This window comes from Chelonoidis abingdonii, chromosome 10 (assembly GCF_003597395.2).
Source record: "Chelonoidis abingdonii isolate Lonesome George chromosome 10, CheloAbing_2.0, whole genome shotgun sequence".
NCBI lineage: Eukaryota > Metazoa > Chordata > Testudines > Testudinidae > Chelonoidis > Chelonoidis abingdonii.
Genome location: NC_133778.1, coordinates 42,438,394 through 42,509,321, shown reverse-complemented (window position 1 = coordinate 42,509,321; position 70,928 = coordinate 42,438,394). Strand labels below are relative to the sequence as shown.

Genomic DNA, 70,928 nt, shown 5'->3' with positions numbered 1-70,928 from the left:
TGCTATGGGTGGACCAAATTCTACCCCTGGAAGTTGGCAGGACTGAGTAAGTCATAGTGAAATTTGACACTTAGAGCCACTGCCAGTATCCTCAAGCAACTAAGGATGGAGAAATGCTTTGTTCTTTAAATGTCATACTGTGTTTCTCTCCCACTAGCCAGATAATGCAGTTGAAAAGTCAGCAAAACTGATAGCTAACAACTGGAGCCAATAAATGAAGGCAAGTTCCCAAACTTTGTTTTCATATAAATGCATATTTTCAAATGAAAGTATTTGCTGTGCTACTACAGAGATACAGGCAGATACTTGTATTCTTAATATAAAATTTAGTATTCATCGTAATAGACCACATGGGGAAGGAACAGATCTCAGGTATCTGTCCTGGCAGAGTGACAGCCCCACTATAGTTGAGACTACCTTTCTGTTTAAAGCTAGACAGGTCTAAGTGCTCTAAATCCATCCGCTTGCTCAGATTGCCTTGACATGTGGTGTGTTTCATAGGGTGTGAGGTATTCATCTCCATCGAGTATTCTCTTTCAGCTGAGATGAATGGGACACTTAATGCCTTTCTGAGCCTTCTGTGCTCTCTCTAGTTCATACAATCTTATAATGGAGCATCAGCTCTGCTCTAGTGAAGATTGGGAAGCCTGTCCTGTTTCAAGGATGGGTGCTAAGCACTCTAAAATCTGTATGCTTACACGGATTGTCTTGAAATTTGCTATGCCTCATGGAGTACAGGGTAGGGATAGTGATCCAAATGTGGAGTCATTTGATGCCAGGGGGTCTCAAGATACAGTTCTCAGGGAAAAAAATCCCAGCAACTTTGAAGATTCTACAGCTTTGAAGTTAGAAGTCCATCTTGGGCAGAAATCTGAGAATGAACTGTAAAGTTTTGGGGAAAATCTGCCTCAGTCAATATATTTTATTTTGGAGAAATGTAAACTGCGTACAGCAGAATATTCAGAAGGTACTGAAACTGTTTTTGAAAAGAAAATACATTACACATGTGAATGCTCACTGGGAGGGGAGGAGTCATGGGGGCAGAGTAGATGGTAATAGCCGAAGAGGAGTTTGGGTCTGCAGTGAGGGATGGGGGTATTATGGGAATGGGTGATGGAGAGGAAAGAGGGGTTGGGGGGCTCAGGTAAGAGGGAGGGGTAGAAATTGGGGGTGTGGGAGGGGAGAAGACAGGAAGGGTTGGATAATGAGAGGTAGCAGAGGACACTGGGAGATTTAGGGGCCAGGGAAGGGTGTCAGTCCTAAACACTACCCTTCCATGTATGTCATGGGATTTGGGGGAGTCCTACCCCACTGCAGAGGTCTGAACCCCGCTCCTTGCCCACTGTATGTTCTGGGGTCTGGGGGCCCTCTGCTCCTTTTGGAGTGTCTGAATTTCTCTCCCTGGTCCTCTGTGGGAGCTGGGACCTGGGGGAAAGGGGATGGGGAAATGAAGGTAACACCAATTTAAATATCTGAAACCCAGAAAATGAATATTTAAGACACATGTTCCCCTTGTGTGGAGTGGACGTCCCAGTTTGGAGATGGGGCAGACTTTGAGGGCTTGTCTACACTGGCACTTTACAGCGCTGCAATTTTCTTGCTCAGGGGTGTGAAAAAACACCCCCGTGAGCACAGCAAGCTTCAGTGCTGTACAGTGCCCGTGTCGACAGTGCCCCAGCGCTGGGAGCTACGCCGCTCATAGAGATGGTATTTTAAAGCTCTCCCAGCGCTGTACCGCAACTACACAAGCCACATTAAAGTGCTGCACGGACCTAGGACCTGGCAGGGGAAGTGTGTCTGTAGCAGGGGCAGGAGTCCCCACTGGAGGTGGGTAATAGGAGTGATGGGAAATTCAGGTGACATAACTAAGGTGTACATGGTCCTCTGGTAAGCTGTGTATGTAACAGCAGAGGGCAAGAGACAGCAAGGAGCAACTTCTTACCTGTTAAAGGATTCTCCATTGCCAACTAATGACTTAATGGGCTGGGGAGGAGGAGCTGAAATGTTGGCAGGGGGATTACATGTTGCTGGGAATGGTGGAGATTGGCGTGGAGAAGGAGAGAGACACACCAGTCTTCTCTTACACACTTAAATTTACAGTAACAACCATGTAATAAAACTGTCAGGTTTTGGGACATAGACCATAGATGAGATTTCTCTTGTTGGCCCTGCTAGTAACTACACACTGCAAACATTTCAAAGCATGACCATTAGCCCATTCCACTAAAAAAAAAAATGTATTGGAGAGGGAGGAACACTTAGGAATCACACGGCAACTGTGTGGCCTAGTGGAAGGACCACTGGCCTGGGACTATTCCTAACTTTGCCACTGGCTTGTTGGGTGATCTTGGGCCAGTTGCTTTACCTCTCTGTGCCTCGGTTATCTATCTGTAAAATGTGGATAATGATGTAAAGTTCTTTGAAATCTACTGATGAAAACCACTATACAAACACTAGAGCTTGGTCTAAAAAGCTAGGCCACTGATACTCAGACCAAGGCTCGAGAGACACAAGTGGCTCTTAAATGTGACCTCTGCGGCTCTTTGCAGCACATTATATTAAAACACTGTGTGATGTAATTATTAACCAGTCTAAGTTAATAACCAATCAGGATGCTTTCACTATGTTATTGACCAATTAAGTTATTAACTTAAATATTTGCTGTCAGAATATAAAAAATAAATATTTCCCTGTCATACTGTTTAAATATGAATATATAGCACTGTAGTAAATGAAACAATGAATTGACACTATTGTGGCTCTTCTGGGTAATGCTGATCGCTAATTTGGCTCTTGAACCTCTGAGGTCTGAGTTAGGCCAGTGTAGCTATATTGGTCAGTGGGGTGAAAAACCCACAGCTCCGAGTGACATAGCTATGCCGACCTAGCCCCAGTGTAGATGCAGCTGTGCTGACAGAAGAATGTTTCCATCTATATGGTTTTCTTCATTCGGGGAGGTGGTGTCCCTACACTGATGGAAAAAAGTCTTTCCATAGATGTAGGCTGCATCTACACTCCAGGATTATGCTGGGATAGCTATGTTGATGTAGTCTCTGTGCTGTAGACACAACCTAGGTCTTTTTGATGATTATCTAGCCACAGTGGCCTATCATCTGCAAACCTAGGGGAGAACAACTGACTAAATACCAACAAACATTTCTCCATCTTTTAAAAAAACTAGGAAATTAAATGGCAACAAAATTCCTTAACACAAGTTAAAGTTGTCTGGTGAGAGCTTGTGTCCTCCCAGAACGCTGAGTTCAGCAAAACTCCAAACTTCTGAAAAAACAGGAAATATAGAGTTAAGGTAAACACCCACCCAACCTTAACTCTGCCTCCCTGGAGCTGGCAATAGCCACTGGGAATGATCTGTATGCTGCATTCACTGTGCTGGGGCAGTCACACTGAATGGTGGCAGAATAAGCTGGAGCAGTTAGAGAGAGCTGTGATTGTCATATAAGGAGAACTGAGGATTAGTCTGAGGGGCATCACAGAGCTTTGATAGTGATCTGAGGAGCTCTGAGTCCAAGTCCCCCCTGTGTGTTATCAAAGGAAAGAAGTGCATATCTACCTTGTGGTTCCAGTCTGCATCATTTCAATACAAAATGGGGTAGGCTGTGTCTGGAGCAGGACACTGGGGTCTTCTTGCTGTGCCACTAGTGAGGTACGATGTGAGAGCAGTCTGTGGATTTAATGTTGGGTAGGGGAAAGTACAGGTTTAGGTGGTATCCTGTGTGCAAGTGTGCAGGGGTTGTAAAAGGATATGGAGTGGTTGGTAAATTTTACAAGTGAGGTATTCTGTCAGGGGCGTAGACTCAGTGAGTGAGTGCAGCGTAAGCACAGGTAGGCCCTGTCCATGACAGCGAAAAAGCAGAATGAAGGTATGCATGTAATGGCTGTTACAGGGATCGTTCAAAGGAGAGCAGGCTACAGTGTGCAGGCTAGTGCAACTCTGAGGCTACAGAAGTGGTGGATGTGGCTCTCTTCCCGTTCTTCAGCCTACCAATTGCTCTCCCACCACCCTCATTCCCCAGTGCAGTTCCTCTGTGCCAAGCCCTGTAGTGGTGTTTGACGCAGGTGACATGATTTTCATATATTGCATTGCCAAAAGTGGCTAGTAAGCAAAGACACACAGGGATCAAATAAGCATTGTGTGGATTTGTCCCCAAGGGAAATGGTATTTGTTGTTTGCGTCACTTTATAGTGTTTTTTGTAAGGGTTGCTACCTTCTCCAAAGTACCAAATATATGAGAGAACATATAGTGTTTCTGGTCATAACAGACAATAAAGTGGTGTCAGTTACAACTTAGTCAGTGCAAGAGGATTTATGGAGAGGGCAGGAATTGAAAGCATAATTCATGTGAGATGATATTATAGAAACGTCTCGCAAGCTCTGCAGCCATTGTGCCTCGAAATTTTAGTACTGTCTGTTGGCACTCTATACCTGACTTCTTTTTTAATTGGTGTATTTGGCTGGAGGCCAAGAAGAAATTAATGCAGTTTACCAAGGAACATGAAGCACTCTTCCATTATGTAGAAAACACCAATCAATTTGCTACAGGGAAGAAGAAGCAGAAGGTAACTCCTCCATAAAGCCAACTGCGTACATGAATCTGTGCAATGGATGTACTTAGACCATCCATGGCTACATTAGAATAGAAAATCAGACACTACTTTTGCTTCAGATGTACCTCTCAAAGAGAGTTCAATGTGCAATCTATTTGTTTTATAAAGTACCCATTTTTAAAGCATTACTCTAAGCTATGCCACTCAAAATAAATATTAAATAAAATAAAAATACGCTTCACAAAAGATGCAGGTCCATACCCTCAACTGGGATGAGGATAATTTGGTGGCAGAACTTCTTTAAAACAGGTCTAGTGGCCAGCGTTGACAAACTGTCAGACTATTAGAAATTCCAGTGGGAACAGGTTTCTGGAACCCAGAGATTATAGCTTTGTGCTGGCACATGGCAGCCACAAACTGTAACTGGCTAGAAACAAACATTAAACTGACTGGTCTGTTTCTCTTGTCTGAAGAGAGACAATGTGGTCTAGTGGATAGGTACTGGACTGCTGGGTTCTGTTCTCGGCTCTGATGCTGATTTGCTGTTTGGTCTTAGTCACGTCACTTTACCTTTCAGGGACTGTTTCCCCTCCAACCTTTATCTGTTTTTTTAAAAAACAAATTCCAAACCCCTTCCTCAACTAGAGTTTTGATCCTGAAATGGGAGACATGCCAGAGACTCTACCAAGAACACTAGGGCTTTCACTATCACTCTTGATTTGAAATGGACGGCTCTCAGATATCACTGCGATGGGCGAGAATATAAAACCCTTAGAAGTTTGTGAAGTGCCTAGAATAATGGGGCTTCAGTCTTGGTTGGTCCCTCTAAGTTCTTCTAGACTACAGAGAATAATAAGATGAGACAATGATCACTGCCCCAAATTAACCAAGAGTAAAAAATAACAAAGGTGAAACGTGAGCTAGGTTTTAAAATTCTCTCAGTTGTAGGAATTAAAGGTATTATTTGTGATACAGGTATTCTTCTTTAATAATGTGAATTTTAACTAGACCCAATTTTTAGATAGTCCTAGATCTCAATGAGAACAGGTGCCTAATGCAAAACCTGTACCAAGAAATAAACAAAAGAAGGTGAAAGCCAATTAAAAGCAATTAGAACAGCTGCAGCTGAGAGTCTCCCAGGCTAATAATGGACTCTTCCTCTAAATCTTTCACAAAAGACCCCTTTCTAGTAAACAATAACCTGGACTATTCAAGGCCCCCTTAACGTAACATCCCATTGGATTCTTTTCTTTAGCCACAGAAATGAGCACATTAAAAGGAGAAGAGATTCATTTAGGGATGATAACAAAAGGGTAAGTTCAACCACTTAACCAAAGTTTTCCCTATAATTTACATTTGCAATTAGAGGTAAAACTGCATTTGAGGTTGAGGTAAAACTAAAATGTGCCTTCCACTGGCCTGTCAGATTCTCAACGGCCAACGTGTGAACTGTTAACAAACTGATCAGAGCAATAAAATTACTAAGGTACAAAGAATTTGTTCAAGCACCATTAGGAAATGTTACTTCCAAGGTGAAGTTCTTTGTGTTAGAAAAGAGTGAAAAGCAGACAAAATATAGACACAAATGCTTTAAGTAATAGGCGGTTTATATCTTCAAATGCTGTCCATACATTAATTAGTCCCCACATGAGGTAGGTAGGAAGGTAGGTAAAAGTTATTGTCATCATTTCTACAGGTGGATAAAATGTGACCCGGAAAGGCTGAGTTGACCAAGGCCACACTAAGAGAAGCAGCTACGCCAAGATAAGAATTTAGATGTTTCTGCCTCCCACACTTATTTTCAGTTCACTAAACCTCAACTGTTCTCCTGTATTTGGTGATCACTTGTGTCCATGGCCTGGATATCTTTAGCTAGATATGACTTTGATGTTATGTAATTTTGTAGTCTAGGTAGCAATGGTCCTGCTTTAGATCTCACCTGCATACATATCCTGTGTAATTGCTGAAGCTGGCAGAATTACACCTGTCAAGAGATCAGAGTCAGGCTCACAAATTGTGTCTTAAGTGAATGAGGGAAATAGAACACTATATTCATTTGCAAAATCTCTTTTGTGTTTGCCTTAATATTTATGATTACAAATATACATTTATATTTTTACCTTAGTTGCTCAGCAGGCTAGAAAAATCAGCAACAAAAATGACAAAGGAAGATGTAGATTATTATCAAAAAACATATATCTGGCTATGAAACTAGACTGAGCTGGGAGACAGCTGTAGAAAATAGCTACTAGGCAAGTAATTTTGTTTCTTTTCTGTTGCAGTTCTGTCTCTAACTCTGATATTTTTCCAAAGACTCTGAGTCTGATTCTGATCTCATGCCAGTTTCACACCAATGTAAATCCATTTACTTCAATACAGATACTCCTGATTTATACTATATAAATAAGATAATTAGTGTATGAATATTCACTGTGAAAACTAGTATTTGGTATTTGTGAAGGAATAAGACAACTGTGGTTTTGCTCCTTTCTCTGAAGTATCTTGTTTCTTATTGCCTCAGAAACAGCCCTGAATCCTGCAGTAAGGGAATGTTGCAGGCCAGTTTTAGGAAATTCAGAGAGAAAGATGCTTCATTCTTTTGCCCTCTCCTTATCTTTCCCCTTTCTCTGTCTCCCTTCACATACCTCTCTTATCTGCCTCATTGGCATAATGACATGGTCTTTAGTATCACACGTTCTGGTAATTCTAGTCCATGGGAAATAGTAGGGGAAGTCTGTAGCTCACAATTATGGGTTAATTATGTGGAGATAATCTTGTAGCCTTTAGTCAGTTAACCCGTTGTACATGTGAATTGACATATGCACTTGGTTCCCCGTCAGAAACTCAAGGGGACAGAAATAAAAGTTGGCATGGAAAGGGAGGAGGCCCATTGAATTCACTCTGTTGTATCCCGTCTAGTGTAGTTATTCTTGTCTTAACGTTAAACACATCACAGATTGACCTCTGGTGGAGTAGTTCAGTCTGTGTGCGAGACTCTAAAATATTAGGTGAACTGAGCTATAGCAGTGTTCAAGGGCACCTTTCTACCTATGCAGAACCTGAATCTGTGTACTATTACCAGTGGAAGATATTGCTCCACTGATGCTCCATATGAAGCTGGCAGTGGTAGCAGAAAGGGAGAGGTGCATGCAGCTTATTGTGGAAGATTGTAAAGCAGTCAGAACTAAAACTGAGTATGGGAAGCAGGACTTTGTCAGTGCAAGCCCACACATCTCATGTGAGCTACCTGTCCTATTGATTGGCACTACCTTTACACTTTAGACTTTTATCTTTAAAAGGCTTTTCCATGACAAATGGTCTAAACTGCTGTCTGCCCTCTGTTTGCTGTTTTAGAGTGACTGTCCTGTAGTGTATTGTTTGTGTGAAGCTGAGTGCTTTGGAGTAGCACAAATATAGCACTTTTCATTTTTTGAATGCTTTAGACACATTGAGCCAACTTCATCCCTGGTGTAACCCCAGTGTAGACACTATGCTGAGTTACACTAAGTATGTATCATGATAGAACCCCAACAAGTAATTATCATTATCCCTATTTTACAAATGGGGAAACTGAGGCAGGGAGGTTAAGTGACTTGCTTCCAGTCACAAAGCAGTGGGTGCCAGAGACACTGCTTGAGAGCTCATAGCTCCTAGATGTGTGCTCAGGCCACTGGACTATAGCTCTTTGCACTACCGGCTGTCTACTAAAATGACTTTTTCTTGTAACTTAGTTTACAGCTTGACCAAAAAGGTAATCAGAAGTAAGTGTTCATTAAGTGTGCTATGGATTTCACTTCTGCACAACTGAATTAGCCATGAATTTATGCCAATCTCTTTTTACAAGTAGACATAGATCATTTTAATGATTACTCTCAAATGTAATTAAAGCCTGTTAAACATTACTCTCTCCACCGAGAGATACAGTAGTTATTAGATACTCAGAATTGTTCCCTAGCACTTTGCCAGGTAAAGAGTTTGCTACATATGTTGGAAAGCTTAGTCTGTCATGAGAACATTCATTTATGCTGGGATTGCTATTATGCATATGCAATCTAAACAGAGGGCGAGCAGATCTCAAAATAATAGTCTGATAATGGCATGTTGAAATACTTGTTTACATATTAAATCCCTGAGCTTCTCTAATCCTGGTGCTGGAAAATGTTTGCCAATAAATTCCAAAGGAATTCTGGACATTCCATACCTAGTGGGTAGAACAAGACTGATCCTTCAGTAATGAGGATCCTGGCCCATGTTAAGGCTGAGAAGATGCCATAAATTGGCAGCTGAAAACTGCTGTCTGTTGTGCCCTACCCATTGCCTCTTGAGGCTATTTTGCAATACTTGCTCTAATAATTATCTATGCTACAGGTGAGGCAATGGGATTACCCAAGAAAGGATCATAGATCCCAGAGGCAGAGATCCTCTGGTTCTAGGTTCAGCCAGCTGGCCCACCCTCCCCCATATCCGCAAGAGCCCGTTTTAACTTCTGTGTCCAGAGAAGTGATCCAGTTGTGACCTCTCCAGCTCTGTCCCCCCTATTCAGGGACAGGCTAACTCATTTTTAGTGGTTGGGACTCAGTTACCATGGACAATAGGATCCTAAGCACCATTATATCACGTTATGCTATACAGCTTCTCTCATCTTTTCTCCCCACTCTCCTATCCCATCCCTCTTCAGGGACTCATCTCACGAGACATCGCTACTAGCTTTGGGAGCTGTAGAGGAAGTTCTGCTGCTGCATCGGAGTCAGGGATTCTGCTCCTGGTATTTTCTGGTTTCCAATCCCAAGGGAGGGGTGAAACTTATTCTCAACCTTTGCAACCTCAACAAATACATCAGATACACAAGATTCCGGATGGTTGCTCTAGCAACTATCCTCCCTGCGTTAAATCCCAATGGCTGGTTTGCTGTTCTGGAGCTTCAGGACACTTATTTTCATGTAGCAATTCTCCCGAGCCACAGGAGGTGTCTTCAGTTTGTTGTGGTGGACCGGCACTATCAGTACACCATGCTCTCCTTTGGTCTGTCTTCGGCGCCTCAAGTTTTTTACCAAATGCATGATTGTGGCAGCAATGTACCTCAGAAAGAAGGGATTTCATATCTTCTCATATCTGGATGACGTGTTACTGACAGGCAAGTCCAGAGAAGTCCTCTCTCATGTTCATGCTCATGTTGTCTCTCATGCTACGCTTACTCAATCATCTGGGTCTCATCCTGAACAGCAGGAAGTCGACATTGGTCCCAACTCAAAGGGTCAAGTGCATAGAGGCCCTGACAGACAGCATTTCTGCCGACTGACTGATTCATCACCTTTGTCTGGAGCTGCAGTCTCAGCCCTCTACCACAGCCCGAGTATGCTTGAAGTTGTTAGATCATAAATCTGCCAGCACACAAGTAGTCCAATTTGCCAAGCTGTGCCTGTATCCTCTTCATATGTGGCTGAACTCAGTCTATTGTCTGAATCGCCATCCCTTGGACAGTCTGGTCCGACTTCCCCTGCTGATCTTGGACTCCTTATGACAGTGGACAGTGCAGGTCTGATGCCAAGCATCATACAGTCCATTTTTTAACAATGAGGCATCCCAATGATTGACATATTTGCCACCAGAGACAAGAAGAAATGCTGGCTGGTTTGCTCCCATGGGGAGCCTCAATCCAAGGCTCCCTGACTGAAGCTTTTCACTTAAGTTGGGAATTGGCACTTCCATTTGGGTTTCCTTCTTTTCCAATCATCCCTCAGGTCATTCTCAAGCTGAAATTGGACCAGGCCAAACTCATTCTCATTACCCCAGGCTGGCTGAGGCAATGCTGGTTCTCTGACCTCCTTGTGTTATCAGTCTGACCTCCCACATCCCTACCTCTTCATCCTGACCTCCTGACTCTGCATAACAGTCAAGTTTTGCATCCGACACTAAGCTCCCTGCATCTCAGTGTGGATGCTGCATGATTAAATGAAGAGGAACAATATTTGGAGGCAGTTCAACAAGTCCTGCTCAGTAGCCGGAAACTCTCCACTAGCGTGACCTATTTGGGCAAGTGGAAGTGGTTCTCGGTATGGTCATTGGCCCAGGGAGTTCAGCCTAGGCCTGCTTGTATCCAGGACATCTTGGAGAATCTGTTACCTTCAGTCTTCTGGTTTCACACTAAGTTCATTGAGAGTGCAATTTTGGCATTTTATCCACTCAACCAGGGGAAGCTGGTGTTCTTGAATGCCATGGTAGCAACATTCTTGTCTCCACCCACCAGTGAAAGAACGTGGGACCTTGTCCTAGTGGCTCTTACTGATCTTCCATTCACACCCCTGGTAACTTCCTCTCTCCCTTCTGTGCCAGAAAACTGCCTTCCTCGTGGCAACAACATCTGCAAGGAGAGCATGTGAATTGCAGGCCATGATGCCAGAGCCTCCTGACACACAGTTTTCCAAAGACAAAGTGTCACTGCAGCCATCCCATAAGTTTTTGCCTAAAGTGGTTTCTCAATTTCACTTGAACCAAGTCTTATATCTCCTGGTATGTTTTTTTTCTAAGCCACATTCAATCCTGGAGGAGCAGCCTCTTCACATGTTGGATGTCAGGCAGTGTCTAGCGTCCTACCTGGATAGGACTAAACCCTTTCATCTCTGTATGTGTCATATGCAGACTGAATGAAGGATCAAGCAGTCTCTTACCATATGATCTCCAGATGGATAACTTTACGACATCATGACAGCATATGAAGTAGCTCAGTCTACCAGTGTCCAGGAGACATCAATTGCATTTCTAAGTGACATTCCCACTTGCACCTCTGTACAGAAGTTTACAAACAACTATGGCATTGCTACTGCATCCCGCTCAGGTGCACACTTTGGAAAAGCAGCCCTGCAGTCCTTGTTTAAACAGACTTCTCCTGCAGGTACTGCTTGCGAGTCACCTACATGAATACATGGCTGCATCTACTCAAAGAAGAAAATACAGTTCTGTGCTGTAACTGTTGTTCTTCGAGATGTGATGCAGACATATATTCCACAACACATGCTCTGCCCCCTCTGCATCAGAGTCTCTACTTCTGACATTTGGTGTGAAGGAACTGATCGGAGTCGGGGCAGTGCCACCCTGATATGGCTAGGGGAGGAGCTAAGGCCACGAGATGAGGACACCACTCCTCCAGGTACTGCTAGGCAAAGTTTTCCTGCTCCAGCGAACTGGGCACGTGCACTCCTACATGGAATACATGTCTGCATCACATCTCAAAGAACAACTGTTACAGTAAGTAACCAAATTTTAGTCCTCCCAGGTGGGCTTCTGAACCTGTGCTGACCCCACCCACTTGAAGGAGAGAGGCCTTAGTTAGTCCTCTTTGGATATTCTTGAAAATATTCTGCTATGCTTTCTTGCTATAAAACTTGGTTTTCACACACAAGATATTTCAGGGGAAATTCTGGTAAGTGATTGTCAGGAAATAAAATCAGGCATCCAGAACTGATTGATCACTACAGAGACTCTTGCAAGCACAGTACCAAGGCAAATTCATTGTCATCAACAGTTGGCCAGTTCAGATTAGTTATCTTATATCATAAACCTGCAAGTTTGTAAACAAGGCATTTCAGTTAACCCTGGCATCTTTCTTGTACCTAATCTACTGGGCCAACCCCCTCAGCAAACTAAAGCTTCTGTGGGTGGCAGTCTCCTAACATCAAGTATCAGTGAGACCTCCTTCTTTGTTCTGAACTTGCTCTTGTTTCTCTTCATAAAATTCAATCCCAGCATCTCCAGTGAAGGTTTTAATAGAGGTCTTATTTCTACAGTGTGGTGTCATCTGAGCTGCACATCTAAATGTTTCCTGTAAAGGAGGAAGAGTTTACAAATGGAATGGATAAAGCAAGATGAAAAGCTTCAATCAAAGCAAAAGTGCTGCGACTGCAGAAGGATCTAAACAAGGCAGCACAGGAAAAAGAAGGTTCTTGTCTGTTGCTGTTGCACTGAATGTCTTAATGGATTGTATTAAATTATAGGCCCGTCACAGTGCCTCATGCAGAGTGGGGAATTGCAGATGGTAAATGAGAATCCTCCAGGTACACTTTGGGTGTTACACAGAGAGTGTCATTTTTTATTCCAAAACATAAATACTGTGCAAGTGAAAGTGAACAAAAACACAGGACAAGAGATTATGTCACTGCAATCTTAACTTTGGACCCACTAGTTGATCTTTATATTAGGTACAAAAAAAAAAAAAAAGCCCTTTAAAAGTTTCATGCCACTATTGCACCCCCCAATCTTGGGGCTATCTGGGGGTTGAATTGGTTCCAGCACAAATTAAAGTAACCACAGGTCTGCTCTAAAATTGCAGCCAGCTGCCATGGCCCCAAATGCCCTTTTGGGCAGTCAGGGATCACTGGAGCACACCACTATTCCAGCCATCTCCCCTTTCTATTGGGACCATTCTACACACTGAATGCTGCCTGGACTTCCTGACCAAACTTACCAAGCTGAGCCCAGGCTGGTCCTGGAAACAACAGCATATAATTACATCTGAGACCATTTAGAAAAGGACATTAAAAATAGCAAGTGGCTAGACTGACTTGAAAGAAAAGATCAAAAGTTAGAGTGTACAGCGTAGCTACAGGATTATTGGGGTTGGTAGAAAAGTCTATGAGTAACAGAAAAGTTTACATATGAAGGAGGGAGAAAATATTGAGAGTGGAACACAGTGGCGTATAAATGGGAATAGTAGGATGAGATTAAGGAATGAGAAATTTTAGGGTGAATATGACAGTAACGGGTAAAATATTAGCCAACGTGGACTAGATGACCCAAGAAGTCCTTCACACCTGTCAGTTTCTTTCATACTTTTCAGGTCTGGAGCAGATGCTTAAAACATACACAGAGACCTCCTGATTTTCAGATGTAAAGAACCAGAATGAAACTGCTGTGCTCCTGGAGCAGGTACATTTTTATTTTAAACATAGCATTTTTAACAACTGCAGCATTTCATTTTGAGAACCTGGATGTCTAGGTTTGACTCAATGCTTAGTTATAAATTCTTGACAGAACAACTGGTGGCCATTTAGTGTAAGAGTACCAGAGTCCAAGAATTAGAGATCTGAATAATGAGTATCCAGAATTAATACAAGTGTTTCACAGATGAAATAGGAGAGAAAGGAAGAGGAAAGACACTTTTTTTAAAATGTCTCAGAGTAAGACGAAAAATGTAAAACCAATTGAGAGGGTGATTTTCTCTCTTAGAAAAAAAACTGCCTTTGATATTTTCATCAAGATACCTTGTAATATGAGGTCACTTCATTCATATTTACTGTAATCACTTGCCTGCAGACAAGCCTAGACACCTATAACAAATCAAAATCAATAGGAAAATCCCAGTAGGTGCCTATCTGCATGTGTAAGCACCTAAATACCTTTAGCCATAAGGCTATAAAAATGAACTTTAAGAAACACTATTTATTATTACACAAGACATGTTTATTTCATCCTGCTTTGCTTGTGCTGTTAGTGATTGTATTCCAATGACTTTTACACAACCAGGGGACAGCAATCCTGTAAATGGTATCTGCAAGGCTTTGTATGACTACCAAGCTAAAAGAGATGATGAGCTAAGTTTGCAAAAAGGTAATTAACATCCTCCCGTTTTTTCCAAATCCTATTTCAGCTGAAATGCTAGCTCAGGGGTAGGCAACCTATGGCATGTGTGCCAAAGGTGGCAAGCAAGCTGATTTTCAGTGACACTCACACTGCCCGGGTCCTGGCCACCGGTCCAGGGGGCTCTGCATTTTTAATTAATTTTAAATGAAACTTCTTAAACATCTTAAAAACCTTATTTACAACAATATATATTATAGACTTAATAGAAAGAGACCTTCTAAAAATGTTAAAATGTATTACCAGTACGCGAAACCTTATATTAGAGTGAATAAATTAAGACTTGGCACACCACTTCTGAAAGGTTGCCGACCCTGTGCTAGCTTGAGGAATGAGACTGAGTGCAGTGGAGAATAGGGTCCTGTGATATAATGCTGTAGTAAGTGTGGTTTGTCATCTAATTTTAACTCCATCTTAAACTAGCCAAAAGAGACATTTAAACTTAATTAGACTGTGCTACAAAGGAAGGGGAAGAGAGAAGTTTTAAACAAGGGTCCATGCAGAAATGACACAATACACATGTATAAATCCACTGAATTAATAAAAATACATTCTCTCAACAGGTGACTTTCACCAGAAGAATGATAATGGATGGTGGTATGGGACCCTAAAGGAGAGAAAAGGTCACTTTCCCACTACGTATGTGGAAGAGTTCCCTACTTCCATAGATGAAACATCCTCAAAAAAAAAAAATTAAGATCACTGAGGTGCCTAAAGATCATATTTCTTTAAATTGTTCAGTTTGTTAAACAGTCAAGGTCTGTTCCTTGCCAAAGTGATTCCGATCACACATTAAATCTACCCATTGTTGCTTGAATTTGCCTTGACTCTTTTGTTGAACCAAGTGTACTGACACCTTTCTCTCCACTGATGTAGAACTGGAGTGTGATGAATGTTTCTATTATTGTAAGCCTTTACTAAAAAACAAAACTAGTGACTGCTACTTTACTCTTGGGCTAAGTTTCTGAGTGAGTAGAAACACCATCTCTCTATTAATGTGGTAGCCTGATTCTTTTGGAAGTTTTTAAATGCAGGACTCAAATCCTTTGAAGGTAAATTTAGCATAGGCTATTGGATTGCTTTAGCCTTATTTCCTTGAAGATGATGTGCTGGCTTTCTTTTGAGTTACAAGTTTAGTGACTGGATTTACTGCTAGTCCACAGTTACCTGTGCAGAGACAGTGGACTGAAGAAATATTTGCTTCAATTATATATTGTTTACAATGACTTACCAAAAATACATCTGGCTGATAAAGATGGACTAAAACATTTCACCATTTTTCTTTATTTAGAAAATGGAATATTAAAACAGACAAATATTACTTTTCACTCCACTGTTGTGTTAATACAAAAAGGAAAAGCACGGAATGCATGCAGGGACAGGAAGAGAGGTATGAAGCCAATTTTACATATAGTTGCAGATTACTTATAAGACAAAGCTGTAAAAGCTTTTCTGATGTTGGCAATAAATGCAGCAAAATTGTTGGTTTCTCTCACTTTTAGCTGGAGTTCTGCTATACAATCCAGAGGAGGAGAGCTGCTTGTCACTAGAAGGAAACAATTAGAAAACAATTTTTATTTCCAAGATAAGTGAAGCATGCTGTGATACTTCCTAGTCTCAAGTATTCTTTCCCCGAAAACAAGACTGAGTCAATTATTTCACAATGTTTGACTTGATTTTTTCATTTAATGGGTTGGGTAAACAACTATATGCCAGCTCAGAGATGCATTTTAGTTCATTATATTAAGGGTCTCTTACCCTTTCACTCCTTTTAGTGTCTTAGTAATCTAACCATTTTCTGTAGCTTTGCATGTGCTCCATTTGTCTATTTTAAGCCTAAAAATCCATGGACTGATTTTCAGCCAAGGAGAAAATGGGAAGAGAGAAAGATTAAGAGACGCTGAGGATTAGAGTATAGTTTCTACCTGAAATAGTAAAAATAGAGGTCCCTCATCATTGCTATCTGCTTCATTAATTTCAGAGGAATAATAGGGTTTCTATTGTGAAAATTAGGTTTAAGAAATGCCAGTAGTAAGAGAGCAGTGAGTTGAAAAGCAGCTTCTAAAAGCTGTATTTCCTTAGTGCATCTGGGTTATGGTGGAAGGAAAGGATCGTTAATGCTGTCTGAATTTGAGCAGTACATGAAAACGTTCAGAGGGGGATGAGCGAGTTCCCTATATTTAATGTCTCTCCCATTTAATGCACAAATTTTGATTTGTTAGCAGTAGGAAAAAAAGTTGTGTTGCTGTTTAATGGGCTCCCGAAGTACAGATTGGGCTTAATGGGCTCCCGAAGTACAGCTGCCTCTAAGGGCTTGGCTACACTGGCACTTTACAACACTGCAACTTTTGCGCTCAGGGGGTGAACACACCCCCCCCTGAGCGCTGCTAGATACAGCGTTGTAAAGCCTCAGTGTAATCAGCGCTGCAAGCTACACCCGTAGAGGATGTGGTTTACGTGCAGCACTGGGAGAGCTGTCTCCCAGCACTGGCGCTCCGACCACACTCACACTTCAAAGTGCTGCCGCGGCAGCGCTTTGAAATTTCAAGTGTAGCCATACCCTAGGGTTGGCATCCCAAAAAAATTCAAAGGAGGAAAAAACTGAGATGGTCACTCACACTCTTTCATGCTTTATTCACTTCTCTTTTCTCAGCTTTTCCCCAGCCAATTTTTGCTTAATATCTCAAGGGCCAAAACTTTATACACACAAAGGTGGGAGAGGGAAACAGTTGTGTATTTATTTTATAATTAGAAGAATGTTAGAGTTACAAATCCAAGGATTCAAAAGTTAGAAAATGCCAGAATTAAGGTTGTTTGTGCAATCTTAATTGAGCCCTCTTGTGCATCAGCATGGCAATTTAATAACATGAGCACATCCTACTTTTTCTTCTGAAATCCTATTTATTTAAAGTGATGTGATGTTTTTGGATGGGTACCCTAGGCCAAATTCATTGATGCCAGGGAGTTTGCATAGAAGTTAGAAGGCCAAGTTCTGTCCTCTATCTTCTAATAAAACAGTTCTAATGCTTAGAAAACTGGCCGGTCTAGATTTTGGAGAAGGTTTTATGGGCACTGTCGGACGGGTTTTGGGCACCTTGAACTATTACTTACAGTAGGAACCGGCGGGGGCAAGGGCTGATAAAGAGCTCAAAGTGCGGTCTGTTTCAGAAAGGCACCACAGTGGCTGGGAGGAGACTGCCAAAGGATGGTTGCAATTACAGTGCTTCTTGGGACACACCTTCATCGGTAGCAGTCTAAAGACTGAACTGTTCGCTACGGAACTTGCGACCCCTCTGTGTATGTGCATGTGCACCTCCCACATGAGATTGGTTCAAAAACCACTTTAAATAAAATACACATTTAATCTCTACATATACCTTCATAGTCTCCCTGTTCGTTTATAGAGAGAGTAAACGTGAATGGCTTGTCAGGATCTTTGTGGTCAATACATCGAAATATAAACTGCAACTGTTCATCTAAAGCAAAAGCAGAAATAGAGTTCAACAAAACCACTAACTTCACATAGGATACTAAATGGCATCCACATCCAGTTAAATTTCAGTTAGTAAAAGATATTCCTGAGCTGACAAGTGTAATAAACCTAGACGTCTCTCTTTGTAAAAAGGGAAACTCAACTTTTGGGCTTAAACTATCTGAGTATCCATTTAAACTACCTGACAGTTGAGTATAGGTCCAATAAGTGCCCAAAATAAAATTAATATTGGATCTTTTATTACATTTATATAGTCCAAAATATGTATTTTGGACCAAACTTTAAAAGATTTTATCATTATAAATTGAGATTAGTTTATCTGAAACATTTATAACTATTTGTCTTATTTCACCTCTATCCAGTCAGAAGTGTTCCTACGGCAGTAGCAGACATTTTTATTGCTTTGTAGCCATACAGAACAGCCAGAAGAAAGGATTTCTATTGCTTTGCAGCAAACAAATCAGCAACACCCTGTTCAGATTGACTACAAGTGCCAGTGAAGATAAGTCACATTCATAACCATGTAAATAGTACAGTAAGTTTTTTCCTATGTGCAAGTACAATTTAAGAAAAAAATCTACCCCATTTGTCTAGTGTGAGAGGGTGATTGTGTTTTGCCAACTTGTCAGGGGTATGACTAAGGCAGGGGTTAGCAACCTTTCAGAAGTGGCGTGCCGAGTCTTCATTTATTCACTCTAATTTAAGGTTTCGAGTGCCAGGTAATACATTTTAACATTTTTAGAAGGTCTCTTTCTATAAGTCTATAATATATAACTAAACTATTGTTCTATGTAAAGTAAATAAGGTTTTTAAAATGTTTAAGAAGCTTCATTTAAAATTAAATTAAAATGTAGAGTCCCCCGGACTGGTGGCCAGGACCCTGGCAATGTGAGTGTCACTGAAAATCAGCTCGAGTGCCACCTTTGGCACGCATGCCATAGGTTGCCTACGCCTGGACTAGGGTAAGTAATCGAACACGTGTGTACTTGGAAACTTACCAAAAATTCTGCGTATTTCTAGCCCAAGCCGCTCTTCAAACAGTTCTTTAGACTTATTCAATCTTTCCAGCCTCTCTTTGGTGGCCTTGTTTTTAGCAGATATAACTAAGAAATGTCAAAGCAAGAGTAAAGCATTTTTAAACAAATTTTAGAACACTGGAAAATCCTGCAGAATAAGTCTGTTAAAAGCAAGTGTCTTTTCTTTTTTGAATCTCTCTGGTCATGACAACTATCCCATTTCTATTCATGTAAATCTGAGTAGCACTAATTAATTACACACTCTAGTGTGGGGCTATTTAGTTATTATGAATGCTATTTTAAGAATCAAATATCTGCTTTAAAGTATATTTTGTCATTCAAAGTATTGTTCATGTAGTTGTCAGTTATGAAAATACAGCTTTTTAGAATGACAAGTTACAGGATTTTAGTTTTTTTTATTCAGTGCTCCACTGATAAGTGATCATTTATATACAATTGTTCAAACTAAGCACCACCTTATCTCTACATCCTAAGCCACTATTGTCTATATTGTACACGCACTACAGTATCGACATGCTAATTACAAAGATTTGCACAGCTACAGTGCTGGAAACACCTACTGGAAAGCCACCAGTATACTCTTTAGAAGACTTCATATTCTAAAAGTCTTGGAGTGTTTTCATGTTCATTCAATTTTACAACTTACTTTCCTTTTTTCTGGTCAACTCTTCCTTAAGCTCTTTGATGCGATCAATAAAGTCTCTATTTTGTTCTTCTTCGTGCTTTATTTTGGAATTAATTTCAGTTAAGTTCTCTTGCTTTTCTTCAATGCATATGTTCTGCTGGAGGATCTCTATGAGGAAGAGAAACTTGAATATTTACAGTTAGCCTTAGTTAACTAAGTCCCTGATTCTGCACACACTTTTGTACATGTACATAGCTTTATGCACAAATGGTTCCCTCAAAATCGAAGATTACTCATGTGAGTAAAGTTATGCTTAGGTGCTACAAAAACACGTGTGTAAGTTATTTCACGGAGACAGAGAAGTGAGCATTCTTGTTTGTATGAGGCAGCCCTTCTACTGCAAGCATCAAGTACAAACAAAAATTATTCTGAACTGTTTACGTGCTTAGAAGGAAAGCACAGAATAACTTCTAAATGAAGGCCCTATGGCATCTCTTGGCTATTCAAAAGTGCAACTTGGCTTGTTTTCGGTGACAGAACTGCAAAGCTTTTGCATTCCTGTCACTTTAGAAGGGTGCAATGATCCCATCATTACACATTTTGTGTCAAGAGATCTATCTGTAACAGTAGACTACCTATAGCTAGTTACATTGTGATTTTTTTTATCCCTAACTTTTAACAGTGACTTGCAAAGCTAAAATGAGTGAGTTAATCCTAGATTTACAAGATGATTTTGCCCATTAATCAGGATGTGGGAGGCAGTTAGTCCAGAAATAAATTATTAGCCGTGCAAAACTGTACTCTGCTGCACAAGTAAACTTTAAGTAATTTTTTGTTTTCTTATCACAGTAAACTGACTTGGTACCACAATTGGTATGTTTTCTTGAGCTTTGCAAGGCTCTCCTTTATTCATTTTTTATTAAGTGGCAACAACTTACTCAGTGCTATACAAGACAGATGGTTTAATTAGATTTTGGGATTTCTGGATTTGAAGATCACCTATTCTGTTAATAAAAGCATTTTGACCAGAAATCCTGGTCTAATATCTTCATTTGGGCTTTGCAGTTCACTTTGAACTGAACCATTTTAAGATGAAGTGTTTTGTTCTGACAGAACACATTAGTTCATCTTAGAAGTAATAAATACGAGCTGAGATCATACCATTTCTGTATTCCTGAATTTTGTCAATCATTAGATCCCCTTCTTTTAATTTCTTGGACCACTTCTCTGTAATAAAGAGATTTATTTTAATCAACTGAAGACAAAGTTAAAAATAAATTAGCTATGGAAACTCATGAATATTGTACCTGAGAGTGCTTTTATGGACTCCTTGCATGATTCTCTTAGTCCTAAAGTCTGGTTGGCGTATTCACTACCACAAATGCTTTTGAATTTCGTCCAAAATTCTTTGATCTCTTTTTCAAAAAGGATCAGTTCATCTTCTGTTTTTATCTGGGACATAGTGCTGCAGCACACATAAAAGCACAACACAATCACACAAGACAATCTGAGCTGTTGTAGATTAATAAAGAGATTTATTCTCCCCAATACTGATTGCTATTGAAACTTTAGGTGCTGTTCTTCTTGTATGTTTTTGAAAGCTCTATTGGTGACTTTTAAGCAACAGTTAGGTTACAGCATTCAGTAGAACTTACTTGTATTGGCCATATTACAAGTGATGTGTTGTTTACTCTATTCAGCACAATTTTGAATATAAATAGCTCTAAAACTATCTAACTAAAAACTAAGGATGCAACATCATGTTTACTTCCTGTTTTGATGTTTTATCATACACATATAGAGCAGAATAGAAAATATATGGAGGTGTGACATCATATTACTGTGCATGTAGTTTTTTCCCCAAAACTCCAAATACTGTAGTCCACTCAAGTGAAGAGGGGAAACTGCACCTGCTGGCTCATTTTGAACTGAACTAAACTTATTTTAGATTGGGGGGGGGGAGTTTTCTGTGGAAAAAAGCAAAACATTTTCCCCTTCCAGAATGAGAATCAGTTATTAAATACTATCCAGTAGGAAGATTTAACTATGGTATAAAACATAGAGAATGTTTTGAAATGGCTGCTACATATTGGATTGGTAACAATCATGGGAGTAGGGAGAATTCCTACAAGTTTTTTATCTGGGTAGCGTACTGTAATCCTAAAATAAACATTTGAGACAAGTTTTCAAATGGCTTAAAGTTGCTGTTACTTTATAGTCACCTTCTCCCCAGGCCCGTCCAGGAGCGAGTCCTTATTATGGACTGAGTAATTTTCCCTTTAAACAAGAGCTATTTACATTTGAAGCATCTATTAAACACAACAGTGTACAAAAAATATTGCACTGACATAATTATGCATTATTGTAAATATTAATACATGCATTATACTAATAATGCTGTACACATAATTAAACATATTTTGTTTAGCCTGAAAGAGCAAGGGGGGTGGTGGAGAGAGAGCAAGACTGTTCAGTCTGAGAGTAGTTCTACTGTAAGAATTACTATAAAGGATTGGTGGCTACTTCTTCAGCAGACATTTCTTGTATGTATTTAATTTTCATTCTGCTTACTTTACTAATGCCTTCATCCTGCAGACTTAGGTATTTAATGCTGTGCACTAAATGACTTCACTGAAAGTCAACACAGTGCAGAAGTCTTTGCTGAATTAACATTTTATTCCTGCCTGGACTGCACTCAAAAGACAACATAGCTTACTCTCCTGGAGTTGTATCACATTATTAACAGAAGAGTGACCTAATCAAGTTCCAGAATCTCTATTGTTGGCAAGGTACAAGCCAGAGAGAGCCCAGATTGACTTTCAGATTCCAGGCTGACTTTGCAGGTTAATGTGAAACCCCATAATACAACCTTTAATTTTTCAGCCTAAAACCACATTTCCTGGCTGATGCTTTGCACCATAAGGGTGCTCTGCTACTATTCCCTCATTTGCGTTCTCGTAACTGCCAATTTTCTTGATTTTATGTGCAGCCTTTGACAATGAACTGCCAGGTCCAGCTTTAACATGCTGTAGGTCCAACTGCAGCAGTCATACATGCCAGTACCACACAGCTGGCAGCTACTTCGGGCCAGATCCTCAAAAGCATTTAGGTGCCTGACTTCCACTAACATCAACAGGAGTTAGGTGCCTAGATGCCGCTGAAAAGCTGGGCCTTTAAGCCTGGTTAGACAGCAAAAAGCAGGAGCACCGGGGGAGGGGGGTGGTTTCCTAGCCGATTCGGCTTCCCTTACCCCTGAACTGTGCAAGACGCCGGACTGTGGAACAGCTCCAGGAGGTGCCCGTGTTTACTGCACCGCAGCCGAGCTACGTTCAGGGCGGGTCACACTTCCGAGCCCAGATCGCTAATTCAGTGAAAGCGCCACCTAGGCCGCCGCTTAGTGTCCCGCTGCGCGCCCTTCTCCTCAGCCCCCGGGCGGGGCCCGGCTTAGCAGCCCAGCGATCACCCCGCGCAGCTTCTCAACACTCACCACCAGCGTTTGAACCGTAACCGTCCTGCCGCCGCCGTCACGGCCGCTCTCTGATTGGCCCCTCCTGCACCCAGCAACAGCGAACGCAACGACTGGTCCATTCCTGGCGCAGCCGGCAAAGAAGCTCCCTCGCTATTGGCGGAGCGGCGTGGAGCATGATGGGAGTTGTGGTCCGTTGTCAAACCGTAAGAGGGAGAGTGACGAAGATTGGGGAGGGGCAGCCCATCTGGTGTGCCCCGGCGAGCTGCAGAGACTGGAGGCGGCTGAGGCGCTGCGGGGTTCGGTCTCTGGGGCAGCCGCAGCCCGAGGGTGGGGTCATGGCCAGCCCGTGTTTCTACCGCCGCTGCAGCTCAGTTCGTGCCCAGCCCTGGTGGGAGGGCGCTGGCTGCCCCCCTTGGTGTGCTGCTAGCCGGGAATTAGCCCAAACCAGCCCTGGGCCTGAGGAAAGAGGGGCCGCCCGAAGCGGGCGCTAACTGGCGCCGTGTGCCTTGTTAAGGTTGCGCGCGGCCAGCGGATTTGAAATTGTCGCTGCGAACGGACGGCGCCTGCACACCCGCTCTGCGCGGCCCAGTCGAAAGGCGGCTAAGCGCCGGGTGAGGCTTCTCACCAGTTCATCAGCACAAATCCAGGGGGAGGGGAGTGTGGGCCGCCGCCTTGGGGCTTAAGTACTGGCCACAGACAGCAAACCTTCTGGAGCCACTGTTGTCTGGTTACAGTGACGTGGCTGTCCCAGAAGACTAGACAAGGCAGACGATATTTAGCAGTAGCTGGCTCATGCAGCCCTGCACCACCCCTGAATTTCTGTAATAGGTGGCCTTTTTCAGCCTAGAAGGAGCACTGCATAATTGTTTCTCCTTCAGTGCCCTTGAATGAATGTTTTTCCTTTCATGTAACTGGCACTGAGTTTAGGAGAAAATTGCATTTTTTCCTCTTCCATTTGTATGCAACAGGGTAAGCAAAGACAAAAAACTGATCAGTTACAAAAATAGTTCTCTGCAATAATATAGTTCTTTGGTGGGTTGTTTAGTTACTAGTTCTAAAATTTGTAGCACAGACTGCTTATTTTTCTTTTCCCTGCATTGTCCAGTACTTGCCAGTGTAACATCTCCAGTTTTTCAGGATCTATATGCAGTGAATAGGTTACTTGCAGGCCTTGTTGACATACCAATAATAAATGTATATTCTGCTGGTCCATCATCGTCCCAGAGGAGGAGCTGGATCTACATGGACGACTCAGAAGAGAAAGAAGTCCTTTAAAACAGGACTTACAACAAGATGCTTACTGCATACTCAGTTGAATCTTTTGGACATTTAATTAAACAGTGTACCTGTACCGCACAATAACAGCAAACGATTATTTATTTCATCACAGCAGTTAATATAGAATGAATACTATTTTCCTGGAACAGGTATGGAGAAGGTTCTCTGAGGGTATGTCTACACTGCGGTATTAGTCTGGTTTTACATAAACCAGTTTTGTAAAACAAATTGTATAAAGTTGAGTGCACATGGCCACACTAAGCACATTAATTCGTTGGTGTGCGTCCATGTACCGAGGCTAGCATCGATTTCTGGAGCATTGCATTGTGGGTAGCTATCCCATAGTTCCCACAGTCTCCTCCGCCCATTGGAATTCAGGGTTGAGATCCCAATGCATGATGGTGCAAAAACAGTGTCGCGGGTGATTCTGGGTAAATGTCATCACTCAATCCTTCCTCCGTGAAAGCAATTGCAGACAATCATTTCGCGCCCTTTTTCCCTGGATTGCCCTAGCAGACGCCATAGCATGGCAACCGTGGAGCTTGTTTTGCCTTCTGTCCACTGTCAAACCAATCATGAATTATCAATTGGCATGCTGCTACATTGGCATGCAAGAGGCGGTCTGCGAGTGCACACTACAACACAGGCAGCATTCCAATATTGCCTTTGCAAGGTAAGCAGAGATGGTTAATTTTTCTATTGCAAACGCTCTGTTGTAATTTGGCAATGAGATGACAGTTATGCAATCATTTTGTACTGTTTGCAATTGACAAAAGTGGAGATGAATTAGTTAAAAAATAATATTTCAAGAGGATAAAAACCAACTTAGCAAAATCATGCATGAACCTAAATGCATTGTAATACTTCAATCTGCATTTTTTAACCGTCATGCAGGATAGACATTACACTTAAGGATGCTGGCCTGAAACGCACACGAAGACTTCATCGCTACTATGGACTCGCTTAGGCTATTGAGTTCAATGGTGATTTTGGCAGTACATGGCATCTCGAGAGCATGCAGGAGAGTGCTTGGTACAGTAATAGAACTCCCCGAGAGGGATACAATTCCTTCTGTATGTTTTGGATTTCGCTGGTACTAATAAGCACAGCTTCAATAGAACTCTAATGATATCTGGTGGCCCAGTCAAAGAGTCATGTTTGTTAGGCATATAATATAACCTAAAAGAGAGCAATGAAGCACCTCAAGAACGCAGCAAAACAGCTGCTCTGGTCCAGAGTGCCATGAACCACCGAGAGATCTGCACAGCTACCCTTTTCTCATGAGGACCCAGAAAACAAAGATGTAACCTGTTCGCAGGACTAAGGGCCAAAGTATTATTTACCTAAAAAGAGAGGGGATGCCCACAAAGCCCCAAACTTGCGCTACAACACGAAGACAAATCATGGATATTTTTCGTTCTCACCAGTACGATTAACCTCCCAACTCGTGCTTCCGTCCTCCCTATCCACACACCCCTTCTCACCACAAGAGGTACAAAAACCGTGGCAGTGTGCCCCATTCTGTTGCTGAATGAACAGTATATAATAATGATGCAAGGATAAGAACACTGAAATTTTAGTGAGATAAATGTGAGGGGGAGGCAGCCTCTCCAGCTGCCTGTGACCTTGTTATCTTCGTTCACTATGGCGTCGAGTAGAAGCATTAAAGAGGTGTTAGTTGGTGGGAATGCAGAGAAGTCCACAGTCGCGTTGCGCAACCACCCGCACTGCAATTAGAGATGGCACACAGCCTTCACGCAAGGGAGTAGACAGTTACATGCTACTCTGAGTGTTTTAAGAAATGAGACGGAGTGGAAAGAGAGGTACGCAGGAAGGCAAGAGGCAGGCAGTGGATCCAATAAGGAAGCAAGCGGCACGCAGGCACCCCACAGAAACGAGGTGTCGAGTATGAATGAGGGAGCAGGTGGGATGGTAGGGCTTAGGCGCGGCCCTTGTCTACCAGAGGGGATTCTCAGCATGCTTGAAGATCTGAACATCCTAAGCATATGATCTTAGCATAGAACAACAAAGCAGCTCGAGACAATAGCACACCAAACGAAAGACAGGGAAGTCAAATGTTAAATATGAGTACAATCTACACCCCCAATTTTACCCTGGGCGCCCCGGCTGGACCTTCACCGAGGCAAGGCAGGAGCACTCACGTTACTAGCGCTGATGATGGTTTTCCACACATTTGTACTGTCTGCCATCAGAAAGGAAGGGAAGGGGATGCTGCTGTTCAATGCCGCAGCACCACATCTAACAGCAGTTGCAGTAGACATACGGTGACATTGAAAAATGGCAAGAAAACAATTTTTTACCCTTTTCTTCGACGACGGCGGGGAGGGAAGGTAAATTGAACGAGAATTCTTCTGGCTTTCTGTTACACTTGTCACGCAGCACTGTGCTGAGGCCTCCCTGTGGTCTCTGCTATCTAGCCTGGAGTTTTTTCAAATGCTTTGTCATTTGTCTCTGTAACGGAGCTCTGATAGAACAGATTTGTCTCCGCCATACACAGCGATCAGATCCAGTATTCTAATATGGTCTATATGCTGAGAACTCTTTTTTGGATTTGGGACTGCTTTGCCACCACAGCTAACGAGCTCAATGCTGGGCAAACAGGAAATGAATTCAAAAGTTTGCGGGCTTTTCCTGTTACCTGGCCATAAGCCGATGTAGGATATGGCTGTTCCAGAGCGCGATCACAAGTGAGTGCACTTGTGGGATACTGTCCGGAGGCCAATACTGTCGATTTGTGGCCACACTAACCCTAATCTGACATGGCAATACTGATTTCAGCGCTACTCCTCTCGTCGGGGAGGAGTACAGAAACTGGTTTAAAGAGCCCTTTATATCGATATAAAGGGCCTTGTTGTGTGGGCGGGTGCAGGGTGAAATCAGTTTAACGCTGCTAAATTCGGTTTAAACGTGTAGTGTAGACCAGGCCTTACTTTCTAACATTGTGCCTTGTGTTCTACTGTACTTTGGGCAGGAGGTTAACAAGTTTGATTCTTATCTTACTATAATTTCAAGTGAGGATCACTCATACACACGTACTTTGTAAATCTTAAATGAATTTTATTTTAAAATATTTTGGATATGTACTACCAAATGTCATATTTTACATTAAGCAATCATTTCTGTATGTTTTTCATTTAATTTCACTTAAAGTAGCAGAACTGACTAAGTGACCTGTAAATGTCTGAGAAGTTTTTATATCTGAAATAAAATTTTACATGATTAAACTAATTACATGGCCAGTCTCAGCTGAAAAAACATGGTGTTGGTCTAATGGCTGTGTAGGTTCTGATACAGACTCCATAACTGTGGTGTCTAACTATCTGCCCAATGATTTTTGAACATTATAACCAGAAATAACTCTCCTTTTAAGATTTTTTTTTTCCAAATTGCTTTAAGGTTTGCGTTCAGGGAAAGCTGTGTGTATAATGCAGTCCTGGGAGGTATAAACAAGGGAACCTTGAGAAGGAGGTAAGAAGTTATTTTACTTCCTATTTCGTACTAGTGCAACCGCTGCTGGAAAACTTTGTCCATTTCGGGTGTCCACAATTCAAAAAAGATGTTGATAAATTGGAGAGGGTTCAGAGAAGAGCTATGAGAATGATTAAAGGATTAGAAACCGCGCCTCAGAACAGTTGAGCTCGAGTCTGTCTATTTAGCATAAAAAAGAGAAGGTTAAGGAGTGACTTGATTACAGTCTATAAGTAGCTACCTGGGGAACATATATAAAAATTGGCTCTTCAATCTAGCAGAGAAAGGTATAGCAATACCAGAACTGGACAATGAAACTAGAAAATTCAGAATGGAAGTAAGGTGTACATTTTTAACTGAGAGAGTAATTAAACATTGGAACAATTTACCATCTGTACAATCCCATCACTAGTAATTTTTAAATCCAGATTGGATGGTTTGGGTTTTTTTAAAGATATGCTCTAGGAATTATTTTGGAGAAAGTTCTGTGGCTTGTGTTGTACAGCAGGTCAGACTAGATGATCACCTCCTGTCTTTGGAATCTATAAGCAAAGAAACTGTTTACTTATTGTATTATTTCAGTGGCTCTCAGAACCTACTTGTACAGGCAGTAAGAAAAACAATTTTTTTTCTTGTAAACTGAGCACATTTGTTGTTGTTCTTCAAGAATTTCCATAATGCCATTTGTACATGAGAATTTTCCATATGTATAATTTTAAAAAAGGTCCAGGTAGAGGATAACTATTGTGAGTAAGATGCAAAACATTTTTTCTCATGTTTCAGTAACTTCTATTGATATATTCATTCTGAAATAATAATGAAAGTGGTACTGTATGTGCATGTGCATAGGATACCGCTAGTGGAAGTACTGGAGGTACTATCCAAACCCACAGCCTTGTTATTCTGGGTATTACTGTGACCTCAGGAACCATTTCCATAGTGTTGATCTGCATCCATTTAATGATGGACATTTTAAATCAGCTTTCCTCTTCATTTTTTTCTCTTGGGAGTTAAGATAAACAATAGACCAAGCAGACCACTCACCTCATTGCTCTTACAATGTGCGTCTGTTGATTAGAAAAAAGAATGAATTACGGTAATAGTCAATAAAATGTGCAGGTTCTACTTGAAGGATAATTCAGTCAGCTCTCAGTGAAAATCTTAACATAGTATATCTACCCAGTGGATGTATTCCTTCATTCTCCGGTTGTTTTCCTGAAAATCAGAGTAACAGGAACTACACATAAAATATTGTTCATTTAATACTAAATTCTTAATTGTGATTAGAGCAAGGAGTTTATTTGTCTTGGGAGAATGCACTCTAACGCTTTGTCCCCCATAGTTGGGCTGCAGAAGGTGGGGTACTAGTGAAGCACCCACACAGTTGAGGGCCTCCATGTATCTTCTGCATCATGCAAAGGTCCATATACTAGTGCTGAATGTATTAATATGCAGGAGTGGGCATGGTAGAGGCCACCAGACTGACACTGGAATCCAGTGGCCCAAAACTTCTATACAGGCAGGCGCCTAGCAACTGCTACTTAAGCCCCTAGAAGAGCTAGTTAACCTAACAAGCACCTATAAGGCATTCTCTGAATCCATCAGTTTCTTGACAAATGCTATTTTGGTTGCTTATAGAAACTTCAACACAGGCTTAGACACCCAATATGTGCCATGTCTTAAATGCCTATGTTACGTTATCAATTCGCAGCTGCTAAAACTCTTCTTCATTACAAGAAAAATATAGCCATTTAGGCCCCATCCCTCAAACACATATGTGGATGCTTAACTTTATTACAGTGAGTAGTTCCATGGATTTCAGTAGAAATACTCAACAGCAATAAAGTTAAGCGCCTGTGTAAGTGTTTGCTGGAGCAGAGCCTCTCAGGTTAATAAGCCTTTCTGTTTTTTCTGGGTAATACTGTCTGCTGTATTTTCATGATTTTTAGGTATAGCTCAGGGGTTCTCAAACTGTGGGGTCGGGACCCCTCAGGGGTCAAAAGATTATTACATGGGGGGTTGTGAGATGTCAGCTTCTGCCCCAAACCCCACTTTACCTCCAGCATTTATAATGGCGTTAAATATGTAAAGAAGTGTTTGTAATTTCAAAGGGGGGTTGCACACAGAGGCTTGCTATGTGAATGGGGTCACCAGTACAAAAATTTGAGCATCACTGGTATAGTTTTTGATAAGGAAGTAATGAATACTGTAATAATACTATTTCTCCAGAAGGATGCCAAAGTGCTTACCCTGTGGATTGTCTCTGATTCATAAAATAAGTTGCATGTATATTTAAAATCTGTATACAGTACATACAGTTAGCCAGATTTTTTTTTGCACAGTTCACATTGCTCTTGCTCAACCTTCTCTGGCCAACCCAAGAGCTATATTAATAGATACCAGAGGAAACTTTAGCTAAAAGGATGGGTGGATCCAATAAGGCATGTTTGGTAGAGTAAAAAGAAAGAAAGGAAAAGGGCTTCCTGGAAGATTCTCCCCTCCTCTCCCTAAAAAGGGACTTATCTTTTCTTATGTTCCATTTTGAAGGTATTATTTACAGCCTAAGAAGGCAGCTGTCAGCTCTAATTCATATGTAAAAACTGTACATTTACTAAATTAGTGTGGCAAGGCACCTGTTTCCCCTCAGTGGGTCAGCATTTCCTCTTCTGGCAGTCCATGGGTTGAAAGGAAGGAAAGGGGACTGGAATCAATCAGTCCTACTTCAGAGAGTTTCTATTCCTCACTTGGTTTTATTTTTCATTATTTTACAAGGTGGGCCTCAGGGGAGGCCCAGGGAGCATTCACTGGCCAAACCAAAGACACAAATTCATAACACACAAAGGGAACACTCTGGAGTGTTGCCTTGTTCTTACCTCTGGGTGCCAGTTCTTCCCCAACAGGCAGTTAGCTCTATTGCCTCCCCTATAGGGAGGCAAGTGGCCTTCTGCCCAGGAGAAGACTTTTCTCTTTGTTGTCACTTGCCTTGTTGCAGCTTGTCTCTTGCCTGTCTCCAGCCCAAAGAGGGATTTTTAGAGGTCACAGGCATCCCTTAATTGGACTCAGTATCCCTTGCTGGCCTGAGAAACCTCTTCAGCTCATAGGGAAAAGGACGTTTACCATTCTATTGCTGATATACCTGCCTTCCAGCACTCTTGCAGCAGTCTGGTTTGACTTTGTCACACTAAGTAATCTTTGTAGCTGGACCAATGCCAGTGACAATTATGACATGTAAAATTAATGTTAGGGCTGCATTTACTAAAACAAGATGTACCAGAAAGTCAGTACATAGATTTTTGTTAATAATGTTACAGAAATCATTGCTTTGATGGGTGTTCTTTCTCTTTGCAAACATCTGCTTAGCAACATCGAGCTCAGTTACTACCTAATGTTTGCTTTGATAGATACGTGTAAAGAAATCATGAACATTTTATTTTCTTAGCTACAGTTGAACTTTGATTGGGTTTTTAAGTTATTGTCAAGGTGCATAGAACTTAGGGTGAGCTCCGTTTTTGTTTGTCTTTATAAATCAAAAGTTAATGACAGAAATAAACCAAAAATGTTTTTGAGCTTGGTTTACTTTCTGCTGAGTATGAAAACATTTAATTATGTTCAAAAACAAAACAAACTCGTTTCCAAAATTTTAACCTACTGAACCCCAAACATACCGTTTTCACATGTGTATTGTTGTCCCTTTTCAACTCAAGCAGCTAGTCAAAATTCAGGGCCTTGGGATTGTTCCAGATGGAAGTAGAAATTGATGGAGCCTGGTATTTTCTTTGATGCTGTCTTTATTATTTACAGGGAACGTACAAAATCCTTTGTCTCTGAACAAGAAGAAACCAAGAACAAAAGGAGCAGTGTCTTAGTTTACAGCCCCCAAGTCTCTTTAGCCAATACAGATCCCTCTCTTGAACTTTTTCCAGGGTCATCTCTCTGTTCTTGTCTGTCTCAGTTTCTGTGTGATCCCTTCTTTATCCCCCCCTCCCTCCCCAAAACAATACTCAACCAAAAGCTCGTTGTTAGATTCACACACACCTTTTGTTTTAGCTAGAGACTCATGTTATGTTAATTGAAGCTAGAGACTTCCAGTTATGTTAATTGAAGGGTGAGTTCACACCTGTCAATCTCAGTGGGGTTTCACTCAACCCATAACAAGGTTTCACCCAGTTTAAAACACTCAGTTTAGAAATTAAGACAGTTCAAACATTTTCAAATATATTCTTGGTTGTTTATTTCCCTTAGCAATTGCATTTACTGAAAGATTGTACAGTATGTTGTCCTTTATGTATACTATTAAATGATGTCAAAGACCATATGTATTTCAGATTAGGAAACTTTTAAAATGTTCCCCCAACAGGGAGAAAGAAGAGGAGGAAAATCTTGGAACCCTCCAACAAATGGGGAAAATTTCCTCCAGAAAGTGACAGTGAGTTTTTCAAAGCACATTATTAAGGAATCATAACTTCTCCAAGACTCTCCTCAGCTTGTTGCTAGAGCTAAGAAAGCTGGTGTAGTTTAATTTATTATTGTGAGACCCTTTTGTATATAGAATATTTAAATGAACTAACATTATTTCCTAACTAGAAAGAAACACCTGTCTTTATCCTGAGCAACTGTAGAAAGCCATATTCCACAAAGTCATCAAGATATGTCAGCAGTCCTGCAATACTAGCCCAAATGGAGAGAGTATTTTACTGAAAGCAGCCAGGGCAAATTTGGTTTAAGCAAGAGTAGTTCATATATGCAAGGGTCATGGCTGCATAGGTGAAAAGGTCCTGAAGAGAGTTTGTCTTTTCTGGTACAAAAGTGTATCACCCTGCAAGTCTTTGTGAGGCTCCTATAGAAGGAGAGTGCACTTCACATGGATGTTGCTAGAAAATAAATTTCACCTTTGCATGATCTCAGTCTTGAAAATACTAAAGAGAGCCCTGAAGAGTTGCATCTGTGAATGGAGTTCAGCCTGGGCAAATGGAGTTGCATTGTCCCAAGGCAGTGAAAAAGAATAGCCTGTTTTGACCCATTGTTTACCATATGAATGCTACAAGTGTATAGAAGGTTAATAAAGTGGTCCAACTGGGCTCTATCTGGCAGCAGTCATTCTTCTAATAGTTTCAAGAATGGCAGATCTGGTGTCAGAGAAACAAATTGTGGTATGGCTGGAATAAGATGGGCTCTATTGCTTGTTTGTAGCTGCAGAAAAGTGGCTCCTGAGGTCATTTTGTACCTTGACAGGTGCCAGAATGCTGTAAACCTACTTGCTGTAAAATAGTTTTGTTAAAGGGGCAGCAGTTACTGAATAATAACTTCTTAGAGCTCTTTTAACTAAGTACTAGAATCAAGATGGCTACTAAAGCACCACCTACTGTCACATGACATTTGCGATTTAAAGCTAACTAATATTTCTAAACCAGCAATACATATAAAAGCAGGAGAATGGGTTAGTATATTTTTTCTTCATACTAAACCCAAATGTCCTTTGGAGAATTGGAGTTTACTGTTGGCGAACCTGTCTACCTTATGAGGGAGAATTACTCTAACCTTTGGAGAGAATAATAATTACCCTAATTTTGCTATAAAATTACTTGGGAGAGAGAGATTTTCAACCAACAAGGAGGACGTGAATCAGGTTTAGTATCTCATTTACATGACCAGTCCACCTGTCAGGCTGCTTCGGAGCTACAAGCAGTTGGGCTCAGCATGAAACAAAAAACCCCAAATAACAAAGGCTCCTTTGGGACAGCTAATTTGCTGAGTCTGAAATTTCCATGGTCTTGTGCATCCAAGAAACTGTGAAATATTTATTGCTGAATTATCCTGGAGTTTTATTTTTAAGAGGATTTTGTTAGAGAAAATGTATGTTGATATCATGTGGTACAAATTGAAATGGACCATTCAGCAGCACTAATATAGGAGGAGAAATTGTAGGAGCAAATGGACATTGTAAATCATGTAACACTAATTCTACTCAGAAACAGCACAGAGAAGTCAGAATCACGATTCGGTACTTTATTGCTTTCTACATGGCTCAATGAAGCTAGGAGCAGTAAACAGGCTCAGATCTGAATCTGCTAAAAAGCGTCTAAAAATAGACTCTTAATAGCTAAAGTAAATGAGAGATGGCAGTGGGTAAAAGAGGTCTTTATGTTCATTTAAAATCATACCTTCTTATTTGTTAGATCTACTTATAATTTTCCACTTTATTTCGTTGAATGCACATCATAAGAATATGTTTGACTTTTAAAGCTCTCTTCAGCAAAAACTTGGAAGGTAAGAAGTTTTGACCAAATCCTCCACTGCTTTTTTCAGCTTGGCTTGAAAAGTCCAGTGTAGTGGGGCTCCATTTGGGAAGGGTACAGTGCCTTGTGTGCAGCTGCTTTTGTTTCCAGAGTTTAATTCTGTAGTTTCTGTAACATTGATCATATGATTATCATGGGGAGACACTGACTATAGGTGGGTAATAGGGATTTCAAGTAATTTAGGGATTTTCAATGTGATTCATAGATGTCAGGGACATAACCCTGTTTCAAATAAAAGGGTCTGTACTGTATTTCAATCTGTACTGTATTCTGGTGATAAAGTCATGAGTTGTTCCCATCTGTTGCCCTGATCAGATTTTAATTCACAAGTGTAAAGTGTTATGGTCTCTGTTAACAGCTTGAGAGAGAATATTGGTTCTGATTACAAAGTCACAGCACAAGTTGGTGTAATATATTTTTCTTACAGGAAATCTCAGTGCAGCTGTAACGCTTGTGTTTGTGACTCTAGGATGAGATGCCTTGGCAGAGCTTCGTGGAGAAAGCTTGCTAAGTCCTGGTTGTGCCTCTGTCCCATTTTTATAGTCACTAAAGTTGTGTACCATTTTCTCTCTGCAAATATATGTAAGTATCACACACACAAAATCTTTGTGCAGTTTTCATAATGTTCTTCTAACAATCAAGCACTAAAAATTTAGCAAATACCAGAATTAAGGTTGCTTGTGCAACCTTAATTCAGCCCCTTCGTGCTTATTCATTATGATGCAAGCTTTAATTACATGGTCACAGGCTATTGTTTCCAAAGAGTGCCTGACTCATACAGCGCATAGGATGGACAGTACTCGCTTAATGAGCATCTATTCAATATTTTGTTTTCTCCTCATTGCTCAGTGTGTGGCCCCAGGCCTTTTTACTGCACAGTCTTCTAACCAGCTGAGAACACAAAATTATTAATTCATTAATCATAGAATATCAGGGTTGGAAAGGACCTCAGGAGGTCATCTAGTCCAACCCCCTGCTCAAAGCAGGACCAATCCCCAGATAGATTTTTGCCCCAATCTCTAAATAGCCCTCTCAAGGATTGAACTCACAACTCTGGGTTTAGCAGGCCAATGCTCAAACTTTCTTTTCTATGGTACTCATCACTGTAGTAGCCGAGTGCTTCACAAACAAACAATTTCTCTTCACAATGTTTCTGTGAGCTCAAGTGGGTATTATTACCCATTTTACAGATGGGGAACTGAGGCACAGACAGATTAAGGTCAAAAGTATCAATACATTTTTGGACCCCATTTGAGATGCCTAGGACCTGATTTTTTTGGAGTCCTTAGTATTGTATAGCACTTTATATATACAAAGTCCAGCTCCCATTGACTTCAGTTGCAGCTGTGAGCACTCAGCACTACTGCAAATCAGGCCAAGGCTTTACAGTCAGATACCCATTAAATGAAGAACACAAATTAGTGACCTCCTATGAAAAGTTTGTTTTAAGTGACTTGACTAGCATCATATAGGAACTACGTGGCTAGGGTGATCAGCTGTCCTGATTGTATAGGGATAGTCCTGGTATTTGGGGCTTTGTCTTATGTAGGTGCCTATTACCCCCCAACTCTGTCCCAATTTTCACACTTGCTATCTGGTCACCCAATCCATGGCAGAGACAGAATCCCAACCTCCAGGGCAGCATTCGACTGCCTTAATCATCAGACTGTCCTTTCCCTTCATGCAATTCCCTGCCTCATTCCCTACACAACTTCCAACTTCTGCAACAAATGAATCATGTCCTACAGACAACAACCATCATTAGACAAGCCTGATTCATTTTAAATAAAAAGTCATTTCAAAACAAAAAATCAAAATATTTTGTTCCATTAAGGTCAATTGCTATTTTTTCAGATTTTTTTCAATTTTATTTTTAAAATTTTGAAATCAGCATGTTCCTGTAGAAAGTTTTGATTTTGATGAAATGGCATTTTGCAATGGAAAAACATTTAATTGGAAAAAGTTTGAACCAGCTCTAATTATAATGTATACATGAAAGGAGGGTGAATTAAAATTGCACAGGCAACCTTAATTTTGGTATTTTCTAACTTCTGAGTGCTTGACTTTGAACCTTAATAATGTTCTTTTAAAATAGTCCTGTTGTGTGTCATTTTTAAAAAGCAAACTGAAAAAAACCCAGAAATTCCATCATGTGGCATCATACTGACACCCAGATGGATCTCAGCAGGGTTGGAACCTTTAGATCCAGCTCACAGACCTCCGCTGCTTGAGCTAATGGAGTAACTGATAGCAGTAGTAGGTTGTTATCCTCTCTATGAACCAGCACTAGAGGAGGTTAGGACACTCTGCTTTTGGGTTTTACAGATATTTGCTGGCAGAAGAAGGATGGTGATTTTGAGTTTCGTTCTAGGCTCTGGAGGGGAGTGTGCTCTAGTAGGCACAGAATCTTCTGTCCCTCTGCCCCCAGCGTGACTTCTGCCCCATTTTCCTCATCTAGCCAGTCCCACTCTCCACTTCTCAGGCTTTGCATCCCAGTCACAGTCTTTTTGACAAGGAAGTCCTAGTCTCACCCCTCCAGACTCCCCATCCCAGTACCAGTCTCCTTGTCCAGCTATTCTCAGTTTCCCCTTCCTGGCTCCTCCTCTGATGTGTTCTCTCCCACATCCTGCCTCTGGTCATGCTTTCCTATCCCACATTCTTTGTCTCCACTGGATCCCAGTCCCAGTCTCCCTTACTGGGCTCATCATCCAATCTTTGCCCACCTAATTTTCCCAGTCTCCTTGCTCAGCCAGTCCCACTACCATCTAAACTCCAAGTCCCAGTTTCCCTCATCACTCAGTTAGGCTCCAGCCCTCCCCCTACCCCAAGGCTCCTTGTCCCAATCTACTTCCCCCACCTTCCCAGTAGGTTTTCTGTTTCTTCCTTCTGCATTCGAATGCAGCAGCTTCCTCCTCTTTTGTTGCCTGAACCAAGCGTGGGGAGGAGGGGGTTATTGAGGTACAGTAGAAAAAAGCAGGAGAGGCACAGGTCCCCTGCTCTCTATTCAGTGGCCAGACCTGGCACTGTTTGCAGCAGGCCAGAGTTGCAATTACAGGTAAAGTCCTGCTCCACCCTGAGCTGTAGCATGCTCAGTGTGTACAGAATCTAAGAAGTCTCTACTGAGCATGTGTGAAGTACAATTTTTCAAAAGCCTTATAACTTGGCCAGATTTGGTTGGATTTTTACTGCGATGGCAAAAGGAATATCCCTGACACCAAGGCCCCCTCCTGCTGAATTTCAGGTCCCTTCTTCAAAGCATGGGGTAGCTAGAGCTTTTCAAACAGAACGTCACCAGCATTTTCAATATGGGTAAAACAATGTATTCTCCCCTAGTCTTGTTCTCAGAAATGGTGAAACCATTTTAGCTGAAATTTTCCAAAAAGAAGTTCAGCCAGAGGCGGACACCCAGCATGGAAAATTTCAGGTTTGACAAATTTATAAGCAATTGAAAACAGGGTCTGATAATGGGAAGTGCTGGCCAATCTTAGGTGGGACTGGTATCACATAAAAAGAGCTGGTAAGGGGAGGCTCCATGGGTCAAGTTTCACTTCTGAATCCAACTGGGATTGGTAAATGACAAATTAAATCGGTCGGTGGTTTCTGTATAGTAGGGGACCAGATCCCCAAAAGTCCTTCCTTAGTCACTTTAGTTGGCATTAATTGGGACCTGCGGGCAGTCTACACAGCAAGATCAAGAACTCAGTGACTATGAAATGTGATGTTCTCTCATTCTAGAAGTGGTCCCTCGGAGTATGGCTGAGGCACAGTGGCACAGCAGTGTGGAAAGGCTGCTCTACTGTGCCCCTGCTGGACCTTTCTTTAGTTCTTTAGGGATATCAATTTCAACAATACTAATTCACTTGAAAAATAACCCAAAACCTCAAAGAACTAGTCATCAGTTTAGGAAATTTTTAAAATAAATGTCTTAAATACCCTAAATATGTCTCTGGTGAAGAAAGATATTACATTTATTTTTTTAAAATTAGAGATGGGACTGAAACAAAGTCCTATATCCAAACCATAAACTTGGATTTGAAGTCACAGCTTGAACTTCTTTCTAGAAAGGACTGAATCCAAGCACCTTGAACTTTGATTTAGACCCAGATTTCAACCCTACCTTATTCTCCATGTTTGGGAATACTGAGATCTGCCATTTTAGGATATGTCTACACTATGATTAAAAAAAACCCATGGCCCTGAGTCTCTGAATCTGGACTCTAGCCCAGCGGTTCTCAAACTTCATTGCATCGTGACCCCCTTCTGACAACAAAAATGACTACACAACACTAGAAGCGGGGGCCTGAGCCTGCCCGAGCCCTCCTGCCCCGGGTGGGTGGGCCCAAGCCCAAGGGCTTCAGCCCCAAGCAGAGGGCCTGTAACCTGAGCCCTGCTGCCCAGGGTTGAAGCCCTTGAGCTTTGGCCCCAGGCAATGGGGCTCAGGCTTCAGCCCTGGGCCCCAGAAAGTCTAAGCCAGCCCTGGAGACTGCATTGAAATTGGATCGCGACCCACTTTGAGGTCCCGACCCACAGTTTGAGAACCACTGCTCTAGCCTGAGCCCAAACGTCTAAACTGTAATTTAATAGCCCCCAAGCCAGTTGCAGCTGTGCTGTGGGTCTTTTATTGCAGTATAAGCATACCCTTAGGGACCAAACCAATGCTCTTTGACGTTAATGAGAGTCTTCTATTACTGATTTCAGTGGGCATTTGACTGGGCCTTTAGTTCTGCCTATTCATTAGGTACATAGGTCAGAGCTAGAGTTTTGGTTCAAATCCACTTTTTGTTTCCTCAGAGAAAGTATATATTTAAACATTAAAAACCAGCTTCTGCAAAATATTACTTGTTTAAGATCTACTATCCCTTTACTGCATTCATATTAGACTATGCAAAAGAATTTAAGGATGCAGAAGGTTATGCTTGAGTTGCCTTGGCAGAATAGACTGCATAGCCCCTGCTTTATCCTCTGAATCACTCCAGTCAATTCCATCATTATTCTGTGTTAATTCATACTGAAAAAATCCATTCTCAGTGTGTCCTCAGTTAATGTGGTATCTTGTGTAAAGGAAATAAATAATTATTTTTTCAACTCTTTGGGGAAAGTATCACTTTAGAAAACAACCTGTCATTTAAAATTATTTTTTTTAATTTATGTCTGCTGTTTGGATTTAATTACAATTTTAAACATGTGCCGTGCTAAGTAATAAATACAGCAATATAGCCACATTCTATTTCAAATTAAAATGCATAAACTTAATGACTCTTCTGCTAAGACCAATTAATCATGAATTCTTTCTAGTCTTTATAAGGGCAACACTTAATCAAGCATACAAATTACTAGTGTCCGTCCTTCAGAGAAATGAACTGTGTTAAAATTCAAGCAAACATTTTCCAACTGTTCATACAAAGGGTTGCATAAGACAGTCATTGTGTTGCCACAAAACTTTCCCCATGATTTGCTGCTGATCAGCATATACTTCACCTCTTTTCCTCCAATTAAAAATAGCAAAGAGAAAAGCTTTCCAGCACTAACAGATCCACGTGTCTCCTCATAGATGTGGAAAGTCACATGTTTCAGGAATGGCCAGATACCCCACTCTGGTACAATATAAAAGCAATGTTAGTCATTGTCTCTCATTTTTAATAGCTCTCCTTTCATGGTTCTAATTTTGCCATTAGGAACTAAACATTACAGGAACTTTCCTTTTAGTATAGTGTAACCGATAAAGATGGATCTCCTTCATAGTAATGGTGTGCTTATAATTCAGCATTTACAGAAGAATTACAGGTCTTACCAGGACTTTCTAAATTTCATGTCACAAGTAGGAGATCCCCGGAATATATTTTTAATTTATTTTCCTCTTTGGTTCCAACTTAACCAAGTGGTTGGTACTAAAATGATATGGGTGGCAGTCATTGGAGATTGGTTCAACCTCATATTTAAATGGTAAGAAGTTGTTTCTTTTAAAACTTTGTATTTTTTGTAATGCAAGTTTTTAGCTGCCTCGAGAGTACAGTACTTCTTGTAATCTGTAGATTTACCTATGTAGTTTTGCCTTTTAAATATAAAATACAATGTGTTTCAAAATTCAGGTTTAACAAAATGAGACTGTGTGTTTACAGTGACATTTTGGTAAGCGAAGAAGAACACAAATGAGCATTTGTGTGATTATTCTAACAATAAAAATGTTCATGTATAGCATAAAGTGAATTATCCTTTCTACTTTGCTTGGACCTTTCTACTCAGAGATCTTTTTATTGTATTTGTATAGTATCTGCTGTTCTCTTTTTTGTTAGGATTTTATTTGGCCATCGTCCATATTGGTGGGTCCAAGAAACAATGATCTATCCCAATCAATCGAGTCCATGTCTTGAACAATTTCCTATAACATGTGAAACTGGGCCAGGTAAGGAATGTTTATGGCTTCAGTGTTGCACATATTGTAAGTATTACTTCAGCAAGTAACAGTCAGTGATAGTGATTATACTGTAAATTGATATACCTGCTAAAAATAAAGTGCAGTATGCAGGCACCTGAGCATAAAAATACTTCAGTAGAAACGTAACAGAGAACCTAAACATTAGATGTGTTAAGAGCTGAGACTACCTGGTCTGCGTATTGGTAAGAACTTTTGTTTCAATGTCTTTAACCTATGAAAGGCATCACTTTAAAAATGATAGTTATTACAGGTAGCAATGCTGGAGGACTGTCCTTCCAATAATTACTTTACAGCCCCAGAAATGCTGGATCATCTTTGTTGTGAAGTCATTCTTGGAGGTAGTTCTGCTGCAAGTGACATCAAACTTGCAGAGAAGAGGTCACAGAGATTTATTGAAGGTAAGTAGATGCCCTAGATTTGTCCTGTTCAGCACATCAAATGAACAAGTGAAATATTTTGATATCTAAGCATATATTCAAGTACATGTTGCCCAAGAGCACTCCAGATTAGAACAAGTGATTCTTATGGAGTTTGAGGATTTCTGAGCTACTGCAGCAATTTTTAGGGTCACAAAAGTAAAACAAATTTGTGATCCTGCTCTGATATTTAACCCCCTAATCCCTCTATTCTCTTCCTCCCAGAAGCTATTTAGTTTAAAAAAAAAAACAAAAAAACCCCCAACAACAGCCACTTATGTTCTAACTAAAGGGAAGCCTGAGTTATCTGTTCAGGATAGAACACCCCTCTCCTCTCAAAGCTATAGACTGGCACAAGAGAATACACTATATATGTGATATATTCATTGTATTGTTTCACTGAGCACCCTCTCTGCTTCTCTTTTTACCTCTTTCTTAAGTGGAATGTAAATTCAATACTGCTCAAGTTTCAAATGAACTCTCAAATCCATGAAGTTTGAAATTAAGCAAATTAAGCTCAGACATTCCAACTCTAGACTGGATTTGACATGTTTATACAGCTTTAATTATGGCTCTTGTGAAATGGATTTTTTTCCCCAATATATGAGAAATGTGCAGTAATTGTTATTAATGTGCTTTGTGATTTTACAGGCTTTCATATGGATAAAAATGCTGCATTTTCCCCCTCTCTGTTAGCAAGATGCTGCGTCATACTTTACTCTAATTTTGAAGAAGAGACTTGAGCTTTTCTGACTGACAGTTTGTTTACTACTTTATGTGTGGACCTGCTATCAGCTGTTAGGGTTGTTCTCTGTCTCACTTGATCATTAAATCACTTGGGACCCAACCCAAGGTGCTAAGAGCCTCCCTCAGCTCCTTTCAAGTGACTTCAGAACTGATGGCACTCAGCCTCTTGCAATATTGAGACTTTGCTTACATACCAGTTAGTGTGATTAATTGGAACAAAAAGCCTGTTTCTTCCTGTTTAAGAAGAACCCATTTTTATTTTATTCAGTATGGCCTTTTCCAAATGTGTTATTTAAAATGTTTAAATATGTAGTTTAAATGAGAAGACTAGAGCAGCTGATGTACTCTGACATGAATATTTAAATGAGCAAAGTAGATAAAATAGTGAACAACATAAGGACTGCAGATAGCTTGAACTAAAAACCTGTATCCGGACAATCTCAAACTTTGGGATAGAGGTTCTGGATTTGAATTTGGATCTAGATCTGAATTTCGCAGCTGGCTCCAATGAGCTGAACCAAATCCCCCGATCCAACCCTCTCATAAATATTGGTGGAGTTTTGAAATGTGGGTCTAAATTTTGGACTTTAGGCCTGTCTCTAATAAACACATTGCATATGGGGTATGCTAGACACTTTAAGATGAAAAGACTGACAATAGCAAGTAAAAAGTGTTTTCAAACACTGAAATATGAGATCGTAAGTTGGTTTAACCAATAAAATGAATTCTAATATGTGGAAAGTGCCATGCAAGTACCTTTTGAAAAAAAGGAGGAATGAAGGAATCATGATCAAGAATCTCCTAGCCAAGTCCAGAAAAGGTGTGTAGGTGGCATAGAAATCAGTGTAATTTTCCTTCTTAGATGCATTTTCTACCTTACCAAGATATCCCATACCTTTGTGAACTACTTCTGTAGGGATTGGTCAGAACATTTTCTCAAGTGAAAAAAATGATTTCTACTGCCTACCAAATAAGCCCTACAAACTTTTCTACCCTTTTAACTGCACAAGAAGCCACGTTGCATCATCTTAACACATACAAAGTCAGATTATCTGCCATGTCTGAATCTCCCCCATCTGAGTTTTCCTGTGGCATAATGGAATCCCCAGAGGGGTTAGAGCCAGCATAGCCAGCTCTAAGCTATTTCTGCAGCCCCTAGCTGGGAGGGCATGCTGGGACTGGGGAAGAGTGTGTTAGAGGTAGTGATGTGAGGAGCAGGAGTGGCTGGAGCACACTGCACTCCAGTTATACTCAATGGGTGCATGGATTTGGGGGAGCATTGTGAGCTGACACGTGCTAGAGACACCTTTAGGCAGTAGCCTCTGCACTACTCAAGCCTGCACCAGGGCTGAGGACCAGTGAGAACTGAGGAGCCATAACCTCCCTCCACCAAATGTAAATCTGATGAAGCCAAGAATCTAACCCCTGGTATGTGCAGAGAGAACTGCCAGAGTAATTTTATGAATTACTTCACTAGCAGCATTCCACTGGGATTAGATCTTTGGTCAGCGCCACAAGATGTGGGTGAAATCCTGTGCATCTCCACACTGCCTTCAATATGCTTGAAAATGGCTTCTGTTAAATTTGGGTAAATGGCATGGCACATAATAAAACGTTCAATATGCAGACATTTGTTTATATTGAGTCCATTTGTTGCACTGCTATACAGTACTGTTAGTTAATTCCAAAATGTTATAACATTATTTCATGAGAAGGGATCTATTGAAATCTTTTCCCATACCAATTTTCATTCAATTTTCAACATTTTTTGGTATTGTGTCAAACTGAACATAGATAAGCCCCTTTCTTCCAACATAGTAGAAAAGACTCTCTCCCCTCCCCTTTTGAGGATCTACAGAAAATATAGCTTCCTAACTGAGGAAACGGACAAAATGACAATCTGGAAGGGCTATCTGAAGCCTGAAATTGCTCTAGCATATTTTACAATTTACTGATACAAGGTGATCATTCCCTGCTTCTCCTGTATTTCAATATACACCTGTCTTCCATCTAAGCTGTATTCTGTATATTTTTCAGAGGGCAGCCATGTTAGTCTGTTTCAGCAAAAACAACAAGGAGTCTTGTGGCAGCTTAAAAACTAACACATTTATTAGACCATAAGCCCACAAAAGCTTATGCTCTAATAAATGTGTTAATCTTTAAGCTGCCACAAGACTCCTTGTTCTGTCTGTGCACTTTGTGACTCTATTCATATCAGCACTATAATACAAAGTGCTTTTTCTTTCTATCCTAAAGAAACTATCAGACTAACATAAAATGACTTCCCTTAGGTAATTGTAAGGATAGGCCGTCCCAATATCCATCTAATCAATGTCTGTGTTTTGTACCTGACATGCCACAATCCATCATAAGGTTCCTTTAGGTTTTTTAGTTTTTACTGTTTTGGGCTCATTGATTGTTTGAATAACTGATAGTGATTCTTTTTCTATATTCCAAACTTGTACTAATAATTTTTAAGTTAAAATATTCCTTTTTTTCTTTTAACAGGAAGCCCATCTGGCCACGCCATGGGCTCTTCTTGTGTTTGGTATGTAATGGTAACAGCAGCACTTAGCTACACAATGAGGTGGAAAGATGAATCTGCAATTACACTGCATAGGTCAGTCAGTTTCTGATATTCTGAAACCTTTATTTTGATGGATTTATATATTTAGTTTAGATAAACATTATTATAGCAAATATTTGTAATTCATTTTTGGCCCACTTCACTTTTAAATTGTTAACATGTCTTCATTCTTACAGGTTTTGGACAAAGAATTAGACTAGCAGTTCTCAAACTGTGGGTTGGGACCCCAAAGTGGGTCGCGACTCCATTTTAATGGGGTCGCCAGGGCCCACGCCCCACCACTCGGGCCGAAGCTGAAGCCTGAGATCTTCAATACTAGGCAGCTGGGCTCGGTTACAGACCCCTCGCCCAGGACTTCAGCTTTGGCCAGCTCGCCCACCTGGGGTGATGATGTTCAGGCTTTGTCCCCGCCGCTTGGGTGGGCTCAGGCTTTGGTCCCCCCCTCTTGGGGTCACATAATAATTTTTATTGTCAGAAGGGGGTCGTGATGCAATGAAGTTTGAGAACTGCTGAATCAGAATATAGAGGAGATTTGTATTTTTCTTTAGAGTGACATCTAATTAACTTGCTGCCATTGCATTAACACAGATCTGAACCTGTCTCCTTTAAACACTATGGGAGTGGGCCAGGTCAATAATGTTGGCAATCTTGATTTATATTCAGTGCCTTTCTTTGTCTGATCTACTGGTTAGTGCATTAAATTTACCACTTTGGGAATGGTCATTCATATTTTATTCTAAAGAAAATACTCATAATATTGGCATAGACAGCATGTTACTCAGTTCTGTGTAAAAGCTTATGATTGGTTGGATATTTTACCATGATTGAAAGGATTGTTATTCGATTGCATGGATCATGAGTTTAATTATGCCTTCATGATGATAAACACATGGAAAAATACGTTGGACACTTTAGTTTTCAATTGATATCTTACAGCAAAAACAAAGCATCTGATCTTAGATCCTAAAGTATTAGTGTCTGATCCTGCAGTCTTTAATCGGGTAAAATTTCATTAAAGTAAATGGGTTTGCAAGATCATACCATTATTCTAACTGTTTTATTTCAGTATCTGGCTCCAGGTTTTGCTCATCTGTCTCTACACTGTTGAATTTGTACCTCTATCTGCTAAAAATATGGGACCTAGTTGAATGATGCACAATGAAATATAACATTTTGGATTTTTTAAATTTCATATATACAATTTCTTTTTCTTTCATAGACTTACCTGGTCATTCCTCTGGAGTGTGTTTTGGATTATTCAGATCAGTGTGTGTGTCTCTAGAGTATTCATAGCCACACATTTCCCACATCAAGTTATTCTTGGAGTAATTGGTGGTAATATTGCTTATTCTTACTCTTTGCAACATAAATATATTATGTGAACATTTGTTTTAAGTTTAAAAACAAGTCATAGGCATTCAAAGGGCTTTTTATGCTGTCTCTCTAGAGCTGCATGTGATTTCTGGGGAGACTACAGGTTTGAATATATTGTTGTTGTTGTTATTATTTATTACGTATTTGTATTACTATGGCATGTAGAAGCCCTAGTTATGGACCAGAAGCCCATTGTGCTAGGTGCTGTACAAACACAGGATAAAAAGATGGCCCCTGCCTCCAGGAGCCTACAATCTTAGTATAATGCAGCCTTTGCGTAACATTTTCAAAAGCACAAAAGTGTTTTAGGAGCCTTGTCCTCTTTTTTTTAAAGGAATATAGACACCTGGAAGCCTGACTCTTGTTGATTTCTTATGAGGCCTAGGCTCCTAAGCGCCAGCTCAGTTGTAAAAATGGGATTTAGGCACTTTTGAAAATGCTTCCCTTAGTCGCTGTCTGATCTCAGAATGATTGGCACATTAATTCCAGGGGAACTCCCTATGCTACTTTCCATGTGCAAATCAGCATGTTTAGCGCTGAGCCAATGCTTTGAAGCTACTGGGGTCCATCTCTGTTCCTCTTCATAGCCAAGAAGGGGATGAATGAGGAAAGGGAGACAGATGAAAAACATCTCCCCCTCCAGCACTCAAAAAGAGAAAAGGACTAAGAGCATAGATAGGCTTGATTCACCCTTGAGAGTAGGGAGTTGCAATCTGCATCCCTCTCTACTGGTTGGGTAGCATCTGAAGACTATGAAAAAGGAGAGAGAGAGAGAGACTGGCCTGTCTGGGTTCATTAGTGAAAAACTACGTGTCTCTTCTGAAACTGTGGCTCTTGGCATTTTAAGTAACGAGGTAGACCCATTATTTTGACTTGGCAGTTTTGGAGAAGAATGAGGTTTTGGGGTGTACTATAATAGTGGAAAAACCATACATATTCTTTTTCTTTAAGAGGTTTAATTCTGCTTTTTAGAGGTAGGCCTTCGAAAGCAATTTCTTTTTCAATATCCAAGAGCACAGTGCCCAGCCTAATATTGCACTTCTAATTCACAGGAATGCTTGTTGCTGAAGCATTTGAACATACCCCTGCTATCCAGACAGCGAGTTTGAGAACGTACATCAAGACAAATTTGTTTCTATTCATCTTTGCTCTCGGCTTTTACCTGCTTCTCAAACTTATTGATGTTGATCTTCTATGGTCCGTTCCAAAGGCAAAGAAATGGTGTGCCAATCCAGACTGGATAAACATTGACACAACTCCATTCGCTGGACTGGTGAGAAATTTAGGTGCACTCTTTGGGTTAGGTCTTGGCATTAATTCTGAAATGTTCATCATGAGCTGTAAAGGTACAAATGGATATAAGACGAGTTTTAGATTACTGTGCATAGCTGCTTCTTTAGCTACCTTGCAGCTGTTTGATTTTATCAAGTTACCCACACATACTGAGTATTTGTTTTATGTTCTTTCTTTTTGTAAAAGTGCAGCCATACCTCTTACTGTAGTTGCCTTGATTCCATACTGCATACACTTGTTAATGAGGCCAACTGAAAAGAAGTTAAATTAGATGAACTTTCAAAATAGTCTGAAAAAATGTGGGCACATTTAGATACAAATGGTGTTCTGTGACTCACTACAAAGGTAATTATTTTGGTACTCCATTCTGAACAGTGGTGGGTGTCACTGTGTGTTTGATGTGCTCCCGGTAAATCCCATGCCCAAAGGCAGTACATCCAGGAATGACACTGTCATGTCAGAACCACTGATTGGCTTGCATTTTGAATTCATTCCCAGAAGTACTGCAAGGATTGACAATGCAGTATGGCTGTCTAACACCACTGCGGGTATACACATGTTTTGATGCGTGTTGGGATTAGCCACAGCTTGTAGATTTTCTAGTTCTTGTACACTTTCAATTGGATGGTGCTTCATCTCCCATATCATCATTCCACTTTCCATTTTATATATATATAAATGCTGCATGTTAATCTGCTGGAAAATTAGGTGTGATAAAATCACACTAACAACCACATGAACACAGCCATGTAGTGTGGTGAAGTTCTGCATAGTTTGCCAGACTTTAGATTTAACTTAAGTGTTTTCTGAGTGAAGCATCTTCTGACTGAGTCAGGAAAGAAGAAGAAAATATTTTTAAAAAGATTAGTCTGAAATAATGTAATTTCAGTCCACTTGATTCTATTTCTAGGGCTATTGACAGAGCAAATAACTTTGTATCGATATGTTGCTTTTTGTATTTTTCTTTCAAAAATAACTAAATGCAAAATCTTGAAATGAAGACATTAAATTCTATTTACTATACATTTAACTTTGTGGAAATTCATGAACATAGTGAATGAGCGGAGGGATAGCTCAGTGGTTTGAGCATTGGCCTGCTAAACTCAGATTTGTGAGTTCAATCCTTGAGGGGGCCGCTTAGGGATCTGGGGCAAAAATCAGTACTTGGTCCTGCTAGTGAAGGCAGGGGCCTTGACTCAATGACCTTTCAAGGTCCCTTCCAGTTCTAGGAGATAGGATATCTCCAATTTTTTTATTTTTTAAATCAGTGTTATTTGGGTATGCATCTGCACAGAGTAACTGCAGAAAGTCATACAGCGTGAATTCATGTAATCTCAACACACCTCCTAATGTGTTATGCATGCTCCTGTCTTTCCGATGTAAATCAGTCTAATAATCTCATTTAAAGAGCATCATTATTTAGGGGTGCAATTGGTCAAGGTAAGGTAATTCTTTGTTGCCATACAGCGAAAAAGCGATTCAAGAGTAAAACATGACATGCTTGTATTTGGCCAACTTTGTTTGCCCAACCACAGAGGTAACTATTATATTATTATAATAAATGTAACAAACTCATTTGTGAATTGATTATGCCGATTAATTTGCTGCTGTAAATATATAAAGTCAATTATATCCCTTTTTATACTTTTTAATGCACTTCTATCATTGCTCATTGACTTTCTATGGGAATTTGTACACTACCCGCTGGATCAGCGGGCAGTGATCAATCCAGCGGGGGTTGATTTATCACGTCTAATCTAGACACCGCAATGAGTAGGTCTAAGTACATAGCCTTCAGCTATGTGAATAACATCGGTGAAGTTGCATAACTTAGATTGATCCCCCTCCCCCGGTGTAGACCAGGCCTAAAATTCATATCCCATGTAATTTCTGGGTGTGATACCTTTTCAGAGCACAGCTGAGCTATATTCTATTGGTGCCTCGGATAGGGTTTTCAGATCCTACACTAAGGCCAAGGGAAGGGCTGGAGCAGTATTGAGCCTGGAAGACTCTGCCCTCAGGCATCTTGGCTGAGGGTTAGATTAGATGACCCTTGCAGTCCATTCTAATCCTATGGTTCTATGATTCTACTGGCCAGCATGCTCCTAGGGAAAGAACCGATATAAAAGAAGCTCCGGAAGCCCCAGGCAGGAGGGAGACAAGAGGGAAGCCATTTCCTGAAGAAGCACCATTTTGCAACAGCAGAAGAATAAACCTCTACTGAGAGGGGTCTGGGTGTGAGTCTTCCCCCCTTGACACTACCCAAGAGGGAGGTAGAACCAGGGGCAAGGGCTGACCTTAGCCTGTGGGAGTTCAAGGCAAGGACTTTAATTCAACTACTTGTACTCCATTCCCCACTTCCTATGACCATAACTGGGACTTCCATGTGCCTAGTGATCCCTGGTTGCTGCCACAGCCTTTTGGGACTATTGGAAGATAGTTTAATTTAGAACTGCCCTCAGAATACTCTAACTTACCCCTGGGAACCAAACCAGTTGGCAGGCACCTTTGCCCACCCCTCCCTGAGTTGTGTCACGCACTCCTTGGCCTTGGTGGAGAATCTGGAACTGTATATTTATACAGACATGCACAACACATTTTATATTCTCTTGCGCTAAGTGGGAGGATAATAGAGAAATAATACTGCAACAGCGAAAGCTTACTATGTATTGATTGAGTGCTACCAATGTGCTCAGTGTTATACGGACATCCAAGATTATATAGTCAATCTCACAAGGAACTTGCTATCTATTCAGACACTGCATCTACTGCTTTTTAGAGACATGAACAAAGGTCAAGTTCCTACTTGAACTATTTTATATTCTGTCTGCAAGTATCTGAAAACATTCTAAAAACAAGAGGGATGTCAGACATGCATAAGAGCGTCTATATCTGCACTAAGTGCTTTATCTGGCTATTTACAAAGCATTTTCCTCTTCCTCGATGCAATCATTTGTGACATTTCAGTGCAGAGTGAATAGTAACAAAATTTAGGCAAAGCTTCGTGCACATCCTTCAGCAGTCAGAAATAAAACCTCTAAAGAAAAGTGCTGAAAGTTAATGTGAACTCAATTTGCAAGGCATGAAAGGCTCTATCTTGTAGCCCCAAATCCGTGAAATACTGTTTATATCAAGTAGGAGACATTTTGGTTTCAGATCCCAATATTCATCCCATGTTAACTGTGCTTTCTATAAAATTGTAACAATGGCCTAAGGGAATTCTAATTGTATTTTCAGCAATGTAGATAAATTAACAGATTGGCCAGAAAGAGGTTATTTCATGCACTAGGAATTTGATAAATATGGAAATCATTTTATATTATCCTAGGAACTCTTAATATTTGGGTCTTTCATGCAAAGAGTATCTGTGAAATTGGATGGCAACTTTTCTTGGTTCCAGAAATTGCAATTTTTCCCAGTTAAAGCACATCCAGTATTGAGAACAGGCACCAATGCATAGGAAAGTCAGGAATGGATTACAACATACAGGGATAATCCATAACATTACTGTTTTCCAAGTACTGATGCATGTACTCAGGTACTCTCATTTATCAAACACAGTCGGTTCCAAATACTCACTTGCCTTTAAATATTGGATTCATGTTCAGTTTTGGAGAGTAACAAGGCAGGGTTTTTTATGCATTCCCTACCACCAAAGTCAGTGTGGTAAGTACACTGTAATTACAATGTGAATGAAAAATAACTTTGGTTGTAGCTAGTCTGGGTTACAAGGTCTAATATGCCCACTTGGTTTGTAACAGTGCACATGGTAATATTAACAAGAATGGAAATTTTCTTTCCCAATCATTTTCATTCTTCTGGCAGCGTCTTCCACAATTGGGCTATTCCCCTCCTATCTGCAGCTTCTGGACTCAATCCAAAGCAGTGTAAAAAAATAATTAATGGCAAGATTATTAGTAACAGCAAGGTTATTATTGAACCACCACATACAAGCACCCTCCTGCCAAAGGAGGCTTCTGTGAAAGACAGAAGACAGCGTCTAATAAAGGTGTTAGCCAAAATCCGTGTCACTGCTCTGCAGTTTTCTTCAGTGAAACAACATGCTCTTTCAGCCCACGGTGTTGCCATAGATCTTGTGGCATGGATCTTGATTCCTTCTGGATGCTTTGAATGCCTCAACAATATGTAGTCCAATCCATCTGGCTAACATACTCTAAGTCCTTGACACCTTGGGTGAAAGGAAATGAACAGAGAGCCTGATCTCTTTGTGAATTCTGGACACTTGATATAAACCTTTGGTACTTATCTGACAGCCAAGGTGTGCCATATCTTCCCATTGAGTTGCTGTGACTTTGGACAGACTGAAAGATGGACAATCTGCTGTTAGGCATGAAAAGGATAGTTTACTTTAGGCAGGAACATTTCTGCACCACCTTGACATCATTGAACATACAGTAAGGTTCCTGCATGGATAAGGTTGTGGACATGATGGTGACCAGAAAACAGGTTTTGACAGAGAGGTAAAATTCTGATACAAATGTCAGAGGTTCAAAGGGATGGATGATTGGGACTTTCAACACAGTGGTAGGTCCCACTTAGGGAAAATTGGTCTGACTGCTCTGAGGGACCAAAGGATCCCCCAGGGAGCCAAAGAATCCTGCAAACAGCACAATAATGAGGATTGACACCTGGAGTACTGGATCAGAGGGGTAGCCGTGTTAGTCTGAATCTGTAAAAGCAGCAGAGAGTCCTGTGGCACCTTATAGACTGAAGTTAGTCTATAAGGTGCCACAGGACTCTCTGCTGCTTTTACCTGGAGTACTGTGGTGTTTGGCTCTGGATCTCCTACAAATGCACAGATTCATGACAAACACCAAGAAACATTTCAGGATTCCTTCAATTATTCATCTGGGTGCGGCAGTAGACATGTCAGCAGTGGAGATCTACCCATCATTCAACAGATTCCACAAGATTCAGGACCTGATATCCATGCTAGTCAAGAGCAGGAGCCCAACAGTTCAGTGCCTTCAACTACTGGGCCTCCTGTTCTCATGCTGAGGGATCACTCCATGGATGAGATCACAGATCAGATGTCTCAGGTCTAACTGCTGAAAGTATGGGGCCATGGTCTGGCATGGATGCAAGATCGGTACTGGTCCCAGACCAAGTCATTGACTTCCTGAGATGGTAGACAGTCCCGGGCAATGTCCACAGGTGTTTGTCATGAATCTGTGCTCTTGCAGGAGATTCAGAGCCTGGATCATGGCACTGTGTACAGTGGTCTGGGTAGGAGTCTGATTTAGATGCCTTCCAGAAAGTGGAATAGGTGAATTTTCTGGGATCTGGATATCGAATATCATCAACATCTTTGTAAATACCCTGGGGCTATGGGAGACTGAATGGCACTGTTAGCAATCCATGCCATAAGCAAATCTCAGTAGGTTGTCTTGGTTGGGGCACACTGGAATGCGGAGGTATGGGTGATGTGCGTCTTGGTGCCAACCGGCAGAGGGCACAGGGGTGCGTAAGGGTTACTGGGATCCCCTGGATCTGATATCTTCATATTAGTTCACCCAAGGGTGTCATGTAAAGTCTTTACTGAAAGCCTGTATTCTTCTTCTCATCATAAACATTGTACAATGTATGTACAGGTAATAATAAGTTACGTATCTGTATTGGAAACAATGTTCTTAAAGCTTTGAAATTAAAGCAGGTCACCACAAGGTGACCAGCCTTGGACAGATTCTGGTCTGCCTAGGAATAGGAAATGCTTCTCACTCTTTGTATCAAGTGTGTATTGTGCAATTGTGTGTCTCACAATATAAGCCTATCTGGGGCAGAGCCAGCTGCTAATTAAAAGGTTGCAAGGTGAACAAGCAAGGGATCCCAGAGGGAACAACAATTGACAGTGGTGCTCTGATTATGAATAAAGCGCAAAGGACTGATTTGATATATCTGAGCTTGCAAAGAGACACAGGGGCTCTTTAAACTGAGGAGTCAAGCATGACATATGCGATGACTGCAAGCTCACAGCCAAGCTTGGCTGCAAGACACTGGAAGGCTTTTGGGGTGAGCTTTTGCGCTATATGCCATAACAATGTCATGAAAGCACATTGTGATTTTAATTTACATGTAACCATTTGTTTCCACTATTTCCATTTGCTTCTTCTTGAATATCTATTTGTTAAATAAACTTCTTGTTCTTACTATAAACATAGCTAAATGCTGTGTATTGAGTGGCGTGATGATCCCGCGGCTCATCTGGTAAGCTGGTGTGAACTATTCCTTTGGGAGTAGTGGATCTGTGAATTCTGTGAGTGCCAGTGGATCAGGGCCTGAATGCTCCAGAAGGGATGCCCAGTGGGTTCAGGGGTTGGAGTATGCCTATCATTAGCCTGAAAAGAGTAAGACCTCTGGTGACCTGGAAGGTTGCCAGAGACTGGTGGTGTTGGGGAACTGACCCACAGCAGGCGCACTCCTATGTCCAGGTGATGGGAGATCTTGTTCTTGACCAGTTTGCCCCAGTAGGGTTGCTGGTGATGGGAGAGTGGATGAAGAAGGGATGGGGTGGAGCCCTTGTGCATCAGGAACACTCCCTCAAGCTATCTCTTGCACCTGTTTTTCTGTGGTGGATGCAAACCATTAATCTGAAAAGTGGGAAATCCTGCCTCTTGATCTCAGGTCTGGGTGGAACCCATTCATTGTCATAATGAGCCCTTGGATGTTGTGGAAGCATCTCTATGTTATCCACCCATTCCTTTGTTCCAAGGTTTTCCCTTTCCTCATCTGTTATCTTATCTCTAATACCTCTGTGAGGAAGAAGGATGAAAGGTATTTCTATCTGACAGTGAGTTTTTAATCCCTTATTAGAGAACTAAATGGAGAGGGGAAAGACCGTTTGTTTAAGTTTGGCAGAGTTTCCAGCCACTATCTTATCCAGCTTTCCCCAAAGAAGAGAGCCTATGAATTTAGAGGCACACAGGACTCATCTGTAGTGAGTATGTATCCTCACAGATGAAGTCATGTGTGTCTCCTGACCACTGAGCTGGATGCCATGGCCAGGGCAGAAAACCTCATTAAAGCATCTGTCACAAATGCTGGTTCTAGGGAGATTTCTTATGTATAGCCTTAAAGACATATTGGTCTCTGCATTCTTTGCTCTTGCAGCTTGTAGAATCTGAGAATATGCCCATTAATGTGTTTACCCTTGTCAGGAAATTTCCACTCCTCCCTGATTACCTTCTCAAAGGATGCATGTAGGGGAATCACTGGCTCAGGCTAGGATTTGGAAGGGAGACATTTGCTCTGAGATTTGTCATTGAGGACTTGCTCGGGTTGGATCTGGCTCATGGATACAACCTTTTTTAAATATGGTTTCAAACTTCTTGAAGGGAGTAAAACCTTTGTTAAATTTTGTCTGTGTCCTGCTCAAAACCAGTTGTTTGCTCTCCTGCCACAGAAGAGGAAAAGGAGGGGGGCTGAGTCAAAGGACAAATACCTTTTAGAGGGGTTGGTTTGTTTGTTTATTTTTTCTGACCCTTTTTGTTTAGTTTTTGTTTGGCATGCCTTGCAGGCCTTGCAGCTTAGCTATGCCCTGGGTGCATGTATTTGGGGTTAGCTTTGCTTGGGCCTTGAGCCTTCTAGAAATTTCTCCCTTGGAGTCCTCCCTTCTAGGCTCTCACTCCCAAGGTTGGGAGGTGGAGACTAACTGCCAGCATTTTCTGATTCAAGCTGGGGACAGGGCCGGCTCCAGGCCACAGTGTGCCAAGCGTGTGCTTGGGGCGGCACGTCGCAGGGGGCGCTCTGCCGGTTGCTGGGAGGGCGGCAGGCGGCTCCGGTGGAGCTGCTGCAGGCGTGGCTGCAGACGATCCACTGGTCCCGCGGCTCTGGTGGACCTCCCGCAGACATGCCTGCGGCAGCTCCACCAGAGCCGCAGGACCATCGGACCCTCCGCAGAAATGCCTGCAGCAGGTCCACCGGAGCCACAGGACCAGCTGACCATCCGCAGAAACACCTGCGGGAGGTCCACCAGAGCCACAGACCGGCGAGCGGCAGAGCACCCCCCGCGGTGTGCCACCGTGCTTGGGGTGGCGAAATTGCTAGAGCCGGCCCTGGCTGGGGAAAAGGGCAGAGCTGATCGTGAGCACTGATTCTCTTCCCAGGGCATTTAGGACCCGTTTCAGGATGCAGGGTGGGACCAGGAGTCTTGCTAGGGTCTTAGCCTTGTGGTCCTGAATTGCTCCATGCCCTAGCAATGTGAGAGGAGGAAGGCTAACTGGCAGGACCTAATTTGCCCTCTGTAGAGCCTGTTAAAGCTACCTTGCAGATGGAGCACCTTTTAGACCTAGCTCAGTTCTTGCATGGCTGCTCTGCCATCTCTTAAAGGGGGCAGAGAGCTTGGCAGGGAGGCACTGCAGAAGGTATTCTGGGTGGCTTCAGCCACATGCTGTTAAATCCCTGGTCTAGGAGGAGGAGAGAACAAAGGCGAGGAGGCAAATGATAGGACAGCAGGGCCGGCTCTAGATTTTTTGCCGCTCCAAGCAAAAAAAAATGGCTTCCCCTCCCCAGTCCTGAGCTCCCCCCATCACCAGTGCCCTCCCCCACCCCCTGCTGCCCCAGCACTGGGCTCCCCCTCAAACCTGGGATCCGCTGCCAGCACGTGGCAGCCGAGCCCTGGTCCAGCTGCGACTCTGTCCTCATGCGGGTGGAGCTGCTGGGTGGCATGGAGCGGGAGTACTTCCAGGTGACGGTGTGGCTGCAAGGCGGCGCAGAGAACACAGTCCCCCTCCCTGGGCTTCGCGGTACTCCTGGTGGCCGAGGTGGATCAGTTCATGCTCACTGCCCTCACCCCCGACATGCTGGCGGCCGAGGACCTGGAAAGCCCCCCGGACCTGCTGCTCTTCAGCCTCACGGTGCCCTGGCCCAGCCATGGCGGGCAGGAAGGTGAGGATCTCCGGCTGCGGGGCTACCTGCTCAGCACCAACGAGCCCAGCTGGCTGCTCACTGCCTCATACACTCTGGGAGCCGCAGCCCGGGCTCATCTCCAAGGGATCCCACTTCCCTCCCTCTCCGGCTCCTCACACACTCTGGGCGGGGCCGCCCAGAGGATTCAGGGGGCCTGGGGCAAAGCAATTTCGGGGGCCCCTTCCATAAAAAAAAGTTGCAATACTATAAGTAACATGTATTTGGAAATGTAAAAAAATAACTAGTGAAATACATTTCAAAAATTAATTTGTAAAAAATTTGAAAATACATACCAAATAACATTATTTAAAAACATTAAATGCCTTTTACTGGTAATGTATACATTATGCAGTACATAATGGCTGTTAGTACTGGGTGGATGTGTAATGGTTGGTTGCCAATGGACTGTCACTGCCCTGGAGGTGGTGCTGCTGTTGCCCAGGCATGGGTGGGGAGCTGGGGCTCTGGGTTGGAGGGTGTGCCCGGCACACAGGGGCTGGCTCAGGGCTGTGGGGAGAGGCGTGGGGGGTTCTCTGCTCAAGCAGGGCTGGGCTCAGGAGTGGCGCTCGGGCTGTTGAGGGGGATGGGGTTGGCGGGAGTGCCCGGCTCAGACGGGGCTGGGCTGGGGGTCAGGGCTGGCGGGTCGTGGGGGTGCGGTGCCCCGCGCCTCAAAGGGGCTGCGCTCGGGCTGTGGGTCGGGGATGGTATCGGGGGTGCCGCGGTGCCTGGCTCAGAAAGGCGGCTGGGGCTCGGACGCTGGCCGGTCACGGGATGGGGTCGGGGGCGTGCCTAGGCTCAGAGGGGCTGCGGCCTGCGGAGGTCAGGCGATGGGGTCGGGAGGTGGTGTGCCCGACTAGAGGCGGCTGCCGCTCCGCGGGCTGGGGTTCAGGATTGGGGCTCGGAGGGTGGAGGTGTCCCAGCTCAGAGGGGTGGGCTTGGAGTGCGCGGTCAGGGATTGCCGGGTCCCGCGCCGTGCCCGGCGCCTCATAGGGGCTGGGGCTGGGAGGTCAAGGGATGGGTCGGGGGCTGGGGTGCCCGGCTCAGGAGGGGACTTGCCGCTCGGTGGTCAGGAATGGGGTCGGACGGTGGGGGTGCCGGCTCAGGGGACTGCGCTCGGAGCTGGGGGTCAGGGATGGGGTCGGGACAGGGGGGGTACCACTGGCTCAGAGGGGCTGGGCTCGGAGCGGGGGTCGGGATGGGGTGGGGCGTACCCGGCTCAGAGGGGCTGGCTGGGGGTCAGGAGATTGGGGTTCGGGGGGTGGGTGCCCGGCCTCAGAGGGGCTACGCCCGCTCGGGGCTGGAGGTCAGAAATGGGGTCGGGAGGGGGGCCGATTATTAACTGCCGCTGGGTGCCCGGTTTCCAGAGGGGCTTGGGTCGGAGCTGGGGGTCAGGATGGGGTCGGGGGTGTGCCCGGCTCAGAGGTCTGGCTCGGAGCTTAGGGGTCAGGGATGGGTCGTCGTGGGGGGGTGCCCGGCTCAGAGGGGCTGGGCTCGGAGCTGGGGGTCAGGGATGGGGTCGGGGGGTGCCCGGCTCAGAGGGGCTGCGCTCAGGGCTGGGGGTCAGGGCTGGGGTCAGGAGGGGGGGTGCCCGGCTCAGAGGGGCTGGGCTCGGAGCTGGGGGTCAGGGCTGGGGTGGGGGGGTGCCCGGCTCCGGCCCTGCCCCTTACCATCTCTCCCGGACGGCGCTGCAGCGGCTGGAGTCTTCAGCGCGGCCTGAGTTCCCGTCGCTCGGCTGCAGCACGCAGCCCCACCCCCTCACCAGCTGAGACACCGGGGGATGGGGGAAGACTGAGGCGGGGGGAGCCTCCGACATACTCGTGGGGGCCCCTGCGGGGCCCGGGGAAAATTGCCCCACATGCTCCCACCCCGGGTGGCCCTGACTCTGGAAGCCCTTCTTGCCGCTGCCGCATCCCGGGCTCAGCTCCAGGGGACCCCGCCTCCGTCCCCGGCTTCTCTGCGGCGGCGGCGAGAGGGGCTCTAGCAATGTGTGAAGAGCCGGGGAGGGAGGAGGGGTCCTGCTGCCGCTCTGAGTCTCCCCAGGGCGGCGCGGCGTTTCCCCGAGTGGGCTGTGCAGGGCGCCGCCGGGCTGGGCAAGGGTGCGCGGATCCCGGCTCCCGCGCTGACAGGGCGAGTGGCTGCGCCAGGGCCAGCTCCCGGCAATGGCACCCCAAGCAAAAAAATAAAAACAAAAAAAAGGAGGGCGGAGTGCAGCCCCTTAGAAAGTGCCGCCCCAAGCACATGCTTGGAGGGCTGGTGCCTAGAGCCAGTCCTGTAGGCCAAGAGCAAAGAAAACTGCCTCTGCTGCCATAGAAGCAGAAGATGTGGCAGCAGGCCAGAGGGGGGCATGCCTAGCATAGGCTATGCTATAGCTTTGAAGTGCTTCTGGAAGCTGCAGACAGTAGGGGACTAGCCCATACCTAGCATCTCCCACAGTTGTGCTGGGCTGCAGAAGACGTAGATGTTAAAAAGTATTTGTCTATAGTAGCGTTTACTGCCTAAACTAAGGCTGTGGCTACACTGGCAGTTTTGCAGCGCTGGTAGTTACAGCTGTGTTTGTACAGCTGTGTACAGCCAGCGCTGCAGTGTGTCCACACTTGCACCAGTTGCAGCGCTGTTGTGAGTGGTGCATCGTGGGCAGCTATCCCACAGAGCACCTCGTCCCATTTTGTCGTTGTGGGAAGGGGACGGAAGGGTGCGGGTCATTCCGCTTCCTGTTCCAACGACCCGTGCTGCCAGGGAATCGGACCCCGCGCCTAAGAGGGCCCGCACCGTTAGGCCTTTTTAATTGTTTTTTTTTTAAACTTACCCCGTCCCGGCTGTGTTGCTCTCCTGCTCCTTGAAGGAAGCGCGGCGGAGCGCGGTATGCCGCTCTCCCAAGCTGAGCTCCAAGCCGGCGGCGGGGCTGTGCGCGCTCCGCCGGCTCCAAGCCATGAGAGTGGGGCGGCGGGCTTCTGCGGCATCTTCAGCAGAGCGAGTCGCGGAGCTTGCCGCGCTTCTGACCAGGGCTCAGCGGAGAGGAGTCGCGGGCTCCTTGCCGCGCTCTGACCGGGTCTCAGGAGAGAGCGGAGTCGCGGGGCTGTCCTGCCGAATCTGGCCCAGATGCGGTCGGGGCGCCGCTCAGCAAAAGGGGCGCCCCGCTCTCCCGCTGAGCTCGGCGGAACGCCGCACAGCCCCGCTCTCCCGCTGAGCTCTGGGCCCTTTAATAGCCCCCCCTGGCCCTGGGGCGTGAGGGGTCATTTATAGATCCTGGGCTCCAGCTGCCTCTGCCACCCGTCCTTCAAATAGCCGCGGAGCCACCACCTCCCTCTTGCATTCTCCAGCGTCCCCATGGACCTGCTCACACAGTCCGGCCCCTCTCCTGCTGCGCCAGCTCTTGCCCCCGTAGCCACAGCAACCTGCCAAAGAGCCCTGGTCTGTCTCCAGCCAACCCTCCACACACCCCTGCATCCCTGGGCCCAAGCAGCCAGCCCCCCACACACTGCTGCCGCGCACCAGCTCGCACACTGCCCAGCCCGCACCCTGACCGTTCCAGTACCCCTGCTGCACCCACTTGACCTAAGCACGCACACCTTGCCCACCAACCACATCCCTTTGCCTGTCCAGCGCAGACCCTACATCCAGTCAGCCCCCTGCCCTGCCTTCAGCCAGCCCCATGTCCAGCTCGCCCTAGCAGTTTCCAGGCCTTACCTGCGGGAGCACTGGAACCAACACGTGTGCACGACCCCAGAGTGGCGGGGACCCACACAGTGAACGGCGTTCATATAACAATCAACAGCATATATTGATGCAATGTATTAATTATTTTACTTCATAGAGTTATGGAACGTAAATAATACATGACGAAATGAGAGGCTTTTTTATTCCCCTTTTTTTAAGTATCCCTGCCGATCGGGCTTCTCTGGCAGCCTTCTCCTTATACTTGGCAGCCGTAGTCATAGTTCTTCTGGTTGTCCTATACGTCCGTCCGATTTGCAAAACTGTTCTTATCTTTCTGTGCAACTACAGACTTCTAATCTCTGTTCTCCAACATCTCTTCCGAGTCTTCCTTGGTTTTTGTTCTAGGCATGCAGTCTTTCCAAGTCTGCAGGCCTGTGGAGGCAGTATTCAAGTTCCACTTTACAAAAAAAACAGAGAGATAAACTGTTCAATACAGGCCTGCATGTTTTTATAGCGATTTTGTCACATTTACAATTTAGCATAGCACAGAGAGGCCGCAGCTGAGATAGAGGTGGTGAAGTTTCCCCACTGCGGCTCACAGTGGGGAGAGGGGCTGCACGGCTCCTCGGAGGAGGTGGTGGGGTTGCTTCACTGGGAAGCCATGGGTTTCTCTGTGACTTGTGAAAGCAAGGCAGCTACAGGGCAATAAACACTGAACCCTTACACCACGATCTGCCACAGCAGCTTCTTCAGAGCCGTCTTGCACATGCCGCTCACCTGGAGGTGGATGGGGTGGGGTGGCTCTCCTCGTCGGAAGCCATGGGGTTGTGGCTTGTGGAAAGCAACGGCAGTACAGGAAATCAATGCTATTCCACATCTAGCTGCTTGCAGGCACCATAGCCCCCTGCTCCCCAACATTTGCACCTTATTAATAAAGCTTCTTACAGAACAGCTCTCTGCTGGTTCTCACTTACGCATCCAGCAGCTGCGACTGGCAGCTTCTTCCTGGCTGGAAAACTGCTCCTGCTCGATAATCTGGAGTCCTCAACACCTCAGTACTCCCTCTCCTCTTCCAGGCTCAGACTCGGCATGGAGTGTGAACGCTAGACCGAGAGCTAAAAAGAGCTGCGCATACTCCTAATACCTGGAGGCATTACGAGCGCTGGTAGATGCCACCTGTGACCGCCTGATCACCAGCGCTGGTCTCGCTACGACTAGAGCGGGACCAGGTACAGCCAGCGCTGCAACAGGAGTGACAGCGCTGGCTGAGCTTTTATGTAGACACCTGCTAAGTTGCAGCGCTGTAACGCCTCTCCACCAGCGCTGCACTTGCAGTGTAGCCATGGTAAGATTTAGAGTTAAGCGAAAATCCTGACTACCAGACTCCAAATAAGCACAGCTCTAGACTGACGGACCGGTCTCACAATAGAACAGAGGCTGCGTACTTTATTTAGCGAAGTTGGGCGTTGGCTCACTCACCCTTACGCCTCACAGCAACTTTGGGCGCTGCAGGGTGTCGAAAAAAAACCCCCCTGAGTCTCGCTCGCCACGATGCAGCGATTGACTCGAGTGCTCGCGTATCAGCGGCACTGCTGACCGCTACACTATCAGACATGCTCGTTACTTGCAGCGCTTTGAGAGCTCTCTCCCAGGGCCTTGCCGCTCTGCCACACTCACATTCAAAGCGCTGCCGCTGCAGCGTTTCTGAAATTCCAAGTTACCCAAGCCTAAGATCCTGCAGAGAGGACAGCTAGGCGTCTTGCAGAGCTCAGAGCTTCACACCAAGATCCCAATGGATAAGACTGTAGACTTCCAGAATTTTCTTGTATGCAACTGACTGGGGTTTTCCAAGCAGTGGGGATACTCAAGCTTCAGCTGTGATTCATAGCATACCATTTTTAAATCAAGAGGCCAAACCTCATTAGCATACTAAGAGTTCTTTCATTACTTTCAGACTATTGCATGCCTAGCTTTTAACTTGCAGTGTTGGTCTGAATCAATGTTGTGCAACTAGCACATTGATGATGGTGGCCACTTTGGCACAGGGATGAATTTCGCCTGTTGGTTTGTTCTAGGAATAACAGAGATTAAAAGGCTTGATATTCCCTCACAGCTTCTGTAGTGAAACTAAACAGGAAGTTGCCCTCCATTGTCGTGGTGTGTGAGAATGGGCCAGTTACAATTCAGAAAGTTGGTTAGCTGCTAGAGAATGCCTCCCTGCATGAGCATGAACTGTAGCTACAACTGTAGAGGTATCTGGAGCCCTGGCGTAATTAATGAGCCTTTTGCCTACCCTTGGGTGGGGGTGGGGTGTCAGTAGTTGCCTTCGCCCAATCAGCCTCAGGTGTTGCATTGTTCCTGACATCATAATCTGTTCTTAAAATCAGTGAACTTGGATGATATAGGAATTTCATACCACTTTCAGGTCAGTGTTCTGTCATTGACTCCATTGGATGGCAGGAGCAATAAAAAACTTCCTATGAGGGAGACCTCAAGGAGCAGTGGCTAACAAAATGAAGACTGAATATAGCTGGGCTTGCACAATGTCTAATTACACAAGCCGAACACCCTTGCCCAGCTCTCCCCGCCGCTCCCCGAAGGCGCCACCCCTGTCCTGACCCTTCTTGAGGCACTGCCCCATTCACTCAGCCCCCCCATCACTCACTTTCCCCACCCTCACTGGGCTGGATAGAGGTGTGAGCGTCCAGCTGGAGTGTGCGGGCAGAAATGAGGGGTTCAGGGTGTGGGAGGGGGCTCTAGGCTGGGGTAGGGTGTCAGGTGCAGGAGGGGGTATGGGGTGCAGTCTCTGGGAGGGCGTTAGGGTGTAGCAGGAGGTTCTGACCTGGGGAAGGCAGCTTCTGGTCAGTGGTGTAGCGGGGCTAAGGCAGGGTCCCTGCCTGCCCTGGCTCCGCTCTGCTCTTGGAAGTGGCTGGCATATCCAGACCCTAGGCGAAGGCGTGGCCAGGCAGCTGTGTGCGCTCCCTGCGTTCGCATGCACTGTCCCCGTAGCTCCGATTGGCCACAGTTCCTGGCCAATGGGCGTTGCAGAACCGGCGCAGCAAGCAGAGCTTCCCTGATCACTCCTGCACCTAGGGGCAGTGGTGAGCTGGAGCTGTTTCCCACTGGTTCGCAGGAACCAGTTGTTAAATTTAGAAGCCCTTATAGAACCGGTTGTTCCAGGACAACTAGTTCTAAAAGAGCTTTTAAATTTAACAAAAGCTTGGGCAACTGTCCACCAGGCCCCTGGCTTCAGCTCACGTCCCCCTCCTCCCCTGAACGCTCCGCCCTCCTTCTCCTGCTTCCCACGAATCAGATGCCCAGCCCCCGCCGAACGGCTCCAGGCAGTGTGGTAAGGGGGCAGGGAGCAGGGAGGGGGTGTTGGAAGAGGGAAGGGGAGTTCAGTGGGTTGTGGGGGGGTGGATAGGGGTCTAGGCAGTCAGAGGGCAGGTAACAGGGGGATTGAATGGGGGCAAGGGTGCTGGGGGAGCAGTCAGGAAGGAGCAGGTGTTGGATGGGGCAGTGGGAGGCAGTCAGGGACAGAGAGAAGGGGTGATTGGATGGGGCAGGGTCCCGAGGGGCCATCAGTGGGATGGGGTGGCAGGGGACAGTCAGGGGACAGAGGAGGGGGGTGGATGGGGCAGGGTCCCAGAGGGGGCGTCAAGGAACATGGGGAGTTGGATGGGGCATGACCCCCCAGGAGGGGCATGACCCCCTCATGGGGTGAGGAGGAGGGAACCTGTTGTTAATATTTTGGCAGCTCATCACTGCCTCGGGGCCTGACATACTGGCCGCTTCTGGGGAGCACCCCAGAACCAGGGCAGACAGGCAGCCTGCCTTCGTCTCGGTGTGCCACTGAATGGACTTTTAATGGCCCAGTCAGTGGTGCTAACCAGAGCTGCCAGGGTCCCTTTTCAACCAGGTGTTTTGGTTAAAAACCAGGTGCCTGGCAATCTAAAATATAGCTGAACTGCTTGGTAACAGCGACCACAACATAATTATGTAGTGGGAAAGTAACAATGAAACCCACCACGTAGGTATTTAAATGGAAGTTAGAAGAGTGAAAGATCTGCAGACGGCATGGAAACTATTTTAAAAAACATAGTAGAGGCACAAACTAAATGTATACCTCAACTACAAAAGAAAACAGTAAGAGGACCAAAAAAAAAAATGACACCATCTAAGCAGCAGAGTAAATGAGTCAGTTAGAGACAAAAAGGCATCCTTTAAAAATTTGGAAGTCAAAATATGCTGCGGAAAATAGAAAGGAGCATAAACCCTGCAAGTCAAGTGTAAAAGTATAATTAGGCAGACCAAAAAAGACACTTTAGAGAAAGATGCAATAAACCTCATAATGGAAAATTATAGAATAACCTTCCTCCATTCTGTTCCTAACCTTCACTTAGTATTGAAGCATGATTGTTTATATGCACAGAGGTCAACCCAATCTAACATTCTCCTTGAGCAATAGAAATGGAATGCTTCTTTATTCTTTAAGCTTTATAGAATTTTTACATTCTCCCTAAAAACAAATGATATGGTCACCAGTGATGAAAATGTGATATTCTCTATTTATCTAGCACAGTTTCAAGGTAAGAAAGAAATTAAATAACAGTGAAAAATAATTATTGTGTTACTTGATTTAACTGAGTATTCATATTCAAATCAGTTAGCTGAGGCCATTTAATAAAGTGGCTAACTTAGAAGAATTAATCTTTACCAGCTTTCGATCCTCGTCTCAATCTCTTTCTTTAGCATAGTGGCATGAAACTGACTTCGTTGTTATTAGTTTTTATTTATGTCCCAAGTAGCAGCTAGATGCTCCACTGTAGGTCAGGGCCCCCTGGTGCTAGGCACCATACAACACACACAGTAAAAGACAGTCCTCTCCTGGAAGAGCTCACAAGCTAAATAGGCAAGAGAGCCAAAGAATGAGGCAAAAAAGTTTTCTATAACCACACTGAAAGTATCAATTTTAATTCTGTCTGTAAAACCTTCAGGTTAGGAAATATTTGATCCCACCACTAAAATAGAAGCTAGTATCGTACTTGGTGTTATGTTTTAATTGCCAAAAGAAGCAGTCCCTGCTCTGACATGCTAATAATCAGGGTGGATTCTTCCTTGACTAACATTTAGTCCAGCAAGTAAGGCACTGTGCAGCCGGACTACAAAGGGATTTTACATGAGCTCCCTACCCTCCAATAGCTCCACAACTCCCAGATAAAGAGCTTTCTTACCAGGAAATTCCTTTTCTCCCTTGCACAATGGGCTAGGCTATCTCTTGAACAAATCAGCCTACTCTGTAGTCACCATATATGATCCTACAGGGCTTCCTGACTCCAGAAGGCAAGATACATTTTAGGCTTGATAGTGTCCCATGTAACTGGTCATATGACAGAGTTTTGTGCCATTCAATAACTTAAGGGGGTACCAACATTGCCAAACCAACTGCAGAGTTCTCATTTAGAAAATCATCCTTCAAGTTTACACAGAGCCTGTGGTAAATCAGCTAATTGGTGCTCCAGTGGTGACAAGTTTGTGATAAGCTCCTTCCCTGGCCATCAGTTCATTATGAGTGCCCTTTTCAACAATAATTCCTTGAGACATGACAGCTATGATATCAGAGTTTTGAATTGTAGACAACCGATGTGCTATGACAATGCAGGTCCGTCCTTCTCTGGCTTTATCCAATGCATCTTGCACAGTCTGCAGACAATAGACAAAGTATCAGAATGAAAATGTGCCAGCTAAAATGGAGATCAAAATCTGGAAAAATCCCTGATTAGTCTATACCAATAATTAGATGGCTCAGCATTTCTAAAATTTACTGTTGGACATTTGAACCAAAGCTGAATCAAAGGTGAAGTTATTGATGTGCTTGGCTGACCCTTGAATTAAACAGATAGAATATATAGGGAGTATTAGCAAATATGCATAACTGTAGAAATTATACATGAGTCCTTCAGTTACATTCTGAATGTCATTTTAGTGCTAATGTGGTTTAAAACTACCAGTGTTACTTTCATCTCAAGGTGCAAGAAAGCCATGTAAATCCTTGCCTGAGTTCTTAGTCCCAGTGCTGCAATCTTTAACTGAAAGTTAATGAAATTACTGCATGCTCAAGCCCTTTATGCATACAGTAACTCCTCACTTAACATTGTAGTTATGTTCTTGAAAAATGTGACTTTAAGAGAAATGATGTTAAGCAAATCCAATTTCCTCATAATGATTAATATAAATAGGGGGAATTAGGTTCCGGAGACATTTTTTTCACCAGACCAAAGACATTATATACATATACAATATAAGTTTTAAACAATTTTAAACAAACAATTTAATACTGTACTCAGCAATGAAGATTGTGAAGTTTGATTGAGGTGGTGGAGTCAGAGGGTGAAAGAGGGTGGATCGTCCGGCTGCTCCTCTTGCTGTTCTTTCCAAAGTGCCTGGGAGTGCTCAACCCCCGGCTCTCCCCTAAGCCTGACCCCGCTCCACCCCCACCCCACCTTTTCCTGCCCCTGCTCCACTCCCTCCTCCCAAGCTTGATGCATCCTCACACCTCCCTCCCCGCCCCTCTCGCTCACAGCAATCAGCTGTTTTGCAGCATTCAGGAGGCTGGGGGAGAGGGGGAGGACACGGCGCGCAGCCTCCTCCTTCCCTCTCTGTGCCTGCCGCCCACAGCAATCAGCTGTTTTGGGGCATTTGGAGGGGAGGGGGCAGGCTGCACGCCTCATCCTCACTCCTCCCCCCTTTCCCCCCAGCCTCTTGAACGGCGCGACACAGCTGATTGTTGCAGGAGGGAGGTGCAGGGAAGGAGGGAGAGTTGCTGATCTGCAGGGCCACCAGTGGATGGGAGGCGCTGATAGGAGGGCTGCCGGCCGACCCTGGTTCCAAGCCCGCACAGCCAAACGACATTATAAGTGAACATTGCACAATTTTAAATGAGTATGTTCTGTAACAGATCATCAACATAACAACAAAATAGCATTAACTGAGACAACGTTAAGTGAGGAGTTACTGTACCTTTGTTTTAATATGTAATTTTTGGTGTACAATAGCTGTGCATGTGAAACTTGGTTATTAAATGCTTTGAAAATGGAACTAGTGTGAACTACACTGAGAGAGGTGACCTCTGTAAGGTCTAAGTCTAAGAGCAGCTATTGCTGGTTGGTTTTGTATTTTTACATAATAGAACGTTAAAAATAGTGTTTTAGGGCTGAATTTACTCAAAGAAAAAATATTGTCTGTGATAAGAGGGTATCTCTTTATCTTGTACTTTTCTAAGGTTTCTGTATCAGACAGAAACAAATTAAAATTAAATTTTATTATTGTGGACATTTCTTTTATGAGAACACAACTAGATAATAATACTGCACATCGCTCATTCTCTTTTATTGCACATTTACCTTTTCACTTTCTGTGTCTAAGGCAGATGTTGCTTCATCCAATAATAAAATTTTAGGATCTCGTATGATGGCCCGAGCTATAGCAATGCGTTGCTTTTGCCCACGAGAAAGCTGGGATCCCTGAGCCCCAACATTAGTTTCATATTTCTGAAAAATATACCATAGGGGAAATTTTATTCCTAAATGAGCATGTCTTCAATTACAATAGATAAACTGGGACAATATTGTGGTGCCTCATGGAGAATGGTCTCCTTTCTGTTTGGTAACGCTGTTTGCTTCCTCTCCTTTCTGTTTGGTAATGCTGGAACCTTTCCTTTCTGTCTCCTATCAGAGTTTGAAATTTTGAAAATATTGCTTTCTGCTGGATATTTAATTTTTAAACTATTTGCCCAACAATAAAATAAAAAACAAAACAAAAAAATCAAACCCCAAATCGCCATAAAATAAATCATGACAAAACATTATGCCATTCTCCATTCCCCACCACCACCACCAAGATCTGTGAAAATAAAAAGATCAGTGCTGGCACATGAAAAGGTCTAATTTATTTTGGTGAGAAATCTCATGACAATGAATACCTTGCCTTTCTCAGCTGTCTTTTGTAGTCCCACTATTTAGGCCCCATCATAGCATTTGTTTGATTTTGTTTTTTAGTTTTTTACTGTCCTTGCAAATATACTTACATCTGGAAGGGACATGACAAAGTCATGCAGCTGGGCCTTCTTTGCTGCTTCTATAACTTCTTTCATAGTGATCTCTTTGCTGTTATCACCATATTTAATATTATCAGCAATACTACAGTCAAATAACACAGGCTCCTGAGACACTATTCCAATTTTAGATCTAAGAAACTGTATATTTACTTTCTTGGAATCGTGGCCATCTATTAACTACCAGTAAAAAGACAAAATATGATAAATCATTTCAGACTTGTGATATACAAAGAATGAATAGCTTTTGCTGAAACAAAATAGTCACAACAAAAAGGCTTTAAATATATACAGCTTTGTAAAATGAACTCTGCACAACATCACGCTACTGTTCGTAACTAGAATGAGAATACTGTTTAGATTTAGCATCTTTGTTTTTGTGTCTCTGACCCAGCAAAGTACTTAAACCCGTGCTTAACACTGGGCAGGTGAATAAACCTGCTGAAGTCAACTGGAATTTAAGCATGTGCTTGAGTGTCTTGCTCAACCAAGAACTCTTTGATTACTCCAATTATTTTTTTTTCAAATGGAAAAGAAAAACAAGCTAAATTGTGCAGTACCTACATGGGGAGAAGATTTCTGATAGCTCTTTAATCTAGCAGACAAAGGCATCAAAAGACCCAATGGCTAGAAGCTGAAGCCAGATGAATTTAGACTAGATATAGATGCACATTTTTAGCATTGAGGGGAATGAACCATGGTGGGAACAATTTACTTAGGGATGTGGTGGATTCTTAGGCACTCACAATGTTTAAATCTGAATTCATTTTAAGAGAGGTTCTCTAACTCAGACAGAAGTTAAGGGCTTGATGCACTAATTACTGAGTGAAATTCTATGACCAGTGTTATGGTCAGGCAAAATGATCACAAGTGTATCTTCTGGCTTTAAAATCTATGGAATTATACAGGTCCAAGGAGGTAACAGTATAGTGCACTAGGAACGGCTCCTGGGTTTTTGCCGCCCCCCAAGCGGCAAAAATAAATAAATAAATAAACGCCGCGATCGGCACTTCGGCGGCAGGTCCTTCCCTCTGATGGGGGCTGAGGGACCCGCCGCCGAAGAGCCTGACATGCTGCCCCTTTCTGTTGGCCATCCCAAGCACCTGCTTGCTGCGCTGGTACCTGGAGCCGGCCCTGTAGTGCACATTCTCTGAGTGGCGAGCAACAGGCACAAAATATTTGTATGCCCATTGTGACCAAAGAACTATAGTAGGCCAAATGCTGAAGTCTTTACTCAAGGCCATGTGCATTGACTTTTAAGCAGATTTCACAACTGATAGTATGAAACATGGACCTTAACTACTCAGTTCTTACTCAGGCAAAGCTCCCGCTGATTTCAATGAGAATTGTGCCTACAAGAAGAGTGAGCAAAAACCAAGGGTCAGCTCATTCTAGGTGGATCTTCTTGAAGAGGCAAGTCTCATTTTCCCTCCCTAACCTTCTCAGATGTCTCTACACTTGGGCTATGTGGATTCTGAGGGGCAGGAGGGTATCAAAAAGGAAAAGTGCTGCTTTCCATGACACCATTCCCATCTGTGTGCCTGGATTTCTGCACAGAGGTGTATTACCTTCTTCTAAGGCCTCTCTGTGACTGTTACTGAGCATCAGCAGAGAGAACCAATCAAGGTTCACCAACTCAGGTTGGATCACTGGAGAACTTTAGACTGTAAATTTGAGGAAAGATCAGGAGAGCTACACCCTATTGTGAATGGTGTGAAAATCCACTGAAGTGATCCCCAGCTGTGCAAATGTTACTTAGTGCCTCTTTGGCAAAATCTCCTAGGTAACATTGGAGAAGAACTTTGGAGTCTGAAGATTTCTGCAGCTGGCAAGCACTAAAACTATCCACGTAGTGAAAGCTGCTTACCACTTGTCCTTTGTCAGGGTCATAAAAGCGCTCCAGAAGCTGGACGCTAGTGCTTTTGCCACATCCACTACTTCCAACAAATGCAAGTGTCTGCGCAGGTTTAACAGACACTGAGAGGCCGTTCAAAACTTGGATGTCAGGCCGAGAAGGATATGTGAACCTGCAGCTGATAAATTCAATGCTTCCCTTGAAATTGTCCTGGTGAAAAAGTAAGAAAGAAAGTGCTAAGAACTGAATTCTAAAGAGTGACAAAACTGCGCACATTAAATATGATTCTTGTTTCCAATATTAGTTTCTGTGAGTGACTTAAATGCTTGTGAAATAACCCTGGAGACTGAGGAACCCAAAGACTGACTGGCTTGACTGTCCTGGGACTGGAGTCTTCTATTTAGCCAGAACTATGCTGCTGTATTCATTCATTCTATCAGTGGAAGCTTCCCCACACTGCACTGCAACTAGCCTAAACATAGAAAGGGACCAATTTTTGAGCTGAGACAGTAGTTCATTCTCCAACTCCATTCAGAGGTTGTGATTGTCAACAGAGGTGCCAATTAATGCCAGATTTGATGGTGTTTCTGTGATATGCTCATACAAGAACCAGGAGATTATAAACATGCTTAGCAACTGAACCCATCTGAATTTAAATCACTGTTGTAGAGGTGGAAGAAAATCTCATTATCCAGTGAATCCATCCGAGTCCCAACTGTCAGATCAGTTATTAGTATGTATTCACCATTTATTGATACTCCGTGTGAAATTTCTGGCAGACTGGGAATAATTTGACTGCATGTCTCATGCTTACATTATAGCACATAGCTCAGTACTTCCCAAAAGCAAGGATATCTAGCAAATATTCTGATGTTAACTTACCTTGCTCACAAACAGAGGAGTGTATGGAATAATCCATAATTACTGGGGTTTCAATACCTATCTCATTGGGCTGAATAATGACATTACCTACATTACTCATGTCTACTCTTACCCATTTTTCCCCGCTATCATTGTAAACACTGATTTGGGGAACCCGATCCACCAGTTGAAAAAAACGTGCAGCAGATATTTTTGCTTTAGCATAGTTTGGAGTATAAGAAGAAGCTCTTCCCAAAGCAGTGCCACTGGTCACAACAGCAGAGATCACCCTGCAGTCAAGAAGGAAAGCTTTTAGCTCGTGGGTTCTGTAAATTTGTGAATTTTATTGTAAACAACATACTTCTGTAGTATAGTATGTGCCTGTCTGCAAGTATCTTCTTACCTAAACACATAGCTATAATGAAGTCCTTCATTCTCCACCAAAAAACCTCCATATCGATAAGAGACTGAATTGGCTATGAACACTATACATTGGGCAAAGCCAAAACAGATTCCATAAACATTTGCTTTACTGATTGCAGCTCTGTATGGGATTTCCAGCTGTTCTTCATATGCTTCAATAAACTTTCTCTCCTTCCCTATGCCAGCCACAGTCCTAATGTTAGAGAGGGCTTCACTGGAAATCTGAAGAAAAAATTAGGTTATAGGTAAAACATTTAGGAATCACTCTGAAAAAGTGGGAAGACCTTCTCTTTATCCCACTTTTCAGTGAGAGGGCAACATGATTGTTTGGCAAATTATAGAAACTAATGATGTA

General features: G+C 43.2%; 3 protein-coding genes across 5 annotated transcripts in view; 1 reads left to right on the top strand and 2 right to left on the bottom strand.

The window, feature by feature from the left end:
- Positions 1-15,467: 15,467 nt before the first annotated feature.
- Positions 15,468-23,105, bottom strand: SPC25 (SPC25 component of NDC80 kinetochore complex). Of its 2 annotated transcripts, XM_032770927.2 has the most exons (7): positions 22,842-23,102; positions 20,662-20,819; positions 20,516-20,581; positions 19,376-19,522; positions 18,691-18,795; positions 17,577-17,675; positions 15,468-15,745 (listed from the first exon to the last, which is right to left on the bottom strand). In XM_032770927.2, the coding sequence occupies exons 1-7, from the start codon at positions 22,940-22,942 to the stop codon at positions 15,621-15,623; spliced, it is 801 nt and encodes a 266-aa protein (XP_032626818.1). In that variant the 5' UTR covers positions 22,943-23,102; the 3' UTR covers positions 15,468-15,620. The 2 variants fall into 2 exon arrangements, with proteins under 2 accessions (XP_032626818.1, XP_032626822.1); XM_032770931.2 differs by lacking the exon at positions 18,691-18,795 and having other exon boundaries at positions 22,842-23,105.
- Positions 22,982-47,017, top strand: G6PC2 (glucose-6-phosphatase catalytic subunit 2). Of its 2 annotated transcripts, XM_032770925.2 has the most exons (6): positions 22,982-23,026; positions 40,180-40,289; positions 40,616-40,720; positions 43,994-44,105; positions 45,292-45,407; positions 46,499-47,017. In XM_032770925.2, the coding sequence occupies exons 2-6, from the start codon at positions 40,223-40,225 to the stop codon at positions 47,008-47,010; spliced, it is 912 nt and encodes a 303-aa protein (XP_032626816.1). In that variant the 5' UTR covers positions 22,982-23,026; positions 40,180-40,222; the 3' UTR covers positions 47,011-47,017. The 2 variants fall into 2 exon arrangements, with proteins under 2 accessions (XP_032626816.1, XP_032626817.1); XM_032770926.2 differs by lacking the exons at positions 22,982-23,026; positions 40,616-40,720 and adding an exon at positions 36,427-39,829.
- Positions 47,018-63,943: 16,926 nt separating this feature from the next.
- The window catches only part of LOC116819310 (bile salt export pump-like), a 26,270-nt gene continuing 19,285 nt past the window's right edge, over positions 63,944-70,928 (bottom strand). The window contains exons 5-10 of the mRNA XM_032770948.2: positions 70,554-70,795; positions 70,284-70,440; positions 69,302-69,499; positions 67,408-67,614; positions 66,725-66,871; positions 63,944-65,024 (exon numbers count right to left, since the gene is read on the bottom strand). Coding sequence (XP_032626839.1) covers positions 64,824-65,024; positions 66,725-66,871; positions 67,408-67,614; positions 69,302-69,499; positions 70,284-70,440; positions 70,554-70,795 — 1,152 coding nt within the window. The 3' untranslated portion in view covers positions 63,944-64,823. The remainder of the gene's footprint in view (positions 65,025-66,724; positions 66,872-67,407; positions 67,615-69,301; positions 69,500-70,283; positions 70,441-70,553; positions 70,796-70,928) is intronic.

Coding starts and splice junctions, on each gene's coding strand:
- SPC25 (XM_032770927.2), bottom strand. CDS start 22,942: ATGGACCAGTCGTTGCGTTCGCTGTTGCTGGGTGCAGGAGGGGCCAAT. Junction 20,820..22,841: donor TTACGGTTCAAACGCTGGTG/GTGAGTGTTGAG, acceptor TGTGTGCTGCAG/CACTATGTCCCAGATAAAAA. Junction 18,796..19,375: donor GTTGACCAGAAAAAAGGAAA/GTAAGTTGTAAA, acceptor GACATTTCTTAG/TTATATCTGCTAAAAACAAG.
- G6PC2 (XM_032770926.2), top strand. CDS start 39,612: ATGGATCTCCTTCATAGTAATGGTGTGCTTATAATTCAGCATTTACAG. Junction 39,830..40,179: donor TTCAACCTCATATTTAAATG/GTAAGAAGTTGT, acceptor CTTTTTTGTTAG/GATTTTATTTGGCCATCGTC. Junction 44,106..45,291: donor TCTGCAATTACACTGCATAG/GTCAGTCAGTTT, acceptor TTTCTTTCATAG/ACTTACCTGGTCATTCCTCT.